Source organism: Bos indicus, chromosome 5 (assembly GCF_029378745.1).
Source record: "Bos indicus isolate NIAB-ARS_2022 breed Sahiwal x Tharparkar chromosome 5, NIAB-ARS_B.indTharparkar_mat_pri_1.0, whole genome shotgun sequence".
NCBI lineage: Eukaryota > Metazoa > Chordata > Mammalia > Artiodactyla > Bovidae > Bos > Bos indicus.
The window spans coordinates 31,598,683-31,670,771 of record NC_091764.1 but is presented as its reverse complement, the minus strand read 5'-3'; the positions used below and the strand labels follow the sequence as shown (position 1 = coordinate 31,670,771).

The window sequence follows — 72,089 nt, the reverse complement described above, 5'->3', positions numbered from 1 at the left end:
TGGGCTCCAGCCCATACAAAACTAGCCTGCTTACCATCCACCTTAACTTCAGAGTGTTGCCCTTCAAGGTCCAACCCACCCCTTGGTGGTCCCTGAATTCCATTTCCCCCACTAACTTTAGGAAACTGTCAAAATAACTTTTTATATTTTCAACCACCTCTTTAAGATGCCCTTACAGGGAAAACACACCCCCAAAATGCAAATCTTGCTTCTCTGGGTTTTCTTCTTCGGGACGATAGCACCATAACTTTTCACTGTCTCCCGAGCTTTCAAATGTCTTCAGAGAAGATCTTAAAATGATGCTGTTCAGATTTGTAAACCTTTTAAAAATGTGTACTGGTCCAAGTTATTTAGTAGTGACCAAAAGTGGAAGTCTCTGATAATTTTAGTCCATTCCTACTCTACTATTACTATTTGCTATTGCTAATTTACATACTTTATTCTTCTGCCTGCCTTTTCCCTTAATCTCATGTTTTTGTCATTTTTCTTTGATGCCTACATTTTTAAAAAGAAATTTCGGTTCTTATTACATACTTCTATCAAAAGAGGCATATGCAAAGAATTTGATTTTTTTTTTTAGTTTATTTTTTCCAAGATTGGTTTCTTCCTCTATCTTTGCATTGCACAGCAGTTAGGATGCACTGGATGAAAATAAGCGAAAACTTAAAAGTTTCTTATCACTCGAGAAGTCTGGGAATGGAGGGGGTAATGAAATTTGGGTTTTATTCAGTATTTCAACAAGTAGTTATTGCTTCAACGTGACTATGATATTTTTCCCTACCCCTCATAGTCTCACTGCAGCTTCTGTAGCTCCTAGCATCACATTTTATACATACTGGTCAAAATAGAGAGGAGGACAAAGAATACTCTGCCAGAGGGTGCCCCTTAGACTCACTGGTTAATACCATATCACAGGAATACCCTTAGCTGTCAGGAAGACTGAGAAGCTGATTATCTAGGAAATGCGAGTGGAATTTCATGAATGGTTTAGATAATAGCAAAGTATCCCCTACTGTTGGGTATCTATTAATAAATAAAATGAGAATTTTATATCTATTAATAAATAAAATGAGAATTTTAAGTGAAAATGCAAAATAATAAAATAGGCAAGCAATGGTCTCCACTCCCATATGGCATGTTTCATTTCTTCTTAATCTTGAATATCTTTACTTTAGTATGCTAGAATTCTCACTAATACACTTACCTTTGTTCATCTTTTCTTTTTGCTATAGATTAAGAACTTGAGTACTTCATTGTATTTTGGGGTACCTAATATATAAGAACATATTCACTTCTTTTCCTACTTGTGACTAGATGCCTCTATATACAACTATTTTCACTCCTTGCTTAAATTTATAGATGCTATGGACTGAATGGTATCTCCACAAAATTCATACATGCAGCCCTAAACCCCAATGTGATGCTATTTGGAGATGTCACCTTTGGGAGATAACTAAGTTTAGGTGAGGCCATGAGGATGGAAACCTCACTCATGGGATTAGGGCCCTTACAAGAAAAGACACAGAAGAGCTTGCTCTCTCTGAATCTCTACCACTCAGACTATGGCATTTTGCTATGAAACTTGAGCTAACAGTTCTTCTCAATCCAAGACAAATCCCTCTACTTATGCTTTAGTTATTATTTCATTTGGTTTCCTCTGGGACTAAGCTCCCTCAAACTTGCTGTTTTTTTCTAGTTGGCATTAAATTCTTCCTCCCCATTTGTCTTTACATTTAACACTCAGCACATTCAAACTATTTCCTTTATTTGCATGTGTGTTTCTATAACATGGGCTTCCCTGGTGGCTCAGATGGTAAAGAATCTGCCTGCAATGTGGAAGACCTGGGTTTGACCCCTGGATTGGGAAGATCCTCTGGAGGAGGACATGGCCACCCACTCCAGCATTCTTGCCTGGAGAATCCCCATGGACAGAGGAGACTGGCAGGCTACAGTCCATGGGGTCACAAACAGTTGGAGATGACTGAGTGACTAAGCACAGCACATACAGTGTCTATATGTTAGATTTCAGATTTCCATAACATACATTATTTTGTAAAACTACTCTCCCTGTTCCATACACCCTACAGCTTCTGACTTAATTCTTGCATTTCTTCATATCCAAGTACACTGATGTAAACTATATTATCTGGCAACCATTTCTACACCAACCATTCTTCTGAAGCTTTTCTGTGTGTGTGTGTGTGTGTGTTTTATAATCTCTGAAGCCATTATGAACTTGTTCTAAAACACCAAGATGCATAAAACACCATTTTCTACATTTTTAAATGTTTTTGTTTTTCATTTATTAAAAATTTTTTTGTTTTTATTATGTACTATTTCAAACATACATAAAGACTTGAAAAATATAAATAATATCCATGATACACCATACATATTTAACAAATCTTAACTTTTACCAGATTTACTTCAGATTATTTTTTTTAAATAGAACATTACAGATTTGAAGTCTTTTTTTAATACCATTTCCCAATGCCTTCCTTCCAATGCATAGATAATCACCATCCTAAAGTCAGAGTGTAGCCTCCTGTGGTAGGAAGAATGGCTCCCAAAGATATTCACTCTCTAACTTCTGGAAACTGTGAATACCTTACATGGCAAAAGGTATGCTTTGTACAGACTTTAAAATAAGGAGTTATCATGGATTATCCAGGTGAGCCCAATCTAATAACATAAGCTTTTAAAAGCAGAAAACTTTCTCCCACTGGCATGAGAATGCTGAGGTAGAAATGGAAATCAAAGAGATTGGAACCATGAAAAGACTCAGTTCATCTTCTCTTGAGGAGGAATATGAAGAAAGGATGAGAAGTAATGTGACCAGCCTCTAGAAGCAGAGCCTAGCCCCAAGCTGAGAGACAGCATAGAAACAGGGGCCTTAGTCCTACAATGTCAAGAAACTGAACTCAGCCATCAGTGTGAGCCTGGATATGGATTCATCCCTGGAACTTCTAGAAAGGAAAGTAGCCCTGCTGACATTGTGATTTCTACCTGCTGAGAATCCATCCAGAGGACCCAGTTGAGAGCGCTGTAAATGAACTTCTGAGCTATAGGACCTTGAGATAATAAACAGGCATTACTTTAAGCTGTGAATGTGTGGTAATTTGTCATAGCAGCAACAGAAAACTAATACAACTTCTTTATGCATGCTTTTCTATTTTTTATTAAATATATGTCTGTGTATTTAAATTCTATATAAATGTCTCCCACTATATGAAACTTCCTGAAATTAGCTTTTATTCTGTAAGTCTGTTGTAGAAATTCATATAGGTTAATATGTAGAAATAATTTATCCATTTAATTGATAGATATTACTCTGTTGTAAAGATGTACCACATTCTAGGTACTTTCCCAAAGATTAGAGCAATGTGATAACTTTGGGTATGTTCTGGTTTATCTGTAGACTCTATAGGATTTTCTATGAAGAAAAGCACATCCTCTTCAAATAACCTTTTTCCTTTCCAATTCTTAAATTTTAATTTCTTTCATTTTCTTATTGTATCAATTGGGAATTTCAATATAGTATTAAATTGCAGAAGTGAAAGTAGCTGTCCTTTTCTCAACTGAACACAAATTTCCAAAATGTATTATTTAAGCAAAAGTTTATTGTACGCTTTGTAATTACTCTATTATATTAAGAAAGATCTCTACGATTCCCAGTTTGCAAAGACCTTTATAATGAATAAGTGCTGAATTTTATCGAATTCCTTTTTGCACTATTGAGAGAACATACAAAGCCAGAATAAGAGAAAAATACTGCCTTTTAATCATTTACATTATTCCTTTTTAACATTAATTCCAAATATCACATTTTTAAAACAGTGTTTGAGTAACCATTGTAAAAGAGATTTACACTTTTTTTTTCTTTGTAACTGAATTATATGAAGCTCAAGGTTATAAACCTGGGGAGGAATAGAGTAAATGGAATTCTCAGGTGGCACAGTGGTGAAGAATCTGCCAGCCAATGCAGGAGATGCAAGAGACATAGGTTTGATTCCTGGCTGGGGAAGGTCCTCTGGAGCAGGAATGGCAACCCACTTCAGTATTCTTGCCTGGAAAATTCCATGGACAGAGGAGCCTAGCAGGCTGCAGTCCATGGGGTCACAAAGAGTGAGCTATGATTGAGCACACAGGCACATAACAGTAAATATGCCAGCTGGTTTGGATCTAATGCCAAGACACCACTTCCTCTTCATGGTAAAATTCCAGAATGGCAAGTTTTGACTGAACTTCCCTGCTGGCTCAGATAGTAAAGAATCAGACTGCAGTGTAGGAGACCTGGGTTCTGATTACTGGGGGTTTAGTTTTCAAACCATGGTTTTGACAACAAATGTAACAGAAGCAATTACTGGGGTAAAGAGAATGCTGTTACAGATCTCAGAGAGACATGAGAAAAATAGAAATTTTGGACAGAGAGTTATCCAGGTTTTTCTTTAAGGAGTTCCAGGTATGGGGACAGAGAAACTGAAGAAGATATTTGAGTTGGCAGAGGATCAAGATGGTGGAGTAGAAGGACTGGGCTCACCTCCTCTCATGAGCAAATCAAAACAACTACATATAGAGCAACTTTAGCTAAAATCAACTTGGGAACTAGCAAAACAGCTCTTCTACAGCCAAGTTGTAAAGAAATGTCCACATGTAGTCTGGCAAGAAGAAAAGAAAGTGACCTGATCAGGACACACAAGTACAATGGGGGACAAAAAGAAGAGAGGGATATCACATGCTAGGGGATCCTCCCTGGGAAACGAGAGGTTCGAGCTTACATATTAGGAACCTCAGCCCTGGTGTCCAACACCAGGAAGACAAGCCCCTTGGCTGGATTGAAAACCAGTGGGGTTTACCAGAAGGGTGTAAAAAACCAAGGCTCTGCTCTTGAAGAATGAATACAAAGATTTGCCTACTTCTGGTCACATCATAAAGGCAACAGACTGAAATCTGCCTGGGATCTAGCCAAGACCATCCCAGCATGCACCCAGCCCACACTGGGATACTGCTTCAGCCACTCTTGCTCGGGCACTGCTCCCCACTAAAGGGGAGCCCTCTACTGTCAACAAGAGTGTGCACACTTGGAGGGAACAGAGCCAGTGCAGACCACGACCCTGCCTCTGACCAAGGCAGAGGCAGCCATCACCAGCTCATGCATCCCTGCACACAATCTGAAGGGAGTAAATCTAGCTTCCCTGTGGAGACCACCATCACTGGAACACATGTCCTTATGTACACCTGGGGGCAGGGCTAGCTTGTAGTGCCCCATCTTCCCCTCCAGCCTCTACCCATCCTCTAACCAAGGTGTGCACACCAGAGTGGGGGAGAAAGTGAAACCAGCAGAGAAATAACTCAGTCCCAAGCCCTCAGGTACTGACTATGTCCCAAACATAAGTGACTGCCATTCCACCCAGGAGAAACCCAGTGACCTCAGGGTGCCTGCTCCAGAACAAATCTAATGAAGCAGATAAATAATTAACCTGGTAAAAGTTCAGAGCAATATAGTAAAAAAGAATTCTAACTGAATTGGCTAAAAGAATAGATGAACACAGTGAGAATTTTAACATAAGAAATGAAAAATATAAAAGGAACCAATGAGAGCTAAAGAATTAAATACTTGAAATTAGAAAAAAAAAAAACTAAAGGGAATTAATATCAGATTAGGTAACATAGAAGAACACATAACAATCTGGAAGACAGAATAACGAAAATCACTGGATCAGAACAGGAAAAAGAAAAACAAACTTTTAAAAAATGAGGACAGTTGAAGGAAACTCTGGGACAACATCAAGTGTACTAACATTCACATTACATGGGTCCCAAAGGAAAAGAGATAAAGAGGTAGAAAATGTATTTGATGAAATTATGACTGAGTATTCACTGAACCTAAAGAAGGAAATAAATATCCAGGTATAGGAATCACAGAGAGTCTGAAATAAGGTAAACCAGAACAGACCCACAACAAGACATATCATAATTAAAATGGTAAAAAGTTAAAAGATGAAGAGAAGATTCTATAGGGAACAAGAGAAAAAGAAAAAGTCACATACCAGGGAATCTCCATAATGTTAAATTTTTCTGCAGAAACTTTGCAGGACAGAAGAGAGTGATGTGATATATTTAAAGTGTTGAAGGAAAAAATCTGCAACCTAGGCTACTCTACCCACAAGGTCAAGATCCAAAATTGAAGGAAGAGCTTTTTAGACAAGAAAAATCTAAGAGTTTGTCAATACTAAATGGACCTTACAAGAAGAGTTAAAGGGAAGGTCTTCTTTAAGTGAAAACCAAAAGGCTACAACAAGAAATAAGAAATTATAGGAAGGGACAAATTTCACAGGTAAAGGCAAATATATACTAAAGGTTATGATCACTTAAATAAGTTGATACAAAGGTTCAAAGATAAAAATTGTAAAATTAACTATATCTACAACATACAACTGAGGGATAGGAAGATGTAAAAAATAACATCAAAAACACAAAATGTGGTAAGAGGAGTAAAAAAAAAAGAGCCATTAGAATGTGTCTGAACTTAAATAACTATCAGTTTAAAACAAGTATATATAGATAGATAAACATATATGAACCCTATGGTAACCACAACTAAAAAACCTGTTAATACAATAGGTACACAAACACTAAATATAGAGGAGGATACGCATTTCATTAAAAAAAATCATCAAATCATAAGGGAAGAAATTAAAAGAAGAAAAAAGGAATAGTTAGGAATTACAAAAACAAGCAGAAAACAAGCAAAATGGCAAGAAGCACATACCAACTAACAATCACTTTAAGTATCAATGAACTAAATACTCCAACTGAAAGACACAGGGTGGCTAACTGGATTTAAGAAAATACCCATCTATGTACTTCTTACAAGAGAGTCACTTTAGAGCTAAAGACACAGATGGAAAGTGAGGGGATGGAAAAAGATACTCCAGGCAAATGGAAACAACAAGAAAATTGGGGTAGCAATACTCATCAGACAAAGTAGACTTTAACACAAAGTCTATAACATGATACAAAGGAAGACATATAATAATAAACAGATGAATACAAAAAGAGGATACATTAACAATATTCATAAACATATATGCACCTATTATTAGAGCACCTAAATACATAAAGTAAGTATTAATAGATATAAAAGGGGAAATTGACAATAATTTACTAATACTGAGAGACTTTAACATCCCACTTACATCAATGGACAGATCATTCAGACAGAAAAGCAATATGGAAACACTGAAATTAAATGATTCATTAGGCCAGGTGCACTTAACAGATATTTATATGACATTATAATCAAAAATAACAAACACACATTCTTTTCAATTACACATTGAATGTTCTCCAGGATAGAGCACATACTAGACCATAAAACAAGTCCCATCAAATTTAAGAGGATATAAAATATATCAAGCATCCTTTCCTATCACAATGTATGCTACTATAAGTCAAATGCATGAAGAATAACGGGAAACAAACACAAACATGTGAAGACCAAACAACATATTAGTAAAAAACTGATTGGTCAATGAATACATCAAAGAAAATATCAGAAAATACTTTAAGGCAAATGAAAATAAAAAGCACAACTTTCCCAAATTTATGGGATGCAGCAAAAGAAGTTCTAAGAGGGAAGTTTATAGTGATACAGGTGTACCTCAAGAAAACAAGAAAAATTTCAAATAAACAACCTACCTGACCATCTAAAGGAAGTAGAAAAAGAATAACAAAGCCCAAAATCATAAGAAGGAAAGATATATTAAAGATCAGAGAGGCAAAAAATAAAATAGAGACCCCAAAATAACAGAAAAGATCAGTGAAACCAAGAGCTGGTTTTTTGAAAAGATAAAATTAGTAAGGCTTTATCTAGGCTCATTAAGAAATAAAGACAGAGGACCAAAATAAACAAAATAAGATATAAAAGAGGAGATATAACAACTGATATCACAGAGATATAATCATAAGAGAATCTATGAACAGCTATATGTCAGCAAGTTGGACAATCTCAAAAAATGGATAAATTACTAGAAACACACAATCTTCCAAGACTGAATCAGGAATAAATAATGTGAACAGAACAATCACTGGTACTGAAATTGAATCATTAATCGAAAAACTTCTGACAAACAAAAAACCAGGACCAGACGCCTTCACAGGAGAACTGTACCTAAATATGAAGAAGTTAATACCTAAAATATGAAGAAGTTAATACCTATTTTTCTCAAACTATTCCAAAAAACTGAAGAGGAGGAACACTTCCAAATTCATTTTATTAGGCCACCATAACACTGATACCAAAAGCACATAAAGACTACATAAAAAGAATACTACAGGCCAATACACCTAATGACTATAGAAGCAACAATCCTCAATAAAATACTACCAAACCCAATTCAACAATATGTAAAAAGGATTATATCATGGTCAAGTGGGTTTCATTCCAAGGATGGAAGGATGAAACACCACATTAACAAAACAAAGATAGAAATCAGATGATCATGTCAATAGATACAAAAAAGGCATTTGACAAAATCCAACACTCATTCATGATAAAAACTCTCAACAAAGAGTATATTGGGAACATATTTCAGCAAAATAAAAACCATTTATGACAAACCCACAACTAACAGACTACTCAATGGTGAAAAACTCAATGGTGAAAGATTTTCCTCTAAAGGAAGGATCAAGGATGCTCACTCTGTTTCTATTTAACATAGTATTAGAAGTTCTAGCTACAGCAACCAGATAAGAAGAAACAAAAGGCATTCATATTTGAAGGGAAGAAGCAAAAGTGTCACAATTTATACCCCAAAATACTATCATATACATATAAAACTCTTAAAGTCTTCTTCACCCCAAAACTATTAGAACTGACAAATGAATTCTGTAAAGTTGCAGGATGTAAGACTAATATACAGAAGCCTGTTACTTTTCTATACAGTAATAATGAACTATCAGAAACAAAAAGAAACAAGAAAACAATCCCATTTACAACTTCATCCCAAAGAATGAAATAGGGAACTTCCTGGTGGTACAGTGGTTAGAATTCACCTGTTAATGCAGGGGACACAGGTTCAGTCCCACACACAAAAGGGCAACCATGGCCATGCACCACAACTACCAAGCCTGCACTCAAGCCTCTGAGCCACACTACTGAGTCTGCATGCCACCACTGCTGAAGACCAGAGGCCCTAGGGCACATCCTCCACGACAAGGGAAGCCACTGAAATGAGAAGCCCATATACTACAGCTAGAGAGTAGCCCCTGCACTCTACAACTAGAGAAAGCCCACCTTCAGCAACAAAGAGTGTTCATTTCCACAAAAAACAAGCACAGCCAATAAATAAATATGTAAAATCTAATTTTTAAAAACAGAATTAAACTTAACCAAGGAATACACTAAATCAAGGAAGGAAAAGACCTATACTCTGAAAGCTAGAAGATACTGATGAAGGAAACTGAACATGATACAAATAAATGGAAGGATACTCCACATTCATGAACTGAAAGAATTAGTGTTGTTCAACTGTCCACAGTACTCAAAGCAATCTGCAGAATTCATGCAAGCCCTATCAAAACACTCATGACAATTTTCACAGAACTAGAACAAATAATCCTGAAATTTGTATGGAATCACAACAGACCTTGATAGCAATTCCTGGAGAAAAATGAACAAAGCTTAAGGTACCAGGTTTCCTGAATACAGACTATATTACAAAGCTATATTAATTAAAAAAACAGTATAGTCTTGGCAAAGAGACATATGGATCAATGGAACAGAATATAGGGCCCAGAAATAAACACATATATGTATGGTCAGTTAATTTACAACAAATGAGGCCAAAATATACAATAGGGAAAAGACAAGCTTCTTCAGTAAGTGGTGTTAGGAAAACTGGACAGCTACATGCAAGAATATGAAATTAGAACATTTTCTCATACCACATAAAAAATAAACACCTATATACCTATGATTGACTCATGTTGATGTATGGCAGTTGTTCAGTCACTCAGTCATGTCCAACTCTTTGAGACCCCATGAACTGCAGCATGCCAGGCTTCCCTGTCCTTCACTATCTCCTGGAGTTTGCTCAAACTCATGTCCTCTGAGTCAATGATGCCATCCAACCATCTCATCCTCTGTCATTCCCTTCTTCTCCAGCCCTCAATCTTTCCCAAATATCAGGGTCTTTTCCAGTGAGTCGGATCTTCACATCAGGTGGCCAAACTATTGGAGCCTTAGCATCAGTCCTTCCAATATGTATTCAGACTTTATTTCCTTTAGGACTCATTGTCCAAGGGACTCTCAAGAGTCTTCTCCAGCACCACAGTTTGAAAGCATCAATTCTTAAGCACTCAGCCTTCTTTATGGTCCAACTCTCACATCCATACATGAAGTAGAAAAACCATAGTTCTGACTATACAGACCTTTCTATAGAACTTCCAAGGTGGCTCAGTAGTAAAGAATCCACCTGCCAATACAGGAGATGCAAAAGACATGAGTTCGATCCCTGGGTTGGGAAGATCTCCTGGAGAAGGAAATGGCAACCCACTCCAATATTCTTTCCTGGAAAATCCCATGAACAGATGAGCCTGGCAGGCTATAGTCCATGGGGTCACAAAGAGTTGGACACGACTGAGTGACTAACACACACATATGGACCTTTATAGGCAAACCAATGTCTCTGCTTTTGAATACACTGCTTGGTTTATCATGGGTTTCCCAGGCAGTGCAAGTAGTAAACAACTTGCCTGACAATGCAGGAGATGAAAGAGACACTGGTTCGATCCCTGGGTCAGGAGGACCCCAGGAGAAGGGCCTTGCAATCCACTCCAGTATTCTTGCCTGGAGAATTCCACAGACAGAGAAGCCCTGGGTGGGCTACAGTCCATAGGGTCTTAAAGAGTTGACTGAAGGGACTTTTTCCAGTGGTCATGTATGGATGTGAGAGCTGGACTGTGAAGAAAGATGAGCGCCAAAGAATTGATGCTTTTGAACAGTGGTATTGGAGAAGACTCTTGAGAGTCCCTTGGACTGCAAGGAGACCCAACCAGTCCATTCTGAAGGAGATCAGCCCTGGGATTTCTTTGGAAGGAATGATGCTAAAGCTGAAATTCCAGTACTTTGGCCACCTCATGCGAAGAGTTGACTCATTGGAAAAGACTCTGATGCTGGGAAGGATTGGGGGCAGGAGGAGAAGGGGACAACAGAGGATGAGATGGCTGGATGGCATCACCGACTCGATGGAAGTGAGTCTAGGTGAACTCCGGGAGTTGGTGATGGACAGGGAGGCCTGGCGTGCTGCGATTCATGGGGTCGCAAAGAGTCGGACACGACTGAGCGACTGAACTGAACTGAACTGAGGGGACTTAACACACACACACGCACACGCATACTAGGTTTGTCATAGTTTTTCTTCCAAGCAGAAAGCATCTTTTAATTTCATGGCTGCAGTCACCATCTACAATGATTTTGGAGCCCAAGAAAATAAAGTCTGTCACTGTTTCCATTTTTGCCCATCTATTTACCATAAAATGATGGGACAAGATACCATGATCTTAATATTTTGAATGTTGAGCTTGAAGCCAGCTTTTTCACTCTCCTCTTTCACTTTCATCAAGAGGCTCTTTAGTTCTTCTTCCCTTTCTGCCATTAGGGTGATGTCATCTGCATATCTGAGGTTATTGATATTTCTCCCAGCAATCTTGATTCCAGCGAGTGCTTCATCCAGCCCAACATTTAGCAAGTTGTACTCTGCATAGAAATTAAATAAGCAGGGTGACAATATACAGCCTTGACGTACTTCTTTACCAATTTGGAACCAGTCCATTGTTCCATGTCCTGTTCTAACTGTTGTTTCTTGACCTGCATATAGGTTTCTCAGGAGGCAGGTAAGGCAGTCTGGTATTCCCATCACTTTAAGAATTTTCCACAGTTTGCTGTGATCCACACAAAGGTTTTAGCACAGTCAGTGAGTCTGACTTTGAAAGTCAGCAGGATTTAACTACAGAATTTCCACAGAACTGGGGAAATAGAGACTCTTGGCAGGCATAAAGAAAACCTTGTGCACATCAGGACCCAGGAGAAATGAGCAACCCCACAAGAGACTGAATCAGACTTGCCTGTGAGTGTTTGAGAGTCTCTAGTGTAGGCATGGGTTAACAGTGGCCTGCTGTGGGGTCAAGGGCACTGACAGCAATCCTGGGAGGTGCAGCATGCTGGCATAAGTTCTTTTGGAGGAGGTCACCATTACTGCCATTACCCCCTATCATTTTGCCTGAGGCCAAAGGGAACACATCCCCACCCATCAACAGAAAACTGGATTAAAGACTGACAGAAAAGTGGATTAAAGATTGACTGACCTTGGTCCTGCCCACCAGAGCAAGACCCAGTTCTCCCCACAGCCAGTCCTTCCCATCAGGAAGCTTGCAAAAACCTCTTATCCTCATCCATCAGAGGGCAGACAGAATGAAAACCACAATCACAGAAAATTAACCAAAATGATTACACGGATCACACCTTTGTGTAACTTAATGAAACCATGAGCCATGCCATGTAGGGCCACCCAAGACATATGGGTCACGGTGGAGAGTTCTGACAAAATGTGGCCCACTGGAGAAGGGAATGGCAAACCACTTCAGCATCCATGCATTGATGTATGGCAGAGGCCAACACAATATTGTGAAGTGATTTTCCTTCAATTAAAAATAAGTAAGTTTGGGAAAAAAAAATAAACTAAAAATGGATTAAAGACCTAAATGTAAGACCAAAGATCATAAAAATTCTAGAAGGAAATACATGCAGTAAGCTCGTTTACATAAAAACTAGCAGCAGATTCTAATAAAGAGTCTGTCTCCTCAGGGAGGCTAAACAAAAGCAAGTACAAACAAATGGAATAAATAGGCCTAATTAAATCAAAAGCTTTTGCACATCAAAGGAAACCATCAACAAAATGAGAAAACAACCTACTGAATGGGAGAAAATATTTGCAAATGATATGTTTGATAAGAGGTTAATATCTGAAATAAAGAGCTCATACAAATCAAAATCAAAAAAGAAAACCCAATTAAAAATAGGCAGAAGATCTGAATAGACATTTTTTCAAAGAAGATATACATGAAACAATGAAACAATGCTCAATGTGCTATCCTTCAGGGAAATGCAAATCAAAACAAAATGAGGTATCACCTCACAACTGTCAGAATGGCTATCATCAAAAAGACAACAAAAAATAAATTCTGGCAAGGATGTGGAGAATAGGGAATCCTCATTTACTGCTGGTGGGGATGGAAATTGATAGAGCTACTATGGAAAAAAAGCATGAAGGTTCCTAATAACATCTAAACTAAACTAAAAACTATCACATGATCCACCAATTCTACTCCTGGGTATACACCCAAAGAAAATGAAAACACTAATTTGAAAAGATACTTACACCCCAATGTTCACAGCAGCATTATTTACAATAGCAAAATACGAAAGCAATCAAAGTGCTCATCAACCAATGAATGGATAAAGAAAATGTGGTAGTGAGATACACACACACACACACACACACTAGAATACTACTCAGTCATAAAAAGGCATGAAATTTGCCATTTGACACATGAATAAACCTGGAGGGTACTAAGCTTAGTGAAGCAAATTAGAGAGACAGACAAACACTGTATGCTTTTACTTATATGTGAAATCTAAAAAAAAAAAAAAAAAGACAGAAACAGACTCATAGATACAAAGAACAGGTTAGTTATCAGTGGGGAGAGGAGTGAGGGGAGGGGCAATATGGAAGGGGATTAAGAAGCACAAACAGTTCAGTTCAGTTGCTCAGTTGTGTCCAACACTTTTCAACCCCATGGAATGCAGCATGCCAGGCTTCCCTGTCCATCACCAACTTCCGGAGCTTGCTCAAACTCATGTCCATCGAGTCGGTGATATCATACAACCATCATATCCTCTGTCGTCCCCTTCTCCTCCTGCCTTCAATCTTTCCCAGCATCAGGGTCTTTTCAAATGAGTCATTTCTTCACATCCAGTAGCCAAAGTATGGGAGCTTCAGCTTCAGCATCAGTTCTTCCAATGAATATTCAGGACTGATTTCCTTTAGGAATAACTGCTTTGATCTCCTTGCAGTCCAAGAGACTCTCAAGAGTCTTCTCCAACACCACAGTTCAAAAGCATCAATTCAGTATCAAAATCATCAAGAAGCACAAACTGCTGCCGTTGCTGCTGCTAAGTCGCTTCAGTCTTGTCCGACTCTGTGCGACCCCATAGATGGCCTCCTACCAGGCTCCTCTGTCCCTGGGACTCTCCAGGCAAGAACACTGGAGTGGGTTTCCATTTCCTTCTCCAATGCATGAAAGTGAAAAGTGAAAGTGAAGTCGCTCAGTCGTGTCCAACTCCTAGCGACCCCCATGGACTGCAGCCTTCCAGGCTCCTCCGTCCATGGGATTTTCCAGGCAAGAGTACTGGAGTGGGGTGCCATTGCCTTCTCTGGAAGCACAAACTACTACCTATTAAATAAATAAGATACAAGGGTGTAATGTACAGCACATGGAATATAGCCAATTTTTTATAGTAACTTTAGATGGCATATAATTTATAAAACTATCAAATTACTACATTGTACACCTGAAACTTCCTTCAGACTTCCCTGGTGGCTCAGATGGTAAAGTGTCTGTCTACAATGTGGGAGACCTGGGTTCAATCCCTGGGTTGGGAAGATCCCCTGGAGAAGGAAATGGCAATCCACTCCAGTACTATTGCCTGTAAAATCCCATGGTCAGAGGAGCCTGGTAGGCTACAGTCCATGGGGTTGCCAAGAGTTGGACACAACTGAGCTACTTCACTTCACACCTGAAACTAACATTGTAAATCAACTATACTTTAGTTAAAAATAAAGAAGAAAATCTGGAGTTGAGCAGCAGCAGAAGCACATGAACATCCAGAGCACAATTATACAGAAAGAAAATGAACAGCCATGAAATTGTGTGTAGATTATAGACAATACTCTTTCATAAAAAGTATGAAAAAATACACACACACACACACACACACACACACATGCATGCATGCACACAAAAGAAGCCTGGTTCTTTTTCTCAGGTTTAAAATATTTTATTTCTGGTCTATTTGAATAAGTTGCTTGCCTTTCTACTACTCAATTTTCCTATATATAGAATACTTAACAATGCTCAAACTACCGCACAACTGCACTCATCTCATACGCTAGTAAAGTAATGCTCAAAATTCTCCAAGCCAGGCTTCAGCAATATGTGAACTGTGAACTTCCAGATGTTCAATCTGGTTTTCTAAAAGGCAGAGGAACCAGAGACCAAATTGCCAACATCTTCTGGATCATCGAAAAAGCAAGAGAGTTCCAGAAAAACATCTATTTCTGCTTTATTGACTATGCCAAAGCCTTTGACTGTGTGGATCACAATCAACTGTGGAAAATTCTGAAAGAGATGGGAATACCAGACCACCTGACCTACCTCTTGAGAAACCTATATGCAGGTCAGGAAGCAACAGTTAGAACTGGACATGGAACAATAGACTGGTTCCAAACAGGAAAAGGAGTACGTCAAGGCTATCTATTGTCACCCTGCTTATTTAACTTATATGCAGAATACATCATGAGAAACGCTGGACTGGAAGAAGCACAAGCTAGAACCAAGATTGCTGGGAGAAATATCAATAGCCTCAGATATGCAGATAACACCATCCTTATGGCAGAAAGTGAAGAGGAACTAAAACTAAAAAGCCTCTTGATGAAGGTGAAAGAGGAGAGTAAAAAAGTTGGCTTAAAACTCAACATTCAGAAAACGAAGATCATGGCATCTGGACCCATCACTTCATGGGAAATAGATGGGGAAATAGTGAAACAGTGTCAGACTTTATTTTCTTGGGCTCCAAAATCACTGCAGATGGTGACTGCAGCCATGAAATTAAAAGACGCTTACTCCTTGGAAGAAAAGTTATGACCAACCTAGATAGCATATTCAAAAGCAGAGACATTACTTTGCCAACAAAGGTCCGTCTAGTCAAGGCTATGGTTTTTCCAGCGGTCATGTATGGATGTGAGAGTTGGACTGTGAAGAAGGCTGAGCGCCGAAGAATTGATGCTTTTGAACTGTGGTGTTGGAGAAGACTCTTGAGAGTCCCTTGGACTGCAAGGAGACCCAACCAGTCCATTCTGAAGGAGATCAGCCCTGGGATTTCTTTGGAAGGAATGATGCTAAAGCTGAAACTCCAGTACTTAGGCCACCTCATGCGAAGAGTTGACTCATTGGAAAAGACTCTGATGCTGGGAGGAATTGGGGGCAGGAGGAGAAGGGGATGACAGAGGATGAGATGGCTGGATGGCATCACTGACTCGATGGACATAAGTCTGAGTGAACTCCGGGAGTTGGTGATGGACAGGGAGGCCTGGCATGCTGGGATTCATGGGGTCACAAAGAGTCAGACACGACTGAGCAACTCAACTGAACTAACAATCATAGTAACTACTTAGTGCATTTTTGCAACTCAGTTTAGTAATTTTTCGCATAATGATAATAACAAAAATAACTAATATTTTTGCATCTTTTGGAGAAGGCAATGGCAACCCACTCCAGTACTCTTGCCTGGAAAATCCCATGATCGGAGAGCCTGGAAGGCTGCAATCCATGGGGTCGCTGAGGGTTGGACACGACTGAGCGACTTCACTTTCACTTTTCACTTTCATGCACTGGAGAAGGAAATGGCAACCGACTCCAGTGTTCTTTCCTGGAGAATCCCAGGGATGGGGGAGCCTAGTGGGCTGCCGTCTACGGGGTCATACAGAGTCAGACATGACTGAAGTGACTTAGCAGCAGCATTGCATCTTTACAATGTGTCACATGCTATTTTAAGTCTGTTTACGTTATCTTACTTCTTCTCAAGACATTTATAAAGCATGTAAAGCTCTGAGTTTGAACTGAGGTGTTGAAGAAGACTCTTGAGAGTCCTTTGGACTGCAAGAAGATCTAACCAGTCAATCCTAAAGGAAATCAGTCCTGAATATTCACTGGAAGAACTGATGCTGAAGCTGAAGCTCCAATACTTTGGCCACCTGATGTGAAGAACTGATTCATTGGAAAAGACCCTGATGGTGGGAAGGGTTGAAGGAAGGAGGAGAAGGGGATGACAGAGGATGAGATGGTTGGATGGCATTAATGACTTGATGTGCATGAGTTTGAGCAAGCTCCAGGAGTTGGTGATTGACAGGGAAGCCTGGTGCACTGCAGTCCATGGAGTCGCAAAGAGTCGACATGACTGAGCAACTGAACTGAACTGAAAGTTCTTAGTTAATACTATGTCAGGAGTTATACTCAATAAGGTCTGGAAAGTTTTCTGCTTATCTCAACCAAGTAGGAGAAATACATTTACCTAAGCAGTTCAGTCAACAAAGACTGTTGTCCAGAAACACTGTAACAAGGTATAAACTTATGTTAGCAGCTATAATAGAATACAATAATTTATATTCTAACAGTGTGGCAAGACTGTGGGAGTTATAAGGAGGGAAAAATATCAGTTCTATCAGAATCACTAAGGAAAGATACTATTTGACTCTGCTTTATCTAAATAAGCAAGTCTTAGGAAAAGTAAAAGAAAAAAATCATCCAGGCAAAAGGTAAACAGAGAGAACATATAATGTTTAGATGAAGACGATGGACTTTGAAGTTAAACACAGTTGAACTCCTCACCTGCCTTGTGACCTTGGGCATGCTGTCTCTTTCTGCTGTTTTCTTGCCTAGAAAATGGATTTGGTGATTACAACCTATCATAGATTGGTTGTGAGGATTAAATGAGTTGTGCATCGAGCACATCGTAGCCCATAGTGTTAACATATATCCCTTTAAATTGCCATTCACTGTAAACAGTAAGGGATTCCCAGGTGGCACTAGTGGCAAAGAACCCGCCTGGCAATACAGGAGACATAAGAGACAGGGGTTCAATCAGTGGGTCAGGAAGAACCCCTGGAAAAGGGCATGGCAACCCACTACAGTATTCTGGCCTGGAGAATCCCATGGACAGAGGAGTCTGGCAGGCTAAAGTCCACAGGGTCGCAAAGAGTCAGACACAACTAAAGCAAATTAAAATGCACGCATGCAAACAGTAAAGTGAAAGTAGTTCAGTCCCATCCGACTCTTTGTGACCCCATGGACTATACAGTCTGCAGGCCAGAATACTGGGGTGGGTAGCCTTTCCCTTCTCCAGGGGATCTTCTCAACCCAGGGATGGAACCGGGGTCCTCCTGCATTGCAGGCAGATTCTTTACCAACTGAGCGATTAATTGCTAGATTAAAAAAATATATATTATCAAGCAGAACTAACCACATTAAACACATATATTAATTATAAGATGTGTCTTAATTTCAGAAATACTAAAATATGAAAAATGTGCATCTCAAAATCAAGGAAAGTATATTATCATCATTATGAGGACCATCATGCAATAAATCTTTAATGTAATTCTGTGTATTTAGATATGATCCTATTGCTAAAATCATTCCATTCTTAGTGGTTTCGGGACATTTTATAGTTCTTAAATCACAAATTATGGTTAATGTTTAGTTTTCTCATTCACGTGGTCTCTCTGTAAATGTTCTCAGCACACAGTGGACACTCCAAAGATCATGGAGTTAGTATCTGACCAACTTGGGGGTGGTTGAGGGTGAGAGGTGCTCATTACAGTCCCATCCTAGAGCTCAAAGGAATAAGCATTTGGCTCAATGCCAAATGAATGCCAAAAAAGTATTTTTGCCTGAACTTTATAGCTGATAGCTCACTTCCTCTGTGTATCTGGCAGTCCTATAGAAGTAACCAGTACAGCAGTGGTTACTAAACTTTTGTGAGCATCTGAGTCACATGTTAAAACCAATTGCTGAATCCCACCCCCAGAGTTTCTAATTCAGTAGGTCCAGGGGCAGAGCCCAAGAACTTGACTTTCTAACAACTTCCTCGGCAGTACCAACGCATCTGGTCTGAAGACTACTCTTTGAAAACTACTGATGTGGAGAAAGTTGAGCCTCCAGAGCCTCAGCCAGGGGCAATCTTTCTTTTGGGGGCCCTTGGCTCACTCTAGTGGGATGGATAAGTCGGCCTCAAGGCCCAGAAGACTTGTGAGTCTCTCCAGCCCACTGCTTGCTCTGATTTTACCTCCGTTTTGTTTGGCATTCTCTGCATCCAAAATGACACTGATATATTGTCCTGGGAAGAAGTGACTGTGATCCCACTGAGCATTATTAACCAGGGAAGAGATGGCTGGGGAGGGAGACTGCCACGTGTCCCAGCTGTTGTCACTACAAACTGCCCTTATTGTCCCTGCAGGCTCCGGCAGCTTCTGCTGAGGAAAGCTGTTGAGCGAAGTCTGTGGAAACAGCTTATATCCCACATATGACAGGAAGCTGCTGAGGGAAGTCTATGGAAACAGCTCCCCAGCATCTGAACCCAGGAATTACAGCTTGAGGGTGAGAATGTAGTCTCCCTCATTGAGAGACTTCTGAAGAATTTGGCCAGATGCCCACTTTGTCTTCAGCTTCCTCTCAGCAAAAGTACCAAAATCAAAAAAAAAAAAAAAAAAGAGGGAATGCTCCTGAGGCTTTCCTAAGGAGCTTCAGCCTGACCTGCCATAGCCAATTACATGCACAAATTGCCTTCAGCCACACTCGCTGCAATTGTTCAGAAGCTAGCTGGGAGAATATTCTGGATTTAGAAAATATCTGTTGACTGATACACAGAGGAATTAGAACTGTCAAGACCCTGAACCAAAACATGTAAAACATATAACTTAAATAATTAAACGTATATGGCATTTTATTGGGGGGTGTTTGGTCAGAATAGACTTCTCTTTCTCATAATTGTTCACATACACCTTCTCCTGCTTTGCTGTTGTAACAGTCACTGCTTTGATGACCTTCATCCCTGATTAACTTTGTCATTTACTGCATGGTTCATCCAAGCATTACTGCTTCACTGCAGAACAGCAAGGGGCTTCCCAGGGGGCTCAGTGGTGAAAAATCTGCCTGCCAAAGCAGGAGATGCAGGTTCAATCCCTGGGACAGGAAGATCCCCTAGAGACAGAAATGGCAACCCACTCCAGTATTCTTGCCTGGGAAATCCCATGGACAGAGGAGTCTGGTTCATGAGGTTGAAAAGAGTCAGACACAACTTAGTGACTAATAACAACAGAACAGCTACTCAAGGACTGGGACCATTCTCATCCAGTTATTCACTCCCAGTTTCCAACCTAGTGCTCAAAACACATGAGGTACTTAATGAACATTTAAAAAATAATGAACTAATAATGTTAACATCAACTTCCTGATCTCTAGTCATTATCGTTTTATCCCTGATACCCTTTCCACAAGTTTACCTCAGTTGCTTTCTAAATTTTATGCCACATGTAAAATAGATAGCCAAAGGGAATTTGCTGTATGACTCAGGGACTCAAACCGGGACTCTGTAACAACCTAGATGGGTGGGATGGGGAGCGAGGTTCAAGAGGGAGGGGATATATGTAAACCTATGGTTGATTCATGTGAGCGTTGGCAGAAACCAACACAAATTCTGTAAAGCATTTATCCTTCAATTAAAAAATACATACTTTAGAAAGCTTAAAAAAGGTCTCTATCCTGGTGATAACTGCTCTTTGTATTTCAGAAAGCAGACTGAGATGGCTCAGCATGGACGAACATACTCATACTTCTAGTGTTCACCAAAACATGTAAATCTCTAATTAGGTTTAATTAGGTTTTTAAACAGATTCTAAGCACTTATTAGAGTCTTTCATATCTTTTGTCTTATTTCTACTGCTGTGCTTTTCAAAGCATGTCCAAGTATACTGACATTTCCTACCCAGCAATTCTTTTCTTAAACCCTAATTCCTCTGTAAGCTGGCTTTCATCTACCCTTTTCTTCAAGAACTGCATACTGTTCATTCACCAAAATCTTATTCTTAGCAAATTTTAACTACCTCTTTGTTAAAAGAGGGGTTGAATGGTGCCCGCCCCCCACCAAGAGATAAGTCCACTCAAAACGTGTAAATGTGAAAAAGGCTCTTTGCAAACATGATTATGTTAAGTATCTCAAAATTAGCTCACACTAGATTAGGGTGGGTTTTAAATGCAATGACAATTGTCCTTAGGAAAGAAGGGGAGAGCCAGACATATCAGAGGAGAGAGTCATGTGAAGATGAAGGCAGAGATTGGAGTGATGCATCTACAAGCCAAGGAACTCCAGTGGTTGCTGGCAGCTGCTAAAAACTAAGAGAAAAGCATGGAACTGATTCTCCCATTGAGCCTCCGGAAGGAAGGAACTTTGCCAACACCTTGACTTCAGACTTCTGGGCTCCAGAACTTTGAGAAAATATCTGTTGTTTTATGCCATCAAGTTTGTGACAATTTATTACAGTAGCCCTAAGAAACTAATACATCATACAATGGAATACTAATTAGCAATTAAAATAAATGAAATATTTTTCCAGCTCGAAATAAAATTCACATATAACACTGTGTACATATAACACTGTGTAAGGTGTATAAAATGAGGATTATATATATATATATATATATATATATATACACACACATGCACATTTTTATATATACACATACATACACACATATAAAATGAAGGGCTTGCCAAAATAAACCTAGGTAACATGTCTTTCACCTTACATAGTCACCTTTTTTGTGTGTCTGGTGACAACATGCAAGATTCTTTTAGCAATTTTTAAGTATACAATACAGTACTATTGACTATAGCCATCATGCTATACATTAGATCTCCAGAATTTATTCATCTTGTAACTAGAAGTTTGTATCTTTTGACCAGTATGACTGCAGCCCCTCACCCCCAGCCCCTGACAACCACCATTCTACTCTGTAACTTTGATTTTAGAATTTTAGATTCCACATATAAGTGAAACCATACAGTGTCTTTCTCTGTTTGACTTAATTTCCTTTAGCATAATGCTCTTAAGGGTTATCCATGTGACCACAAAAGGTAAGATTCCTTTCTTTTTTATGGCTGAATAAGAAAGAATGAACTACTGAAATAATAATATTGAATGAAGTTCAAAATAAAATACTGAATAAGAGTTCATGCAAAAAAAGTGTATGTTGTATAATTTTATTTACATAAAATTCTAGAAAATCCATACTATAATGAGAGAAAGCATATCAATGGTTGCTTGAGGATGGAAAAGGTGAAGATGACAGACAGGAGCATGAATAAGCATTACAAAGGGGCATAAGGAAACTTTTTGAGTCATGGACATGTTCACTACCTGGATTTTTTTTAAATTTATTTTTAATTGGAGGATAATTGCTTTACAGTGTTGCACTGGTTTCTGGAGTACAACAATGTGAATCAGTCATAAGTGTACATATATCCCCTCCCTCTGAAGCCTCCCTCCCACCTTCCCACAATCCATCCCTATCCAACCCCTCTAGGTCATCACAGGTGGCTTTTAATAATGATTTCATGGGTGTACAAATACGCCCAAATTTTCCAAATATGTGCTTTTATTGTGTGTCAATTATAATTCAATAAATTTATTTGAGAACTAAACTTTTTAATTTAATCTGAATTTAATCTTTGTGTGTGTGTATGGGAAAGATCACATGTATTAAGTACTGCCAACTTACTTTTCTCCTTCTCACTCTTGGTGATCTCAGTTTGTAGGAGAAGGCAATATCATGGCAGAAGAAGGGTTCCTCTCCTCTGTGGGGTACCCCTTGTATCCTTACCAATGGTTTCTATCCATTTCTTTGGGAGAAGTCTCTGTATTGTTGATTGGCTAATCATTCAACACACATTTGAGTTGTTTCTATATTCCAGACATGGTTCTTGGCATGGTAGATATAATCAATATTGAATAAGACAAAAGCTTTCGTGGCACTTATGTTCTATGAGATGAAACATGCAGACAAACAAAACTAATAAGAATTTATATTAATATGGCAAGTGATGATTAAAATAAATGTAAATCAAAATAAAGGGCTAGTCAGTGGCAGCAACTGCTGCCTTAGACAGGAGACACAGAAAGACCTCTCTGAGAAAACATCATTTGCACATAGACCCGAAGTAACCAAGGTCACCGAACCCACGTTTAGGAGAAGAATGTTCCGGGAAGAAGGGACAGCAAGAATGGAAACCATTAGCCAGATGCTCATGTGTGCTGGGCACACTTGAGGAAAAGCAAGGAAGCCAATGTGACTGGAGCAGAATGAGCAAGATGGCAGCGTGCAGGAAATGATGTCTAAGGGGTAGGCCTGACTTGGAAGCTCTGTGTACTTTGTTCAAAGCGTGATGCAAAGGGAATACGGGGTTTTGAGAAGAAAGTTATGTGATTTGTATGCCTTTAAAGATGATCATTTTGGCTGCTGCAGGAAAATAATGGACAGATTAAAAGGTTTCAGCAATAGTCTGAAAGAGAAATGATATGGCTTGACCTGGATGAGAAGTGACCAGATTCAAGATACAGCCAATGAGATTTTCTGAACTGAGACAGAAAAAGAGGCAACTTGATGATTCCAGGGTTTTTTAATTAAGCAACTGGATGAATGGTGGCACCATATAATGTGGCGGAGAGGAACAAGTTTTCAAGGTGGGAAGAATCAAGAATTCAGTTTTAAATGGTAAAAGATTTGGAGTGGTTAGAGAGAACTAGGAACTTGAGCTAGGCTATGGCATGTATCTGGCCATAAAAGACTAAAAGTTCCTGTATGTGGAGTCATGGAGGGAGGAGCTTAGACTTTTTGTGAAAACTGACGCAAACAAGGAGTCAGGTCATGATGGGAATGGCCCCAGTGGCCTCTGAGAGGGAGGGAGAGAGTAATCTCTAATCAGAGCTTCTTCTGGTGACCAATCTTTTAAGTAGTTCATAATAGTAAGAAGGTGATATTCAGGGAGAGCCTATGGTGGTCTTGGTGTGTCTCATTAGTAGCACTTAAAGCTCTAAAATCTCTCTTCAAAGCTAGGGGTGGGCAGTATAATAGATCTTCCCTAAATACTGCTGAAGACAAGTAGGGGCAAGCAATGTCCATGCTTTTATCCATGAACCTACAATGGTCTTTTGCTACAGGGCTCACACACTGTGAGTCCTCGTCATATGTCAGACCTCTCCTCCTTCACTCTGTAATTTCTGCCTGAGGGATAGTCTGGATCTTTTCTGCCTGATGGATAGCCTGGGCAGGCTGTGGGGAACTGGAAGGTACCATGTTAGTCCCTGTCTGCCTAAGTACACACCACACCACAAGTCCCATTTTATCACAATCTCCTCCTGTTGGTGCAGCACACTCTCTGAGTCTGTTCTTCCAGGGTTCCAGTTGCAGGGAAGACGTAGGTCCTTGGTCCCTTCTCTTCTAAGATTTCTATACATATTGGGAGATTTCACATGTGTCTGTATGTATGCTCAGTTGTATCTGCCTCTTTGTGACCCCATGGACTGTAACCCACCAGGTTCCTCTGTCCATGGAATTTTCCAGGCAAAAATACTAGAGTGGATTGCCATTTCCTATTTCAGGGGATCTTCCCAACCCACAGATCGAACCCATGTCTCTTGCATCTCCTGCACTGACAGGCAGATTCTCTACCACTGTGCCACCTGGGAAGCCCCAATTTACATACACGATCACCAAATAGTAACAGGTTCCTCTCAGAGCTGCACATCTACATCTAACTTTTCTCTGATACTCATTTCCTGCCTTCTTTTTAGCACTATTACACCTATTTTTAATATCTATAGATAAAAACTATCTTTTTTTCTGCAGAGAACTGTTTTCATCCCTTCTAAAACTTTACAGCCACAACAATTCACCAATCTTTGCTGCTCTTTCAAATCAAAGACTTTTGGAATTCAAAACAAAACCATTTTTCTCAAGGTGCTGTGCTATGCTCAGTTGTATCCAACTCTTTGTGACCCTATGGACTGAAGCCCACCAGGTTTCTCTGTCCATGGGATTCTCCAGGGAAGAATACTGGAATAGATTGCCTTGTCCTACTTCACAGGATCTCTTTGACCCAGGGATCAAAGCCAGGTCTCCTGCATTGCAGGCGTGTGAGTCACCAGGACCTAACTTCTGAAATCAAAAGACCTAACTCTTTAAACCCTATTTTGAAATTCAAAATAAAACACGGATTCTTCTGGGCTCATTCCTATCATCTCTCAGAAGTACAGAATGTCTAAGGCAATGGGTGGAGGTCAATGATGTAACAAAAATTCCCAGAAATTAAAATTTCACAGTATTATCTCACTATTGTATCATTTGTATGAAATGAAGCCTGGGTTGAGGGTGGCAGGGGACAGTCAGTTGTCTCAGATCTATGAGGTCACAGCTGAGGTCACAGAAGAGTTGAATAGGGCTAGGTTGATAGGTGAGATGATAGGAAGCTGTTGTGAGATGCGGCTCAAGGAGGAGAAATTCTAGGAGGTTAGGGGTAGGGAGAAGAGCTATTTGGGGTGCCCAGTTGGGTAAGTTTCTGGACATAATTTTCTTATTAGTTTCTGACTCAGGTTTGGAGATGGGAAGGATGGGAGGAGGGGTTCTGGGAAGCAACTTCTCAAAGGAGGATTTAACTCTGAGTCACCGATTTGACCTGTCAGCCCCACATGTTTTTGACAGTATCAGCTTTGGGGTTTCCCTCATGCCTCCAAGACACTTGAAGGCTGGAGCTCACAGACCTACAGCCTGTGGTGCTACCCTTAGGTGCCTGACTAGGATGGAGGATGGGATGGGAAATTGTCCATTCTTGAATTTATTATATTACTACTTCCTAACCTTGTCTTAGAGCCACCGTTACCTCAAGCAGCCACTGGCCCACTCCCTACCCCAATCCCAGCCAGCTATTATTTTTTCACTGAGTTTCTCTTTTCTCTATCTACCTTCTCACTGGAATTTCTTTATCTGGTGCAAACACTTCTTCCCTCACACCCTTATCTTTACACATATGTGTACACGCACATACACACACATTCACACAAACACACTGACCCATTCAAAATACAAGTGCTTCCTGAACTACTGAGACATCTGTTCTGGTAGTTCTCCAACAGGGAAGTCTCTCATCATTTACCTGCCTTCTTCCCCTATTCATTTACTCCTCTCCAGGACGTGGAGCTATCTCCATCTTCAGCTCCAGAGCATCTAGTTTCCGTTCAGACTAATGGCACAGCATGCCTTCCAAGATCAAGAACAAGAGGAAGGAAGGAACTCCAGGCAGCAGAAAAGGTAAATGGGGTTCATGATGACCTTCAAATGTCCTTAGATTGGATATTTTCTGTGGGAGAAGAATCAAGGTCCCCTGTCTCCCATACCTGCCACAGCTGCGCCTATTTCCTAGTTGGGGAAAGTTGGGACTTTCACGTATCTTTTCTCCTCTCCTTAATGGAAGAAACGAAAGCAAGTCATTCTCATTCTACTTAGAAGTTGGGCATCAATCTGAAATTCCTGTAGGAGGAGTTAGTTGAGAATACCACCAAGGGGCATTTATTTATCCCAAGACCAACTTTCTCTAAGAAGTTCTTATGTCCTCTACAATGTAAATCAAGGCCAGATGCCCGAAACTTTGCTTTCCTTGTCCTAGGGTACAGAGAATGGCCAGAATCTGCTGCTTTAGGCTGAATATGAGACCCAGGCAATATTATCCATAAAATCTGAAAAAAAAAAAAAAACAAAAAAAAAAAACTAGGTTTTCTGTGCACTTATAGGTCAAGAAAGATTCAGAAAGGAACTGGAGCCTTGGTTTGAGCTTTTAAAGTATGCAGGAGATGTTATAAGAATTTATAGGAAGCAAAAACTGACAATATTGTAAAGAAGTTATACTCCAATTTTTAAAAAGCTACCTAATGTATGATTATATTTATAGGACATTCTGAAAATGGTACAACTACACTGAGAAGAAATAGATCAGTGCTTAGTTAACAAAGTCTGGGAGTAATGGAAAGAGACTGATTCCAAAGAGATAAGAGAGAATTTTGGAGAGTGAAGGGGGTGTTCTATACCTTTACTGTGATGGTGATTACATGATGTTTGCATATGTCAATGAGCAAAATTGTACATGATAAAGAATAATATTTACTGTATATAAACTCTTCCTCATAAACCCGGCTTTATAAATTGTGATTCTAATTACTCAATGTCTTCAGCACCATTTTAGCCAACTTCCATGAAATGCACAGTACCACTATTTCCAAATGTATTGAGATGTCTCTCATCATCAAAACTAAGAATGCAGGAATAAAAAAAAACACAGGATTTTGTGTAGTAAAGACTTTCAAGACCAAAAAAGAAAAAGAAATGAGTTTAAAGAAATTCAGGAAGAAAAAGAGTTAAAAGTGTCTTCTAAGGTTTCTAGGTGGCATATCTGATTAAGGTGCTCATAATGATTAACTGAGCCTCAAGTCTGAGAGCCATTGAGAAATTGCAAAGCCTGACACTTGGAGGAAGATAGAAGCAAGTTCTAAGAATATGAGGAATAGTTATGTAGTTCCACTACAGAACTATGAGAAGAAAATAGTCGGTAGGTATGGAGTCAGAGAGTTCTGTTTGGGAAAGTGCATTCTTGTTCCTGTTCAGTTGCTAAGTCGTATCCACTCTTCGCCACCCCACAAACTGCAGCACGCCAGGCTTCTCTGTCCATCACTATCTCCGTGAGTTTCCTCAAACTCATGGATGCCTTTTAATCCTTATTGTTGCCTAATTGCTCTGGTTAGGATTCCCAATATCCTGTTGAATAGGAAGGTGAGAGTGAGGTTCCCTGTCTTTCCCTAACCTTGTAGGAAAAGCATTTAGCTTTTTACCATTAAGTATGACATTGGTTATGGGTTTGTCATATACAGCCTTTATTATAGTGAGGTGAATTTCTTCTATAACTAGTTGTTGAGAGTTTTACCTTGAATGGATATTGAATTTTATCAAATTATTTTTATGCATCTATTTAGAACATTATATGATTTTTATCCTTCATTCTGTTGATTTTGGGCTTCCCTGGTGGCTCAGCTGGTAAAGAATCTGCCTGCAATGTGGGAGACCTGGGTTAGATCCCTGGGTTGGGAAGATCCCCTGGAGAAGGGAATGGCTACCCACTCCAGTATTCTGGTCTGGAGAATTTTGTGGACTGTATACTCCATGGGGTTGCAAAGAGTTAGACATGACAGTGACTTTCACATTCTGTTGATGTGGTGGTGTATCACAATTGATATCCATTTGTAGAATCATTCTTATAGCCCAGGGTACATCTCATCTGATCATAGTGTATGAGCCTTTTAATGCATTGCTGAATTCAGTTTGTTAGTATGAAGTTGAGGATTTTTGCATCTACATTCATCAGGAATATTGGTGTGTAGTTTCCTTCTTGTTGTATCCTTATCTGGATTTTGTATGAGAGAAATGTGGGCCTCATAGAGTGAGTCTGAGCATGTGCCTTCCTCTTCAATTTTTTGGAAGAGTTTGAGGAGGACTAGTGTCAATTCTTTGGTAGAAATCACCTGCAAAGCCATCTGGTTCTCAGCTTTTCTTCATAGGGAGGAGTTCGATTGCTAACTTAATCTTCTTACTCATTATTGGTTTGTTCAGATTTTTGTATTTCATCATGATTTGGTCTTAGTAGGTTGTATGTGTGCGTGCTAAGATGCTTCAGTTGTGTCTGACTCTTTGCGACCCAATGGACAGTAGCCTGACAGGCTCCTCTGCCTATGGGATTCTCCAGATAAGAATACTGGAGTGGTGCCGGGAGCCGGCATATTGCATATTGAGTGCATATTGCATATTGCATATTGAGTGCAGCACTTTCCACAGCATCATCTTTCAGGATCTGGAATAGCTCAACTGGAATTCTACCACTGCCAGGAGCCAGTGTGAGGAACTCTGCCCGTGGCAAAGGTCATGAGGAAGGAGGCTCGGCATACGCAAAGGCGGGATCGAGCCTCAGGAGTCCCCCTGGAAATTCTCGAGCATCTACCCCCCAAACCAGAGTCTGCCTACTTTCTGCTTTGTGCTTTCACCTACACCTCTGACTTTAAGGAGGGGCTGTCCCCCACTACCTCTCTCTGAAAAAAGAGTTAGCTTACAGCTCCAGTTAAATAATTCCTAGGTGTGACAGTGTTTCAACCTACAAACTCCTTTGGAAATCCTCTAGCCTGCCTGAATAGGTTTTTCGGGCCACATGTGATTGTTCAGAGCCTCCCACCTGTGAGAGGCAGGAGATGTTCTAAACTGTCTAAACACAGATTCCTTTGAGTAGTTAAAAGATTGATTAGAAATTGTATTGGTGAAGGGTTTTTCACTTATTGGGCCAATGTTTGCTGCTAAGTCTCCATATCCCTTACCTACTGTGTCCTTGGCAGTGTATTGATTAATATAATTGATGTTAGTAGTAGCTTTAATGTTTGTAACCTTGGACCCTTGAGTTAATTCTTTTTCTTGTTGTAGCCCACCACACCTTTGCCCTATAGGAATGCAACTTTAATGCTTTTGGAGGGTGGCGCCTGACTAATCACCTTTAGAGAACAGTAAGTTTTCTGAAGAAAGGGTCTTAAAATGTTAACAGGCCTCCGGGCCAGAAGATGATGCAAATCACCTAAATTTTTGCATATGATAAGTTTGCAGGAAGAAAGCCTGGCTTACTGCATGGCTCTACCCCTTCCCCTATTATCCTCTATGCATAACTTAAGGTATAAAAACTACTTTGGAAAATAAAGTGCGGGCCTTGTTCACCGAAACTTGGTCTCCCCACGTCGTTCTTTCTCTCACCTTCTGGCTGAATTATTCAGCCTCTTTTCTCCACTGAATTTCCTCACTGAGCTATCCTCATTCTATTACTCTTTATATCTTTGATGAATATTTAACTAAATAGGTCGCTGATGCCATCTCTCCTTCGAATACCCTGGATCAGCCGGGGCTGGACCCCGGCAGAGTGGGTTGCCATGCCCTTCTCCAGGGGAACTTCCTGATCCAGGAATCGAACCTGTGTCTCCTGCAACTCCTGCACTGCAAACAGATTCTTTTACTGCTGAGCCACCAGAGAAGCCTGAGTAGGTTGTATATTTCTAGGAATTTATCCATTTCTTCTAAGATATCTACTTTTTTTTGGTATATAGTTTTTCATAATAGTCTCTTTGGTATTAGCTGTGATATCTTTTTATATTTTTATTTAAGTCTTTCTTTTTCTTCAACATATTTGTTGTTTGAGTGCTCTTTAATTTCCACATGTTGTTAAATTTTAAGAATGTCCTCTTGTTATTGATTTCCAGTTTAATATCATTGTGGTAGGAAAAAATACATGAGATGTTATCAATATTAAGTTTGTTAAGCTTGCTTTGTGGCCCAGCATATGACCTTGCCTGGAGAATGTTCTGTGTGTGCTTGAGAAGAATGTGTATTTTGTTGTTATTGGATGCAGTGTTTTGTATAGATCCATTTTGTCTATAATGCCATATGTTTGTTATTTCCTTCATAACTCTGCCTGTATGATCTATTCACTATTGAAAATGGGGTATTGAGTTCTGCTCTTATTATTTTTGTCAGTTTTTCCCTTTGGTTCTGCTTATATTTGCTATATATATATTTAGGTGCTTCAAAATTGGGTATATATATATTTACAACTGTCATATCATCTTGATGAGCTAACTCTTTATTATATAATGACCTTCTTTGTCTCATATGACAAAGTGTACAGTTTTTGACTAAAAATCTGTTTTGTCTGATCTAAATATAGCCAGTCCTGCTCTCATTTGTGTACCATTTGCCTGAAATATCTTTTCTCATTCCTTTACTTTCAGCCTATGTGTGTGTGTGATAGCATATAGCTGGATAGTTTTAATCCATTTAACTCATCTGTTTGGAGAATTTAATCCATTTATGTTTAAATAATTATTAATATGTAACTATCAGTAATTACCATTATTACCATGTTGTTGTATTCTATTCTGTAGTTCCTTTGTTTCTTCCTTCCCTTCTTGCTATCTTGTTTTGTGATTTATTGAAATTCTGGAACAGTTTGCTCTGATTCCTTTTTTTAAATATAAATTAATTTATTTTAATTGGAGGCTAATTACTTTACAATGTTGTATTGGTTTTGCCATACATCAACATGAATCCACCACGGGTGTACATGTGTTCCCCATCTTTCGTGTATCTTCTAGAGGTTTACATTACCTTGAGACATATCCTACAGTATGTCTTTTTAAGCTGGTAACAGCAACTGAATACAAAAACTCTACATTTTTTCATTTCCCTTCACATTTTATGTCATTGATATCACTATTTAGACCTGTTTATAATATGTATCCATTAAAAAATTATTGTATTGATAGCTATAGCTACTTTTAATACTTTTAACTTTCACATTAGCATTACAAGTGATTTAATAAGCACCACCCTTACAGTATTTAAGTCTTCAAATTTGACTATATATATCCCATTTCCAGTGAGATTCATACTTATGTTTTCCTCCTGCTGTTTAATATCCTTTCAACTTGAAGAACTCCCTTTAGCGTTTGCTGTATGCCAAGTCTGGTCATGATCAAGCTTTTGTTTGTCTGGGAAAGTCTTTATCTCCACTTTATTTCTGAAGAGTAGCTTTGCCAGGTAAAGTATTCTTGGTTAGCAAGTTTGTTTGTTTGTTTTTGACACTTAGATTGTATCATCTTACTCCCTCGTGGCATACAAGGCATCTGCCGAAAAGTACTCTTTTGGGACTTCCCTTGTATGTGGTAATTCACTTTTCCTTTCTGCTTTCCAAATTCTATTTGTCTTTGACCTTAGACAATTTGATTATAATGTCTCAATGAAGATTTCCTAATGTTCAGCCTCCTTGGAATTTTTAAGCATTGTGGATCTAGATGTTAACTTCCCTACCAGATTTGGGAATTTTTTCTGTCATTATTTCATTAAATAAGCTTTCTACAATTTTCACTTTCCCTGTTCCTTCTGTGGCTTTCAAAGAGCCCATATTATATCATTTGATGGTGTCCCATAGTCATATAGGCATTCTTTACTCTTCTCAGTTCTTTTCTTTTTATTCTTCTGAATTTCAAATTATTTGTCTTCAAGTTCAATCATTCTCTTTTCTTCTTGATCAAGTCTGCTGTTGAAGACCTCTATTGAATTTTTCATCACAGCCATTGTATTCTTCAGTCCCAAGAGTTTGTCTGGTTCTTTTTTATAGTTTTCATTTCCTTGTTGAACTTCTCATTTTGCTGTTTTCTTGATTTCCATTCACTGGTCATCTTCTCTTCTGGCTTAAAGATTCTTTAATATAACTGTTTAGAATTGCAATTGATCTCCATTCCTTTGAGATCCATCACTGGATCTTTTTGTCCTTTTGGTGGTGTTATGTTTCCTTGATTCTTCATGTTCCTTGAATTCTTGCATTTGTCTCTTTATTTGAAGAAGCAGTCCTCTTCCAGTCTTTACTGACTGGCTTCAAAAGTGAAAGATCTTCACCAGTCAGCCCAGCCAAAGATTTTGGGAGTCTTTCAGGTCTTTCCTATGGGTGCACTCTTCTCTGTTTTCTTGTTACCTATTTAGGAGAGGCCTTCTCTTAATCCCCAAAAGTCAGTCTGGGTACTGAGAGCCTCCTGTTTATTTTCCCCAGAGTATTCAAGATTCTTTCAAATGTTCCTTCTCTCATTCTCACATAGTTTTGCCAGCTGCTGATATCTTCATACCATCTGAAGAGGCTTTTACTTGCCATCTGCAGAGGCTAACATGTTACCATCTCAAGGTTATGTGAAATACTAGGAGCATTTGTGGAGAAGGCAATGGCAACCCACTCCAGTACTCTTGCCTGGAAAATCCCATGGATGGAGGAACCTGGTAGGCTGCAGTCCATGGGGTTGCTAAGAGTCGGACACGACTGAGCGACTTCACTTTCACTTTTCACTTTCATGCATTGGAGGAGGAAATGGCAACCCACTCCAGTGTTCTTGCCTGGAGAATCCCAGGGACAGCGGGGCCTGGTGGGCTGCTGTCTATGGGGTCACACAGAGTTGGACACGACTGACGCAACTTAGCAGCAGGAGCATTTGTCAGTCAGTTGAGGGATGTTACTGACAGGTGAGAAGTCAAAAGGTGTTCTGGATAACCCTCTTGGTGGAGTTCACCTAGATCTAATAGGTGATCTGCAGCTGGTTCTGGAGATCCATGTAGTGAATGCCATGAGTGCCCGCCCCTTTCTTCTGTTCCCAACTCCCCCAATACTATTCAGCTGTGCCAATCACCTTAGCCATCTGGGTGGGATGAGACAGAAGTAGGCCTTCTAGTCAATGTCTTATAAGCCTGGGAAATCAGAGAGCTAATTCCACTCTCACTTCCCTCATAGGAGAAATCACAGGTTGAGAGGGTCCCTACTGGCACTAAGCTATACTGCCTTTGGGGAGGAGTGTCTTGGGTGAGGAGGGGGAGTGAAACTGTCTTTCTTATCCTCTTCAATGCATCTATTCATGGATTTCTTTTGCTTAAATGAGGTTTTGGAAGCTCTCCCCTGGACTCCTGATTTCCCAAAAGGTATTTCCATCCATGGATGGTTGTCAAAATTAATGTTTATCCTGAAGATATGAGGGCTGTAACCTCCTATTCTGACACTGTTTTTATGTCACCTATCTAGTGACTCATCAGATTTTTATCACCCTTTCTTTCCAGAAAATCCTTTGAAGACACAATGAAACCAAAGGTGGGTAAGACTTCCAAATATACTAGTTCCTTTGGGTTTCCCTGGTAGCTCAGACAGTAAAGTGTCTGACTGCAATGAGGGAGACCTGGGTTTGATCCCCAGGTCAGGAAGATTCCCTGGAGAAGGAAATGGGAACCCACTCCAGTACTCTTGCCTGGAAAATTCCATGGATGGAGGAGCCTGGTAGGCTACAGTCCATGTGATTGCAGAGAGTCAGATATGACTAAGCAGCTTCACTGGTTGGGAGTCAAGGTTCCTGGGGAAAGCAGAGGTGAACAGGATGTGTCCAGGAGGCAGGAAAACTGTCTAACAAGAACCATATCTTGGAAGACTTGGGCACTATAGCTCAGAATGCTCTTGATCAAGTGGTGGGTCATTGTGCACCAAGACTAAGTAACATCTTCAATGCCACAACTACACTCAGTTCAGTTCAGTTCATTCGCTCAGTCATGTCCGACTCTTTGCGACCCCATGAATTGCAGCATGCCAGGCCTCCCTGTCTACCACCAACTCCTGGAGTTCACTCAAACCCACGTCCATCGAGTCAGTGATGCCATCCAGCCATCACATCCTCTGTCGTCCCCTTTTCCTCCTGCCCACAATCCTTCCCAGCATCGGAGTCTTTTCCAATGAGTCAATTCTTCACATGAGGTGGCCAAAGTACTAGAGTTTCAGCTTTAGCATCATTCCTTCCAAAGAACACCCAGGGCTGATCTCCTTTAGAATGGACTCCTTTAGAATGGAGAGTCCAAGGGACTCTCAAGAGTCTTCTCCAATACCACAACTACACTAGATGACTTCAAAAGCAGGCAGGCTATATATATGGGTATTAATAAGGTGAGTCATCATAGGAGTCTGCTTATATCTGTTACCGACTAGTTATATTAAGAGATGACAAGGCATATGGGCTGAAAAATGACTCAGTAGGGCTGAAGAAGACTTAGGGCTGCCTGACAAATGGCATGCCTTTGAGTGTCCATCTCAACTCCAAAAAATGTGTCATATTCTATCTGTTTCATGATGTGTCAGTTCAGATTCTGGGAGAGTTAAGGTAATGTTCCCAATATGTGTATCTTATTTCAACAGGCAGTAGAATTAACGATCACTGAAACCCTGTGGGATCAGGTGAGTACAGAGGGGTCCTCTTTGACAGCATGGTGAGAGATGAGAGAAGGGAGAGAAGCTTAAAAAAGGAGCACATTTCCTTCTCCATTAGTAATTTACTGATTGATGGTAAGGAATTCCCATGCTCCCTCCCATCTTGTTCTACTACTCATCTAGTCCCAAATCCTCAGACACTCCTTGTGTCTGTGCATCTCAGTGACCATTCTCAACATCCACTCTCTGTTAGATAAGCCCTTTCAAGTATATTTTCTCTACCAGCATTGTATAAGCACTGTAAAATTAATTTAAATCTTATCCACTAGCAAGTACCTTAGGGCAAGTACTGAAAAACCCATATATTTTAACTCTCATATGAGAGGAAGACAATTTACCATTTTGATACAAAAATTAAAGATCCTAACTCCATTTCTTATTAGAAAGAAATATTTTACCTCCAGAGCCACTCAGATATGACAAATTGTCTGCCAATAGCCCTTGATTCCTATGTCATAAAAAATAAAGATTTGGCCCTTCCAGAATAAGGTACCTTCAAAATTAACCTCTCAAAAATAAATACGTCAACCTAAAGAGTAGACACGTTTAATTGCATTCATTTGAATGAAAAGTTAACCATAAAATGACTAATTTCTGCATAATAACTAGTGAGCTGTTGTTTCTGAGGGAAACATGCCAATTGTTTCTGCAGTTCCTGTTTGTAACATGATTATGATCGTGTCATTAGCACAGAAGAGGATTCTTTTGTTCCATCGACTATGGCAAAAAAGGTCTATATAAAGGCATTAAAAGACATAGAATTTGCTTAAGTCACTCATATATAATTTAAACATAATTTCAATAGGTGGGACATCATTCCGTTTTGATTATTTACAGTGATAAACTGCTTTGTAACTGAATTTCTTTAGAGTATTTTAATAAGGATTCTGAAGAAGAATAAATGCCAGATTCACTCTGCAGCATCAGAGATTACCAACATGATTTTTTTAATGCTTCAAAATGTTCTACAGACCACCAAATTTATTGACAATAATTTAAATCAGAATAATGGCCAGCAGCAGAAACATTCATGGAGCTTTCCTGTCCTTTAACTTAATATATTTGAGAGATTCATACCTGTTATTGGAGAGGTCTGAGGTGTTGAAAAGAAAAGAATATGAGTTTATACTTGGATGTGAAGAACTGCCCTTTGTGTGGTTAGGAAAAACATAGTGTTTTAACATCATTTCAAGGAAATTAGATCAAATCATTAGAATTGTTTTAAAGAGAACAAGTCGAAAAAAAAATCTTCTTTTATAGAAGACAGATTAATCATATGTTTGGTAATGAATGAAACTGTTGAATCTATCAAGAGAGTGTTTTGGGTTCTGAAAACTTTTTGAGTTGAAAGAGAAATACGGGTTCATTAGGTCACCAATGGGAATTTGTTGCTTTCAGTCTTCTAACTGAGGCAATTTCATGAGCAGTTACTCTCAGAATCCACATGATTAAGCCCTGCATTTTGAAAATGCTTTAAAATAGACTTGTATTTAGAGAATGGGAGAGAAAATTATTTTAATTCTATAAAAAGGGATGTCTTTTTCACTTTGATGAAATTTCCTTGTTTTCCCAGAAATAGAAAAATGACAACCAAGGTGGCAATTCTCAAATATAAAAACACAAGATTTCACTTTATATTTAAATGATCTATTAGTGCAGAAGCTAACTATACTCATTAGTAGCCAAAGAAAACTGCTATAAACTTTCACAGAACACAGATATTCAGTCGGAGTTTCTGAGACCTTTCCAAAATTATCAGCTATTTCAGCTTCCCAATCTTGACATTCTAGTTGCATACACATTTAAACTGTGATATAGAGATGAGAATTAGAGGAAAAGTAATCACTTCTGAACCTATAATAGGGATTATCCACATGAAGCAAAGCAGAAAAAGACTTTAAATCAAAGACTATTAATTCTTTAAATTAAAAGAAAAAAGTAAGTGAAAGTCTCCATAGCCTCTCTCCTGCAAGGCCCCACTGAACAACACTATGTAATGTAATCAAATTATGTTGTACAAAAATAACTAATGTTCTTATAATTACTGTATTACTAAAGAGTTGATTATATAACAGTCAGAAAACCATCCTGTGGGGAACCAGTACATAATTGGATACTTACCACTTAATAAAAGATGAATATAAAACAAATATAAATATATGAGATTTATATAAATATATAAGAGATGAATATAAAACTGCAGATGGTGAATGCAGCCATGAAATTAAAAGATGCTTGCTCCTTGGAAGAAAACTTATGACCAACCTAGACAGCATATTAAAAAGCAGAGACATTATTTTGCCAACAAAGGTCTGTCTAGTCAAAGCCATGGTTTTTCCAGTAGTCATGTATGGATGTGAAAGTTGGACTATAAAGAAAGCTGAGTGCCAAAGAAGAGATGCGTTTGAACTGTGGTGTTGGAGAAGACTCTTGAGAGTCCCTTGGACTGCAAGGAGATCCAACCAGTCCATCCTAAAAGAAATCAGTCCTGAATATTCATTGAAAGGACTGATGCTAAAGCTGAAACTCCAATACTTTGGCCACCTGATGTGAAGAACTGACTCTTTTGAAAAGACCCTGATGCTGGGAAAGACTGAAGGCAGGAGGAAAAGGGGATGACAGAAGATGATATGGTTGGATGGCATCATCAACTCAATGGACATGAGTTTGAGTAAACTCTGGGAGTTGGTGATAGACAGGGAAGCCTGGCGTGCTGCAGTCCATGGGGTCGCAAAGAGTCGGACACAACTGAGCGACTGAACTGATAAAGAATGAACACAGGGTTGATGAGAAGCAATAAGCTGATAATTGGCACAGCCCATCCCACTGACTATTCAGATTCTATATGCTCCCTTATAAGCATGTGAAAGTAGGAAAGTCCACTAGACCATTCGGGTATGACCTATATCAAATTCCTTATGACTACACAGTGGAGATTACAAATAGATTCAAGGGATTAGATCTGGTAGACGGAGTGCCAGAAGAACTATGGACAGAGGTTTGTAACATTGTACAGGACACAGTGACCAAAACCATTTCAAAGAAAAAGAAATGCAAGAAGGCAAAGTGGTTGTTTATGGAGGCTTTACTAATATCTGAGGAAAGAAAAGAAGCAAAAAGCAGGGGAGAAAGGGAAAGATATACACAACTGAATGCACAGTTCCAGAGAAAAGCAAGGAGAGATAAGAAAGCCTTCTTAAACTAACAATGCAAAGAAATAGAGGAAAACAAAAGATTGGAAATGACTAGAGGTCTCTTTAGGAAAACTGGAGATATCGAGGGAATACTTCAAGCAAGGATGGCATGATAAAGGACCTAACAGAGGTATAGATTAAGAAGAGGTAGCAAGAATACACAGAAGAATTGCACAAAAAAGGTCTTTATGACCCAGATAACCATAATGGTGTGGTCACTCACCTAGAGCCAGACATCCTGGCATGTGAAGTCAAGTGGGCCTTAGGAAGTATTACTACCAACAAGGCTAGTGGAGGTGATTGAATACCACCTGAGCTATTTAAAATACTAAAAGATGATGCTGTTAAAGTGCTGCACTCAAAATGTCAGCAAATTTGGAAAACTCAGCAGTGGCCACAAGACCGGAAAAGATCAGTTTTTATTCCAATCCCAAAGAAGGGCAATGCCAAAGAATGTTCAAGCTACCATACAATTGCGCTCATTTCACAAGTTAGCAAAGTAATGCTCAACATCCTTCAAGCTAGGTTTAGCAGTACATGAACTGATAACTTCCAGACGTACAAGCTGGATTTCGAAGAGGCAGAGGAACCAAAGGTCAAATTGCCAACATTTGCTGGATCATAGAAAAAGCAAGCGAGTTACAGAAAAACATCTACATTTGCTTTATTGACTATGTTAAAGCCTTTGATGTATGGATCACAACAAACTATGCAGATAAAGAGACGGGAGTGCCAGACCACCTCACCTGTCTCCTAAAAAACCTGTATGCAGGTCAAGAAGCAATGGTTAGAACCGGACATGGAACAACAACTGGTTCAAAACTGGGAAAGGCTCTATATTGTCACTCTGCTTATTTAATTTTCTATGCAGAGTGTATCATGCAAATGTCAGGCTGGTTGAATCACAACTTGGAATCAAGATTGCCAGGAGAAATATCAATAACCTCAGATATGCAGATGATATCACTTTAACACCAGAAAGTGAAGAGCCTCTTTATGAGAGGGTAAAAGAGGAGAGTGAAAAAGCTGACTCAAAACTCAACATTCAAAAAACTAGTAAGATCATGGCACCCGGTCCCATCACTTCATGGCAAATAGATGATGATAAAGTGGAAATAGTGACAGATTATATTTTCCCGGGCTCCAAAATCACTGTGGACAGTGACTGAAGCCATGAAACTAAAAGACACTTGCTCTTTGGAAGGAAAACTATGACAAACCTAGACAGCATATTAAAAACCAAGGACATCACTTTGCCAACAAAGGTCCATATAGTCAAAACTATGGTTTTTTCAGTAGTCATATACAGATGTGAGAGTTGGACCATAAAGAAAACTTGAATGCCAAAGAATTGATGCTTTCAAATTGTGGTGCTGGAGAAGACTCCTGAGAGTCCCCTGGACTGCAAGATCAAACTAGTCAATCCTAAAGAAAATCAACCCTGAATATTCACTGGAAGGACTGACGCTGAAGCTTTAATACTTTGGCAACCTAATACGAAGAGCTGACTCACCTGAAAGCCTGTGATGCTGGGAAAGATTGACGACAAAAGGATATGGGGATGTTAGAGGATGAGATGGTTAGATAGCATCACTGACTTAAAGCACATGAATCCGAGCAAACTCCAGAGGACAGAGGAGCCTGGGGTGCTGCAGTCCAAGGAATTGCAAAGAGTCGGACACAATTTAGTGAATGAACAACAAAGCATGTTAAAATTCCTGAATATCAACAAAAACAATTCTATATTTCAACTGAATAAGATATACCTATCTGTCTTAAAGTCCTCATCCTTTACCCACAAAGAAGAAACTCAGACTACCAATAGTCACTGTATCCATCTATGTCTGGATGAAGAATATAGGTACATGTTTAGTTTTAGAAGAATCTGCCAGAGCTTTTCCCACAGTAATCATACACTTCTGTTCTTCTTCCAACAATATATGAGAGTTTGAGCTTCTCTATGTTCTCATCAACACATGGTCTTGGTCTACTGGTGTGTTATAATCTAAATGCAAATGTGTTGATTTCCACAGCTATGTTTAGCTTCACAACAAACACCAATGAAATGAAGTACAATAGTGGGTTTCATTGACATTCCTTTCACAACTTGGCCTTCTTTAAATAACTTCCTGTATTTCACCCACCTACCATAAATGGTGGCCCAGAAATATGTATGAGAGTGGAATTCAATGGGATTTATTTCTTTGAGCTAGGAAGCCATAGTCTGTTGGCATTCATACCCTACAGCCTAATAATGACTGAGAGATTATATATATAAAATCCCTTTGTAATAAAGTCTGTAACATTAATTTTTCCATACTTTTTTTCCTCTGTCAGGTGCTAATGGCCTTTAAGGATATACAAAATGAGGTGAGATTAAATTTCCATTCTCCAAATTCCCTGGCCATATCACTTCTCTTGCTTCTGATTTTCCTAAAGCCTTCTGTGCTGTTGACTTTGATCAAGCTTTTAATTTCATTTCTTTATCTAGGGATTTCTCCATTAAAAGACTAGCACTCATTTGTCAGTCTAGTAAGTAAAACCAGAAGATGCCTAACAATTCCCTTATGAAAATATGATACTACAGAGAGAAAATCATATCTATCAGAACTACTCTCAGCAAGAATACTATGCAGTTATGTGAAACAGATAGGTGACTGAGTTGGGAGGATCCAAATGACATGGTAAATTATTAGGATCGTATGTTTATTAATTATAGGGTAGTACAAATTAGAGTCCAGAGCGAAACTTCGCTCTACAACAATCCTCCTCTTCTGCTCTTTCATGCAGGTTCTAGTATTTTTTATATACAAACACTAATTAAATATCTAAAAATATAGTAAAAAATGGAGTATATTATTGGCCTACCCCAGACATTGAGTTACTACATTTGCTTGCTCAAGGTGTTGATATGTCTCAGTCCTATCAAGGTTGGACCAAAAGGACCTGAAAGAAATTTCCTCTACTTCACTAACTGGATAACTCTTAGCCTTTGAACTAAGCCTTTTTCTATAGTCCAAGAAGCCATGCCATTGTATTCTGCTGCTGTGTCTGGGACTTGCCCTAGGAAAAAACTACAGCAGCCTCTGCCTCTGGCTGGAGGTAAAAAGGAGAAGAGATCAAAAGCTTGGTATTTTCATAAAGTATTCCTCGGCCTCAGGGCACCTCATATTACCCAGAATTTTAGTCCCCTGAGTCCTTCCTAAGTGTCCTCCAAGCAGGACTTGAGCTAGTGAGAGAAGGAGGTTTGTCCATAAGTGGGACTCACATGTGTTGATTTCATCCTCACAAGGCCCATAAGCAAAGTTAAATGTCCCACCTGACATCTTCTGTGCTGAAGCTCTATTCTAGGTCTAGTGGTTCTTCTGGAGTTCATCAGACACAGTCCCTGCCCTCATGGAACACCTGGGCTGGAGCAGACTGTTATGTCAGTCTGACAAACACTTTCAAACATATAGACACACTGAGAGAAGAAAATCAAGCAAAAGATATCTGGGAGAGACTGAACTAGAAAGCACTTCCTTGCCCCAGAGCACTGTTACGTAGAAACACCATCTAGCCAGCTCCTAGGAGCTCAGGGGCCCCAAACTACATAGCATCAGCAGCTATTTACTCTGGGGTGAGTAAGAGGGAATTTTTTAAAAAACAGATACTTAAAGGCTCATCTCAGAGAACCAATGCATAGAGGGTCTTTTCAAATGAGTCAGTTCTTCACATCATGTGGCCAAAGTATTGGAGTTTCAGCTTTAGCATCGGTCCTTCCAATGAATATTCAGGACTGACTTCCTTTAGGATGGACTGGTTGAATCTTCTTGCTGTCCAAGGGACTTGCAAGAGTCTTCTCCAAACCACAGTTCAAAAGCATCAATTCTTCGGTGCTCAGCTTTCTTCAGAGTACAACTCTCACATCCATACATGACTAATAGAAAAACCATAGCTTTGACTAGATGGACCTTTGTTGGCAAAGTAATGCCTCTGCTTTTTAATATGCTGTCTAGGTTGATCATAGCTTTTCTTCCAAGGAGCAAGGGTCTCTTAATTTCATGGCTGCAGTCACCATCTGCAGTAATTTTGGAGCCCCCCAAAATAAAGTTTCCCACTATTTCCATTGTTTCCCCATCTATTTGCTATGAAGTGATGAGACTGAATGCCATGATCTCTGTTTTCTGAACGTTGACTTTTAAGACAACTTTTTCACTCTCCTCTTTCACTTTCATCAAGAGGCTCTTGTTCTTCACTTTCTGCCATGAGGGTGGTGCCATCTGCATATCTGAGGTTACTGATATTTCTCCTGGTAATCTTGATTCCAGCTTGTGCTTCATCCAGCCCATCATTTCTCATGATATACTCTGCATATAAGTTAAATAAGTAGGGTGACAATACACAGCCTTGATGTAATCCTTTACCAATTTGGAACAAGTCTGTTGTTCCATGTCCAGTTCTAACTGTTGCTTCCTGACCTGCATAAAGATTTCTCAGGAGTCAGGTCAGGTAGTCTGGTATTCCCATCTCTTGAAGAATTTCCACAGTTTGTTGTGATCCACACAGTCAAAGGCTTTGGTGTAGTCAATAAAGCAGAAATAGATGTTTTTTTGCAACTATCTTGGTTTTTTGATGATGCAACGGATGTTGGCAATTTGACCTCTGGTTCCTCTACCTTTTCTAAATCCAACTTGAACATCTGGAAGTTCATGGTTCACGTACTGTTGAAGCCTGGCTTGGAAAATTTTGAGCATTACTTTGCTAGTGTGTGAGATGAGTGCAATTGTGCTGTAGTTTGAACATTCTTTGGCATTGCCTTTCTTTGGGATTGGAATGAAAACTGACCTTTTCCAGTCCTGTGGCCACTGCTGAGTTTTCCAAATTTGCTGGCATATTGAGTGCAGCACTTTCACAGTATCATCTTTCAGGATTTGGAATAGCTCAACTGCAATTCCATCACCTCCACTAGCTTTGTTCGTAGTGATGCTTCCTAAATCCCACTTGACTTCACATTCCAGGATGTCTGGCTCTAGGTCAGTGATCACACCATCGTGGTTATCTGTGCCACGAAGATCGTTTTTGTATAGTTCTTCTGTGTATTCTTGCCACCTCTTTGTAATATCTTCTGCTTCCCTTAGGTCCATACCATTTCTGTCCCTTATTGTGCCCATCTTTGCATGAAATATTCCTTTGGTATCTCTAATTTTCTTGAAGAAATCTACAGTCTTTCTCGCTCTATTGTTTTCCTCTATTTCTTTGCGTTGATCATTAAGGAAGGCTTTCTTTCTCTCTCTTCTTGCTATTCTTTGGAACTCTGCAATCAAATGGTTATATCTTTCCTTTTCTCCTTTGCCTTTAGCTTCTCTTCTTTTCTCAGCTATTTGTAAGGCCTCCTCAGACAACCATTTTGCCTTTTTGTATTTCTTTTTCTTGGGGGTGGTCTTGATCATTGCCTCCTGTACAATGCCATGAACCTCTATCCATAGTTCTTCAGGGACTCTATCAGATCTAATCCCTTGAACCTATTTGTCACTTCCACTGTATAATCGTAAGGGATTTGATTCAGGTCATACCTGAATGATCTAGTGGTTTTTCCTACTTTCTTCAATTTAAGCCTGAATTTGGCAATAAGGAGTTCATGATCTGAGCCACAGTCAGCTCCTGTTCTTGTGTTTGCTGATTGTATAGAGCTTTCCCATCTTCAGCTGCAAAGAATATAATCAATCTGACTTTGTTATTGACCATCTGGTGATGTCCAGGTGTAGAGTCTTTTCTTGAATGAGGAGAGTGAAAGTGAAAAGAAAAGTGAATGTCACTCAGTCGTGCCCTGCTCTTTGTGATCCCATGGACTGTAGCCTGCCAGGCTCCTCTGTCCATGGGATTCTCCAGGCAAGAACACTGAAGTGGGTTGCCATTCTATTCCCTGGGGGATCATCCCAACCCAGGGATCAAACCTAGGTCTCCTGCCCGAAGAGAATGAAAGAGGCCAGAAAACAGCACAGAAAGGCCAGAAAAAATAAAAGAGGACAGGTCATTGCATGAATCATTATGACTGTAGGTAATGAACTGTGTATCTCCTACCCCTAATAAGGCCAGAGTTTGTCCTATTTATTATTCAGCAAACATTTATTGAATATGCTATATGCAGTGCATTGTGTTTGATGTGAGGCATAAAAAAACCACACACGCTCTTTCAGGAAACTTGGAATTTCATTACATTCCCAAGAAGCCCACATGTCTCACACAGACACCCCTATAATTTTACCAAGTCTAGCTGGTACACTGAAGAGGAGAGTGGCCCCTGACTCTCTGACTTTCTCTCATTTTTTTCAGCTGCAAGAAGATGCTCGGACTCGAGGTAAAAAGCAATATTTCAAGGTTTGGGTAAACCAAGGGTGAGGGGAGGGAATAAGAACGAGTTTATATCAAAGTCTCAACGTGGGAGCTTCATTTGGCTGAAAGCTGGAGTCTGGGTCCCGCTAGTCTCTCCTCTTTCTGGTCCAGTTATCTGGACAGAGACAGCAGGGTCCCTTTCTCCCTTGGAATGGCTGTTGAGGGCCAGAGGACACTCTCAGCCCTGTCAGACATGGCACTTGTCAGGAGAGGAGAGACAACAATCGGAGGGAAGCTTCCCAGCTCTGTGTTTAGGGTTTAGGAGGCACAGAAGAGTGGGGAAGCCAAAATGGAATGATTATTTAGGGTAGTCAAATTATAGTACTCAAATGATCATATGCAGATTTTAAGTTTCAAATTAAAACATGTAGGTGCTGTGCTTAGTTGGCTCAGTCATGTCCAACACTTTGCAACCCCATGGACTGTAGCATACCAGGCTCCTCTATCCATGGGGATTTTCCAGGCAAGAATGCTGGAGTGGATTGCCATGCCCTCCTCCAGGAGCCTAGAATTATAGCATAAATTTAGCCATAGTTGGAGTTCCTTCTTTTCAAAAAGAAACTTATAAATAAGGGCTTTTCAAACATTTGAATGTATACAAATTACCTTGGTACTTAATTCAATAGGCCTGAGACTCATGTGATGCTGGAACCTGTGGTTCATGAATCAGACTTTGAATACTAAGGATATAAATGAATTCACTGAAATATCCTCTAATGTCACAAACACACACTACTATATATAAAACAGATAACCAACAAGGACTTACTGTATAGCACAGGGAACTCCACTCAACATTCTGTAACAACCCATATGGGGAAAGAATCTGAAAAAGAATGAATATACGTATACATATAATTGAATCACTTTGCTGTACACCTGAAACTGACATAACATTGGAAATCAACTACTTTTTTATTTTTAATTCAATGTATATTATTTTAATATTTGTCCATAAGAACATTTATAACTGATCATCTAATTTGGGTTAAATGTGTCGCTGTGCTTAGTTGTTCAGTTGTGTCTGACTCTTTGTGATCCCATGGACTATAGCCCGCCAGGATTCTCCAGGCAGGAATACTTGAGTTGGGTGCCATTGCCTACTCCAAGAAATCTTCCTGGTCCAGGGATCAGACCCATGTCTCTTCTGTCTCCTGCACTGGCTGGTGGATTATTTACCACTAGTGACTCCTGGGAAGCCCAGAAGTATCACTACTCAGTTTTGTCTTTTGAAGTGTTCTCCAAACAGGACTTGCTCAGTGATGTAAGCTATTTTGTTTTCATTCTGTAGCATATGCTATCTCTGTACGGTTGGAGGTGGTCTTAGCTTTGGAGGTGCACATAAGATTAATAGCATTCAGTGAGTGGTGTACTGAAAGTATCCGTAAGTTACCACCCAGGTATACACGTGTTCCCCTTGTTGATGTATGGCAAAACCAATACGATATTGTAAAGTCATTAACCTCCAATTAAAATAAATAAATTTATATTAAAAAAAAAAAGTTACCACCCAGGAATCTCTGCTGAATTCTGAATATCAGTTTCCATTCCTTGGGCCCATGCAGGGCAGCAGACAGGACCAAAAATATGGAAATATGGCCAAGCAGAATCCATCTTGAGGTACAGGGAAAACTTCTCTTGGCGGCCAAGGCCTAAGGGTCTTCAGGTCAAAAGGGTTAAGTTTATCTAAGCTTGAAAGATGTTCTCGTTTATTCAAGGAAGGTTGTTTTCCAAATAGGTCACTACAGGCCCTGGAATACCTGCTTGATGACCCAATGTCAAAAACATGGATTTAGGATCTTGATTGTTGTTGTTTTCTGCTTCCTAAAAGGTGGGTGGGTGGGGGAATTCAGAATAAGACAAGAAGAATTCTTCTCATTGTATTTTCCATACTAGAAAAGGAGACAAGGTGGATTAGAAGACAGAGCTAGCAAGGAGACAGAGATAGCATATGCTGCAGAATGAAAACAAAATAGCTTACATCACTGAGCAAGTCCTGTTTGGAGAACACTTCAAAAGACAAAACTGAGTAGTGATACTTCTGGGCTTCCCAGGTGTCACTAGTGGTAAAGAATCCACTAATGACACTAATCTAGTGTCAGTGCCCTGGGACTGAGGAATTGGACTAACTCCAAATGCCCAGAGCTGGTTAAATCTGGTGGCCATGATTCGATATATACTTTGTAAGTGACCAGATGTCCAGTGTCACGTTCTGCAACTGCCTCTCTGACAGGCCTATAGTTCTTTAGCTTCTCCGCAAGTTCTGGTCTCTCCCACTTTGACTGGCCATACTCCAAACTAAGGATGTGAGCAGGGCTCAAGGCTTCTAAGGAGATACTTTCAGACCCCTGCAATGGAATGACTCCTTCCTGTGTCCCATTCAGGGATGAGCTCCGTGACACCCACATCATCTGCATCCAAGATTGGGTAAGTGACCCTCTTTTGAGAGTCCCTAAGGGAGATAGCATCCACCTGGATATGGTGTAGTGACTAGGAATACTGCAGTCTCTGAGCCTTGAGTCTTCAGAACACTGTACTTCCAACGTATCTCTCTGGAGATGGTCCCCTACCACTCTCAATTAATGGTGAACAACAGAGCCAGGGCTTCTTCCTTCATCCTCAGCCCCACCAGAAATCTCTGGAATTTCAGGATCAGTCTGCACCTCACCATACAGATTTGGGGAAATTCTATTCACTCAATTTCGGAGAAGGCAATGGCACCCCACTCCAGTACTCTTGCCTGGAAAATCCCATGGACAGAGGAGCCTGGTAGGCTACAGTCCATGGGGTCGCTAAGAGTCGGACACGACTGAGCGACTTCCCTTTAACTTTTCACTTTCATGCATTGGAGAAGGAAATGGCAACCCACTCCAGTGTTCTTGCTTGGAGAATCCCAGGGACGGGGAGCCTGATGGGCTGCTGTCTATGGGGTCGCACAGAGTCGGACACAACTGAAGCAACTTAGCAGCAGCAGCAGCATTCACTCAATTTAAGGGAAAAAAGGAGATGCAGAAAGAATGACAAATAAGAAAGGAAAGCCACACAAAGGAAAAAAAAAAAAGTAAAATGAGGAACTTAGAAAGAGGACTTAGAAAAAGAAAATTTTAAAAACTTGAAAGTCCAATGCCTCAACATTGGGAGATGTCCATTTATTTTCCATCCAAAAGAAAGACTAGGAGGAAAAAAATCAGGCTATACCACCAGAGATTTAATTTAGATACTAGGAAAAACTTAGTGAAAATGGAAAAACCGTGTACTGGGTAGTAAGAGAGCAGCAGCATATTCAGCAGAGGACTTCGGAAATACTTTTAAAAATCACTTTGACCTGTTTCAGATACGGTTCCACCTGAACCAGGAAATGGATAAGGTGAACTTCCTAGATCCCTGTTTCAACCCAATCCTATTCTAGAGAGTTGACCCTAGTGAAGTAAAAAAGCATTCCTCTTAAAAAAATATATCCCTATAGTTTAAATTGATCATTGCTGAAACCATGAAAGGAATAATGGACTGGAGATCTCATATTTACATAAATCTTAAATGTAATTATTATAAACCTTTACATATGAAGAGCACTTTTGATTGGTCAAAACCATATTGGATCAATGATTTTACTTTATTTCAGTATCCCTCTCTGAGGCAAACATGAGGAATTTACCTGAATTTCCTGATGAAAACATGGGCTCTGATAAGACACATCTCCTAATCCCATTAAGGGCACTCTCTTATAGGTCACAAGATCATCAGGGAATTGCAATTCCCAGAGCTAGTGATGCCTGTTACTGGTGAAGTCTGACAACAAAATAAATCCTTAAGGACAGTGGAGGCCAGGGAGGGGGCCCCAGGGATGGGATCTCTCTCCCTCATACATTCACAGCCTCTCTTATTTGGTACAAAGCACCAAGACTTCAGATGCTGCCACGACCCCAAAGTTGGGAAGACTGCTGTCAGGCACTGGAGAGCAGCCATCAGGGATCCAGGCCCAAAACCTAAGAGGACAGTCCTCTGATCAATCAGCTTGCTACCCTCAACCCTAATCCAACAATCAATGAAGAAGACCACCTTCAGGTATTTCACCGAGGTCTTTCCCCTGAACTCCACCCTTCATATCCTCAGGAACCCAGGCCTCATCAAGTCCTCACTCTACTATGGCAGAGTAGCAAACTCCATTCCCTCTCCAAAGCTGGGGTTACCTGAGGAACAATCAGTTGAGAAGGTAGAAGCCTGAGGGCAGGGCCAAGCTGAGATCTTTCAGTTTCTTGATTGAGGAAGAGCCAGACAGAGTGAGTCAGGTACAGATCTGTATAGGGAGGAGTGTTCAGAAATTGAGAGAGATAATTATGGGATAGAGAAATGGAAAGATAGAAAGTTTAAAAACACAGTAAGAAACATGAGGTCCATTATCCCCTTCGGGAAAGTACTCTGGAAACCTATGTTATTTTGAGGACTTAATTCAGAAACAAGAGTCAAATACTGTAGGTCCACAATAGACTTCATTGTCAAGATTTTCATTAATAAAGCAGTTAAATAAACTGCCCTCAAAGGAGCTGCTTAAGTGATAGCCCATTTCCTCAACCTTTCAAACTCCCTGACCCTAGTTTCATCTGACACCTAATCTCATTTGGAGAAAAAGACCATTCTCAGATATTTATTTGTGTCACAGGCTAAGCTAGTGATACCCTCTCTATGGCCCTATATAAAACTTACTGGGAACTGCTGAAAACAGAATCTGAGTGATGAATGGTAGAGAAAATCAGGTTCATCTGCATGTGTCTAAGTACAATGACTCTGTGTATTTTCCTGAATAGTCCCATTTCAAATATTTTATCTCATCTCCCCCATATAGCATCAAAATACAAAATGTCCCAATATTTTGGCAACAAGATCACACCTTTCTGAAAGAATATATACACCCACAAAACCTCTGTCATCATTTCAAACTCACTTGTGACTCAGAAATTAAGGCAGAAAATGTCCTTTCTCCTCAGTACAGCATAGGCAGCAAGTGTAGGACAGCAAAGCGTGGGCACTTACAGAGAAAGACAATGGTGTACAACCAGTGGGTCTCCTCCCTCAGTGTGTGTTTGATATCCTGGGAAACAGTCATGAGGGCAGAAGTATCATCTGTAGGACTGATTTTAATTTCGGTGCCATCTTCCTGGTAAACTAAATTTCTTTTATTCTCATCCATATGACTATGAAATCTAGGGCACAGCTTTGGTTGCCTGAAAAACAAAGTTATTGGGAAGGCATCACCACTGATCTGGAAGAGGGAGTGATACTCATGGGCAGAGATGCCAAGGTCTATGTCTACAACCGGGAACCTGGAAATCAAGTGAGACCTACATACATCACAACTGCCAAGCAAAGAAACCAGCAAACAACTGATAAAAATAAATGTGGTGTAAAAGACGTCTATCCGATTGGCTCTTAGTGGGTAGTGGAATGTAGTGCTTGAATGTCCAAGTATGGTCTTGCATTTGGTTCAGAGAACAGCATAGGTTAGAAGAAGATCTGGATTAGAAAGTCACAAACCCATTTTAATTTTACCCAACTTATGGATTCATAGGTCTCAGTTTCCTCCCCTATAAATAAGGAAACATAACTAGAAAATGCTGGAGGCTCCTTTCATTTCTAATATCTTGTGATCTGACGAGCCTCACAGTCTATGACTCCAACATGGCTATATCCCCCAAAACTACAGAAAAAGCCAACTAGTCCAAAAATACTTCCTGCAAGAAAAAAACTACTTAGGATATTTATCAAAGATGTTGCAAACACATATAAAGCATATATCATGACATAAAAGGTGGAGTTTTTAATCATTACTTGTTCTTTTCCCAATAAAATTTAGACAAAAAGAAAATAACATATTAAAAATGATACAACATAGAATTTAAAACCAGTGGTGAGAATTTGTCACAATACCAGTAAAATAATAAATAAAAATCCATTCTAACAATAAAATAAGTTTTAAAAAGTATCACCTCATTAGATACTGACTTGGCATTTGTTGAGAGACAAATCTTGAGTTTTTAAATTGAGACTACAAAAGTAATGGAATTTTTTTCACATGATAGAGAGACCCCATAATTTCAGGGTTGTACTGAAAACAGAAACAACACAAGAATCCCTTATATTTTCATGCCAATTCAGAAGTATTTAAAACGCTTTCAGTGCTTTTCCCAGTTCCCAGAGCAGATAAATATAAATCCCTGTAAGACATTTTATAGAAGTTGACAGACAGTAAAATTCATCAAGAAAAATAGGCAAAAAAAAAACTTTTAAGGACTATTGATGAAGTTACCTTCAAAATTTTACTTCTAAAAGTCAAGAGAATGAGAAGACAAGTCACATATTGGCAGAAAATATTTGCAAAAGACACATCAGATAAGCAAAAATACACCAAAAAATGTTTAAAACTCAACAATAAGAAAATGAACAACTAAGTTTAAAAATTGAGAACAGACTGCTCACTAAAGAAGATATACAAAGAGTTCAGTCGCTCAGTCGTGTCCGACTCTTTGCGACCCCATGAATTGCAGCACGCCAGGCCTCCCAGTCCATCACCAACTCCCAGAGTTCACACAGACTCACGTCCATCGAGTCAGTGATGCCATCCAGCCATCTCATCCTCTGTCGTCCCCTTCTCCTCCTGCCTCCAATCCCTCCCAGCATCAGAGTCTTTTCCAATGAGTCAACTCTTTGCATGAGGTGGCCAAAGTACTGGAGTTTCAGCTTAAGCATCATTCCTTCCAAAGAAATCCCAGGGCTGATCTCCTTCAGAATGGCCTGGTTGGATCTCCTTGTAGTCCAAGAGACTCTCAAGAATCTTCTCCAACACCACAGTTCAAAAGCATCACTTCTTTGGTGCTCAGCTTTCTTCACAGTCCAACTCTCACATCCATACATGACTACTGGAAAAACCATAGCCTTAACTAGATGGACCTTGTTGGCAAAGTAATGTCTCTGCTTTTGAATATGCTATCTAGGTTGGTCATAACTTTCTTTCCAAGGAGTAAGTGTCTTTTCATTTCATGGGTTAATATTCCGGAAAGCATGAAAGAAAATAAGTGCAAACGTGCTCTATAATCAAAATGTACCTCAAAGGGAAAGAAAAGAAGAGGGAGAGGGTGGGATGATTTGGGAGAATTGCGTTGAAACATGTATAATATCATATAAGAAACGAATCGCCAGTCCAGGTTCGATACAGGATACAGGATGCTTGGGGCTGGTGCACTGGGATGACCCAGAGGGATGATACGGGGAGGAAGGTGGGAGGGGGGTTAAGGATGGGGAACATGTGTATACCCGTGGTGGATTCATGTTGATGTATGGCAAAACCAACACAATATTGTAATTAGCCTCCAATTAAAATAAATACATTTAAATTAAAAAAAAAAAGTTACTCTAAAAACAAAAAACAAAAAACATAGCTCATAAAGCCCTGGAGAGGCGAGGCGAGAGAAGGCCCCGTGCGCTGGATGCCTGGTTCCACACCACTGTTTACCGTGTGGTTTGGCACCAACAGGTGGATTCGGCTCCTGCAGATCAGGTGGCTGGTGGCAAGAAGGGAGAGGACTGTGAAGAAGGTTCGAGCTTAGAAGGCAGCCTGCCCCAGGGCCAACGCAAGCACACCTCTCCTCGTGGCCCCTCCGCAGCACTCACAGGTGCTTTGGCCCTTGGCCTCAGTCTAACTACACAGGCCGGCTCCACCCACCTGGCAGCACCATGGTAATCGTGATGAAGCTTAAAGCTGGTTTCTTCAAGCTGGCTCCTTCGGCCATGGTGCTAGCATAATGGAGGACAAGCTGATGGAAGTCGTCGAGACCTGAGAGAGTAAGGAGCAGAAGCAGTGTGTGGCATCCTGAGAATCATCAAACCCCACAACCAAGTACTCAGTCCATCCCCATCCTGCGCCAGTACGGCTCCTGGGAGGTCAGTGAGGGCTACTGGGTCCAGCAGAGCTTAGCATTGCACACCCTGCAAAGTAAGTATTGGTTAGTGAGAAGATGTGAGTGCAGATAAAGTAAAAGCTTTGGTTTGCCTGCTGACGTATAAATGTGCTATGTTGATGTGCCATTTGGCAGTGCTAAAGCTGATGTTAAGATCAATCCCAGGAACCAGACTGATAATTAAGTGGAAAAGATCACAAGGAAGTTCACCATGGAGCTGGAAAAACAGAGCTTTATTGATCCCGGCATTGATGTGCCTTCCCCAGTCAGGGCCACAGGTGAGTGAGAAAATGTCCTGGATTGCTGATACCTGTGACAGCACCGTTGGGCACTGAGATATTAATGCACATCCCTGCTATTACTGGTAAATCCATCAGTCAGAGTGGCATCCACAGAGGTATCTCTGCCACTGGTAATGGTGTTTGCCATGGGATTGAAAATTTCCTCAGTGAAGTTTCTTACACAAGCATTTTACGAATACACCGGGATTTGGAGATAAAACATTTCTTTCCAGAGATTTGGTAATGTGGGCCTATACTGTATGGCATATTTACATCATATTGGTGCTAAATGTGTTGATGGTGGTGAAGTTGATGGTAGCACATGAAATTCAGATGGCACTGACCCAAAGGAACTAGAAGACTACAAATTGCAACATGAATCAATTCTGGACTTCCCCAAGGCAAAACCCTTGGAAGGAAGCATCTTGGAAGCAGACTGTGACATACCAGTCCCTGCAGCCAATGAGAAGCAGTTGACCAAATCCAGTGCATTGAAAGCAAGATCATTGCTGAAGCTGCCAGTGGGTCAACAACTCCAGAACCTTAGTTTTTTCTGGGGAAGAACAGTATGGTTATTTCTGATCTCTACATGAATGCTAAGGGCTTCCCTGGTAACTCAGACAGTAAAGAATCGGCCCACAATGCGGGAGACCAGGGTTTGATCCCTGGGTCGGGAAGATCCCCTGGAGAAGGGAATGGCAACCCACTCCAGTATTCTTGCCTGGAGAATCCCATGGACAGAGGAGCCTGGCAGGCTACAGTTCATGGGGTCTCAAGAGTTGGACACAACTGAGTGACTAACACACATATACACACTTGAATGCTAAGGGAGTGGCTGAGGAATATAATCATGTCAGCTGTGGCCATTTGACCTTCAAATATGACAGATTCTAACCATCACTTGCTCATGTTTTTTCAAGAGAATTTAGAAAGAAAATTTGGAGGGTGTGGTGGAAATATTCCCATTGTACCCACAGCAGATTCTAAAACAGAGTACCAGGTACATCCAAGAAAGATATTGTGTAATTTGGTTTAGCTTACACTATGGAATTTTCTGCCAGGCAAATCATGCCCACAGCCACAAAGTATAACCTAGGATTGGCTGCCTATGTCAGTGCCACTGAGAAAGTCTTTGGGGTATACAATGAAGCTGGTTAACTTCTTCACTACCCTATTTATCTATAACTTCTGCTAAACTATCATAAGTTCTATAACCACAGATATCTTTTTCTGTTACAGACATTATTCTCAACAAGTCAACCCAAATCAGCCCTTTAAGAAAGAAATTAAGGTTTAGAATATCATAGACAGGTTGAAGAGTGTGAAAGTATTACAGAAATTAACTGTGCCAGAGGGCTGTTTGGAATATCATACCTTTAAATAAAAAGACTCTTTTCATCTAGTCATGCTCCCTTGCTCCATAGCTTGTTCTCAATATGTTAGTTACCTGTTGTTTGACCTCAGTAATCAGTTGCTTGCAATATTTTGCTCTTGCCAACTCTGAGATGGGACGGTAACTTCGCATTTAAGAAGTGAGTGTGTAGCATTTTCGGAAAGTGGTATGGTCCTTAAGTGAGTTTTATTACTTCACATCAGCAAAATAACTCAATTTCACAGGTTGCAAGCAAAAATAACAGTTGTTTCTCTTTATGAAATCCATTATTTTAGAATGAAGTAAGGACACGATGCTGTAATAAAATTGCCTTTAATCACTTAAGCCTATACTGGAAGCAATGAATGCTTATAAACATGAGTTTAGAAAGCTAGCATTTTTATGATATCAGCGGTATCATTTGTAGCTCATCAGTTCTGTATTGTTATCCTGCAAACATAAAAAGCTAGATGGATAATTGCTACAGTTTTGAATATAACAACTATCCATCTATAGAGGATAGATGGTGGAAGCTGTTTTTGTTATGGCTCTTTGAATTTGCTAAATGCAAATATGACATGCAGTCCAAAAAATGCAGTAATCTCCTTATCATGTTAATTAGTTTTTCATTTCTCTAATTATCTATTGAATTCAAGTAGAGTAACCCAGAAAAATACTACTTAGTCTCCTTGTCTGGAGTCTGCCTGGCAGCTCTAAGCACTGCCGATGTCCCCAGCCCTGCCTGATTTTGTATCCCTTTTCTTTTAGAGGCCGCACATATACACACAAGCTTAATTAACACAGTGGAGCTTAAAACATTGAGTTGAGTGTTTTGTTTGGCATTTTTTAGTTAAGGCCTTTTGAACAGCAGAATATCAGTGAAACACTAGACATTATTTATGTAATGAGTGAGTCATTTTTTTAAAAACAGACATTCTCTTTCAGAAATTTCTAATTACTGTGTAATTTTATGACTTAACCTGGTAATAAAATTTACTGTTTAAAATTTACCTTTCAAAACAAAACAAAACAAAAAAATGAAAGGGAAATATTTTCAGACAAGAAATAGCTGAAGACATTTGGCACCAGTATACTTTCCCAACAGAAATAACTGAAAATATTTTTTATACAGAAGGAATAAGTTCCTAAATGGAAACATTTTGAAATAGAGGAATGAATTTAGAGCAGCTGAAAGTTTGAACATGTAGGTAAATTTAAATGGCTATTGATCTCATAATAATAATAATGTCTTGAGGAACATTATACACACATGTACATATGCATACATACATACACACATAATCAAAATACATGATAATAACTTTACAAAAGGCTGGAGAGGGGCAAAAGTTTAAAACTATGCTGAGATCTTTATATTGTCCCAAAAATACTATAAAGTACTCATTTACGGGATGCATATGCCAAAATGGGACTTCCTAGGTGGCTCAGTAGTAAAGAATATGCCTGCCAAGCAGGAGACACAGGTTTTATCCTTGGGTCAGAAATATCCCCTGGAGAAGGAAATGGAAACCCACTCCAATATTCTTGCCTGGGAAATCCCTTGGACAGAGGAGCCTGGTGGGCTACAGTCCACGGGGTCACAAAGGCTCGGACATGATTTAGTGAAACAACATCAACATGTGCTAATATCCAGGGTAACAACTAAAACAGGGGTAAAATTTTGTCTCTTAACAGAAAGAAAAGGTTTTTTCTTTTTAAAGATTTTTTTTTTTTTTAAAGTTGATCCAAAAGAAAGTAATAGAGAAAAAGGATATCAAACAGGTATGACAGTAGTAAGATGGGAAGTTAAATCCAACACATCACTAAGTATATTAAGTGTGATGGACTAAATACTGACTAAAAGAGATTATCAACCAAATTCTGCTTTATCTTAAATATCAGACACAGAAAGTTTGACAACAAAAGCACAAAAAAATTCTACATCTTCTAAATAAAAAAAAAAGCTTGTAAGGCAATAATAGGGGCTACCCCTGTGGTTCAGCTGGTAAAGAACGTACCTGCCAATGCAGAAGACGCAAGAGATACAGGTTCATCCTCTAGGTCAGGAAGATTCCTTGGAGAAAGGAATGGCAACCCACTTCAGTATTCTTGCCTGGAAAATTCCACAAACAAAGGAGTCCTTGGGGTTGAAGAGTCAGACATGATTGAGCACACACACACCACCACCACCAAGGCAGCAATGAGAACTTGGTCAAAGGCTCTCCTTTGTCTTTTTCCAGGGAGAGATGCTAGAGTTGGAGAGGTAAATCTAAGATTGTTGAAGTGGGATGGCACTTACAGTCAATTCTAGTTTGTACACATGAGGCAATATCAATAATCAATAATCCAGAGGTGCTTTTGGAAAATAAGCAGTCTAATTCAAAAGAATGGCTGTTGTTCAGTCGGTAAGTCATGTCCAACTCTTTGCAACCCCATAAACCGCAGCATGTCAGGCTTCCCTGTCCCTCACTATTTCCCCAAGTTTGCTCAAACTCATGTCCATTGAGTTGGTGATACCACCCAACCATTTCATCTCCTGTCGCCCCCTTCTCCTCCTGCCCTCAATCTTTTCCAAAATCAGGGTCTCTTCCAAAGAGTCACCTCTTTACATCAGGTGGCCAAAGTATTGGATCTTCAGTTTCAGCATCAGTCTTTCCAATGAATATTTTGTGTTGATATCCTTTAGAATTGGCTGGTTTGATCTCCTTGCTGTCCAAGGGACTCTCAAGGGTCTTCTTCAGCACCGCAGTTCGAAATCATCAATTCTTTGGTGCTCGGCCTTCTTTATGGTCCAAAAAAATAGAGATAGTAGCATTTGAGAAGCAATATTCTCTTTAGCTCAAACACACAGGTATAGTCCTGGGCCTGGGATCACTGGAGCTGCTAAAAATAAAATTAAATGTTTTTTAAAGCCCAGTGTCCAGAAATCTCTTTTAAAAGGCTCCACATTTACCATTCCTCATTTTCAGGTCAGACACATAATGACTGAATTGAGTTAGGAAGCCTTTTATGATTCTATCATGTCTTTAATTAAAATGTCTGAATTTCATATTCTAATTGTTCAATTAAGTCACTGCTTTATGGATTTTTAAAGGTCCTTAAAATACCTGTTTCCAGGATCTTGATAGTATTTCAGCTGCTGTTTCAGTTAAAGAGTAAGCAAAGTACCAAGGAGAAATAAGTATCTATTTTTACAGAAATCTTTTTTGAATCTTCCATAAACATTGGGAGTGGCCCTATGTCAACCACCTTTTAGCATTATATCACTCTTTGTTCTTGGGAGATTCTCTCCTAGGCCAATTTTGAATAGTTTTTCTCCTGTTAACATCCAGGATATTGCATTAGTAACTTCCACAGCAGAGACTTTGGTGAGTGACAGGAGACTATGTTTTTGTAACAGGCATTGTTGCATGGCTTGGACACTTCCATTCCTATTTATAGCATGTATCCAACTGGCTGCCTTCAGAAAGTAGACCAATGCATCACCTTGGTATGCCAGTTCTCTGAGTCAGTAATTGGGTTATTTTGCTGAGTATCTATGTGATCTACTCTAATTTTCTTTCTAAAATTCCATAGGTCTTCCACAACTGTTCTTTACACACATTCTTTAATTGTTCATCCATCAAACATTTACTAGCTAGACCATTGGGCCACTGGCTATGGCCTAAGTCTGTGATAACCTGACTTTTTATGTACCATTTTACCAATTAGGACTTTGTTCTAGAGCAAAATTATTTTTGTACTGCTAGGGAACTGCTTTCAGTTCAGTACATTGTGCAGAATACTTTTGCCTTTTCAACAAGGGATTTACTGTCCACTGGGCACATCGCTGGAGAAGGAAATGGCAACCCACTCTAGTATTCTTGCCTGGAAAATCCCATGGACAGAGGAGCCTGGCAGGCTACAGTCCTTGGGGTTGCAAGGAGTCAGACAAAATAGCCACTGAGTAGGCATGCATGGCCACATAGCAGCAGGCTTCTACAAGAAATGTCATTTTTCAATACAGGAGCTCCCACTGGTGGAGCAAGAGACCATTACACTTCAATGAGAAGGGGTCATAAAAGTCAGAGCATTTAGATCCTACCAACAGAGAGGCTACCTACTCATGAATATGAAACCATGTACAAGCACTGTGTCCTTGTCTTTTGAAGTAAAATGCTGATTCAAGAATTAATGATTGGGAAATGTGAAGATACAGAAACAAAGAATAGTTGTTGGACTAGGGAACTGATAACAATTTAGACTATAATTCTGCCACATAATTAGTATTACCATACACCCAGTTCCCTGGAAGATAGAAAGGCCTGACACACATTCCTAAGTTGTTTTACAGAAAGCAGACTCCCCTCCAGACGAAAACTGCTGACCACAAGAACATACACCCTCGATTGGTTGAAACCAGAAGGCTGATGATGCTTGAAACTTCACCTTGATGCCAACCAATCCCAGAACTGACCACGAGCTGATCACGCTTTGCTCCCTGGACATTATAAAACTATTCACTACCTCCTCCAGGGTGGGTCAGATGGTCTTCAGGGAATTAGCCCACTGCAGCCCTTTTCCCGGGCAAAGCAATAAAAGCTACTCTTTTCTACTTCACCCAGAACTCTGTCTCCATTTCTATTTGCCACCGGTGAACAGAGGCTGAGTTTCAGCAACAAATAAGGTACACTCACTCTATCTCAGCATATTCCTAAGTATAGCATTTACATTTTTTCAAGGAATTTTGTTGTACAGTGCTCTCCTTATATGAATGTCTTCCTTAAATAACTCATATCTTGGTAACTGGTTGTCCTTCAGCCAAATGGGTTGTTTCCACCAGAGCTTAAAAGCATGCTAGGAGCTGTGTGTGAAGTGGGTTGTACTTAGTCACAGCATAATTTTCTAATTCAAAACACCACTAACTGCCGTTGGGTGGCAGAATCAGACTTTTGCTAATAACTTCAGTCTACCTGAATGTTAATAGTAGACATGTATAAAATCATTGGTCCATTAGTATTATATAGTAACAGAGGTGCAGCTTGTATTATTACCCTTTGAATATCCTCAAAGATACCCTTTGTTCCAGTTTATTCATATATAGTCTTTTTCTCTAGTTAACTCTATGAGAGATGACAGGATACACAAATGTGGTATGTGTCCACTAGAACCTATAGCTCCACAAGACCTTGTCCCTGTTCTTGTTACTAGGACCCACTACAGATAGTAATTCATTCCTTACTATTTATGAAATGTAACTAGAGGCCTCAACTTAGGATATCCCCAAATATTTGATTTGTTTCAGCCCTAAATCAGTCATCCTTGGCTATTCTTTCACATGGTAATTTCCAAATTCTCTTGGCTTCCTTTCCCAAAGAGGAAATTTTATTAGCAATAATATTGATAATAATATTATTATTATATTGATAATAATATTGAGAATATTATCAATGTCATGAATCAACTTACTTTTGGAAGTGGTCATATCTAAATCTCATCAGGTTTTGACAGTGAGTACGATGCATAATTCAGGTACCCTTATAGAAGGGCAGTGATTGAATAATGGAGTCCATCTTGCAGGAAGAGGAACTGTATCTGACCTGCTTTCCAGAATGAGGTATAAAAAAACCAAGTCACTTTAAGCAAAGCATTGACCTTTAAACTGCTGAACTATCCCCATATCTGGCATAGCCAAGGTTGTGGATAGAAGCACTTAAAAATTCAAGTCAATAGTCAGCTGTCCAATGTTTTCCATAAGCCATATATGAATATTACAGGTAGACTTAGAGGAGACTTGCACTCCTATTCCAACGCTTCTTAATAAGGGCTGAGGTTCACTGTTCTCTTGTACTCTGGTACTGACTAATAATTACTATAAAACAGGGTGCGGGCAGTGCTAATGGATCCCACTTAACTTAATTGGAACCAAGCAAAGGGTGAACTTTCCCAACTTTGGCTACAAGCTGATAAAAGCAAGGCCCTCTACTCAAGTACCTCCTCTCTTCAACACATTTGGCCCAATGTGATGTCACCTCGAGATGTACATCTCTCACTTCTCATTTCCTGTCTACACTTTTACTCGACCTTGGTACCTTCTGCCACAAAATCAGCATAACACCTCAAGGTTTATTTTGGGTTCCTGATCATTGCTTTCTGATTTCCCTGCAAAATACAACAGACATCATGTAGCAGAATTCCTAGAGGAGTTAGTATGTTTTCAGTGTTAAAAAGCATAGAGGTTATCATAATACTAATTTGGGGATGATCATGGACAAATTTAAGAGATGAGATCAAAAAGATTAGAAATGATGTTTTTCATGCCTATACACAGAATTGCCAGAGCCAAGTATCTTCAACAGCTGTATGGTTTTCAATTAAATATTTTTTTTTTTGCTTAATAAGCTGAGACATTTGGAGAATTGATGTCCTTTTTCACACTGTAGCAGCTAATGGTGCAATGTGCTGTGTTCAGTCACATGTGTCTGACTCTGAAACCCCATGGACTGCAGCCTGCCAGGCTCCTCTGTCCATGGGATTTTCCAGGCAAGAATACTGGGTGGAATAGGTTGCCATTTCCTTCTCAAGGGGATCTTCCTGACCCACAGATAGAACCTGCATCTCCTGCATTGCAGGCAGATTCTTTACAACTGAGTCACCTGGGAAGCCGTCTATTTCTTAAGCTTATATACAAAACTGACAGAGGGAGAGTGAAAATCACTAGGAAACACTGCAGTCTGAATGATAACATTACAACACATCATAGTCTATTATGACTCAATGCATGATCCATTCAACAAGTAAATACTTCTTTAAATAAAATCTTAATCACTAAGCCTTGAAATTGTCCTACAGCTATTGCAAGGCCTGAGGATATATAGATTCATCATACTACAAAAAGTTTACTGGGTAGTTTAAGCAAATGACTGGTTACTGAGTTTTTCTCCTTTAAGTTTGTCATAATTTTCTACTCATTTTATCTTCAACTCACATGTACTTTGGAGTAGGAAATGGCAACCTACTCCAGTATTCTTTCTTTTTTTTTAACCATTTATCATTTATTTATTATTATTATTTTACTTTACAATATTGTATTGGTTTTGCCATACATCAACATGAATCTGCCACAGGAGTACACGTGTTCCCCATCTTGAACCCCGCTCCCACCTCCCTCCCCGTACCATCCCTTTGGGTCATCCCAGTGCACCAGCCCCAAGCATCCTGTATCCAGTATTCTTGTCTGAAAAATCCCATGAACAGATGAGCCTGGTGGGCTACGGTGCATGGGGTTGCAAAGAGTTAGATATGACTGAGCATGTGCGCGCGCGCGCACATACACACACACACACACACACACACACACACACACACACATGCACCTGTGCTAAGTCACTTCAGCCGTGTCTGACTCTTTGCAACCTTATGGGCCATAGCCCACCAGGCTCCTCTGTCCTTGGGCTTCTCCAGGCAAGAATACTGGAGTGAGTTGCCAAGCCCTCCTTTAGGGGATCTCCCTGACCCAGGAATTGAACCATGTCTGTTCCATCGCCTTCATTGGCAGTCTGGTTCTTTACCACTAGTGCCTCTTGGGAGGCCCACATACATGTATACATAGTGTCAACTGAAAAATATTTTTATAAGGAAAATAGTTAAATACCCTCTGCCTCCTCTTTTCCTATGAAATTCCTTAGCAAGAGTTCACATTTTATAGTTCTGGTCATTGCTTCAACTTAGAAATTCCAAATGCCACATTTAAGGGAGTCCCATTGGCACTACTGACTACAAAGTCTTACCTCAAGTTCTCACCACAGGGAATAACTGGCTCTGCTTCAGCCATCCTCTGGGCAACTGATGCCTGGGAGTCAAACTCCGACTACCTAAGCACAGCTGAGGATCAATTAGACCGTGTATTCTATAAATGGTTGAGACTAACCATTTAGAAAAACAGGTACAAATGAAGAGGTGGCAGGATGATGGTGTCTTGGACAATCTGAGAGAATTGCCCTATATTATTTCACTTTAATGATGAAGAATACAAGAAAACATTATCAGTAGAATTTTATACCGTCAGTCATAAAGCCAGATGTAAAGCAAATATTTTCTCCAGATTATTTTCATTCTTAGCAGGTGAATCAAACATAAGCCCTGCAGCCACACTGGGGAACAGACTGTCTTCTGAAGCAGATGTACAGGTAACATACATTTGGGTACTGGGAAAGGACTTGGGATGTGTTCATGACTGAACAGCTGAAAAGTAAGGACTCAAAGTCCCCCTTAGATGGGTTATGAGTTTATTGGGCAGAGGGCAGTAAAGGAATGGCCAGGGACAGAAAAATAGACTTAGCCACTATGACAAGTCCTACAAGTGACCCAAAGATCCAATTCTAGCACATCAGACCAAAGCTGGAACTCACGGGTAACATCCAGTGTTCAGAGTATTTCTGTATATCAGACCTGAGTGAGTAAAAACCAGGTCAAGGGACACAGAAAGGTCTTGGTACTGGAATATTGAGAAAAGTGTATTAGGATGAAAGTCAAAGGATAAATCCAAATATCTGCACAATTGAGATATATAGGACTGAATGCTTGCTCTATTTCCCTCCTTAGGAAGCCTTCTTAGGGGAATTAACATATACACACTATCATATATAAAATAAGCAACAAGACCTACAGTATAATACTCCAGTACATGCATGCTCAATCATGTCCGACCCTTTGCGACCCTACAGACTGACATCCGCCAGGGTCCTCTGCCATGGAATTTTCCAGACAAGAATACTGGAGTGGGTTGCCATTTCCTCTTCCAGGGGATCTTTCCAACCCAGGAATTGAACCCAAGTCTCCTGCACTGCAGATGAATTCTTTACTGGATGTATTGTATAGTACAGGGAACCATATTCAATTTCTTATAATAACCTATAATAGAAAAGAATCTGAATATATATATATATATATATCACTGAATATCATTGAATCACTATATACCCAAAACCAACACACTAAATTAACTGTACTTCAATAAAAAAAAATGGTAAAAAAATAAATAAAATTTTTAAAAAGAAGCCTTAGAATGAGCACAGAAATATTATTTAGTAAGGATTTCTTCTTGTGGCACAGGAAACAGCCACAGTTGGTAATTCCAAAAGAATTTAGGTGTCCTGGCAAGCTCTCAAAGTTCTAGGAACATGGGACCCTGCCCTGGGTGCCTGCTCAGTCATGTCCAACTCTTTGTGATCCCATGGACTGTAGCCTGCCAGGCTCCTTTGTCCATGGGATTTCCCAGGCAAGAATACTAGAAAGCATAGCCATTTCCTTCTCTAGGGGATCTTCCCGACCCAGGGCTCAAACCAACATTTCCTACTTTTCAGGCAAATGCTTTACCACTGAACCACCAGGGAAGCCCACTTGGGTCCCTACTTTACTACTGTGCCCAAGTGAGTTGTCTACGCCATGGACCCTGGCACAGTACTCCTTTAAATCACCTCTTCCTCATTCAAATGGAGGCCTGATGCTTCATGGAAAACACATCCACTCCACAAAGTAATTTTAGGACAGGAGCCAAGGGTCCATGTTCTCTTTTCCCTGTCATTTCTTGAGTCTGGCTGCCCTTTCCTCCTGAACAATGCTGTCCTCAGTAACTTCAAGTTATCTGATACTTGGACACATCAGTGTGATTCCAAATGCCAGACTGTCTTCCAGCTGGGAGATGGGAAAAGGAGAACAGCTACATTTAATGATTTTAAAATGGCTTTATTACACCCCCTTCGATAAGGAAGAGGATCAAAAGTGGAAAGAACAGCTTTAACTCTGATAAGGGGATCATCCTACCTGAGGATATTATTTTTGTTGGCTAAATTATAATTACAAATAATAATGATGATTATTACATTGAGTAATACTATATAGAGTTTTTAACGCACTTCATGTGTTATCACATTTAACTCTCATAACAACTCTAACAGAGTAATCTATTGTTACCCCAATTTTCAGCAAGGAAACAGAAGTCTAGGAAAATTATATGACATGCACAGGGCGAAGCTGGGATTTGATCCTAGTCTAATGCAAGAGCCTATATCTTTAGTCATTGTACTAGGTTTTTTTACCCATATTCTGAGCTCTAGCTATTAAGAAATGTCCATGTTTTACCAAACATATCTTGCTGCTTCTCAATGCTAAACCTCCTGGTACACAGCTTTATTGTTGCTGTTCAGTTGGTCAGTGGTGTCTGACTCTTTGCAACCCCATGGACTGCAGCATGTCAGGCTTCCCTGTCATTTACCATCTCCCAGAGCTTGCTCAAACTCATGTCCATTGAATCAGTGAGGCCATCCAACCATCTCATCCTTGTCATCCCCTTCTCCTCCTGCCTTCAATCTTTCCCAGCATCAGGGTCTTTCCTAATTAGTCTGCTTTTCACGTCAGGTAGTTAAAGTATTGAAACTTCAGCTTCAGCATCAGTCCTTCCAATGACTATTCAGTACTTATTTCTTTTAGGATTGACTGACTAGATCTCTCTGCAGTCAAAGGGACTCTCAAGAATCTTCTCCAACACCACACTTCAAAAGCATCAATTCTTCAGCACTCAGCCTTCTTTATGGTCCATCATCCATACATGACTATTGGAAAAACCATAGCTTTGACTAGACAGACTTTTGTTGGCAAAGTAATGTCTCTGCTTTTTAATATGCTAAGTTTCTCATAGCTTTTCTTCCAAGGAGCAAGCATCTTTAATTTCATGGCTGCCATCACCATCTGCAGTGATTTTGGAGCCCAAGAAAATAAAGTCTCTCACTATTTCCATTGTTTCCCCATCTATTTGTCATGAAGTGATGGGACCAGATGCCACATTCTTAGTGGTTTTTTTTTTTAATTTAAATTTATTTATTTTAATTAGAGGCTATTTATTTTACAATATTGTATTGGTTTTCCCATACATCAACATGAATCCACCATGGGTGTACATGTGTTCCCAATCCTGAACCCCCTCCCTAGTTTTTTGAATGTTGAGTTACTGCAAGCATCTAGAATGCAGTCGTTTTAAGCCAGGTTTTTCACTCTCCTCTTTCACCTTCATCAAGAGGCTCTTTAGGTCCTCTTCACTTTCTGCCTTAAGAGTGGTGTCATCTGCATACCTGAGGTTGCTGATATTTCTCCTGGAAATCTTGATTCCAGTATCTGCTTCATCCAGCCCAGTCTTTTGCATGATGTACTCTGCATTTAAGTTAAATAAGCAGGTGACAATATATATCCTTGATGTACTCCTTTCCCAATTTGGAACCAGTCCATTTTTCCATATGTGGTTCTAACTTGCTTCTTGACCTGCATATAGGTTTCTCAGGAGGCATGTCAGGTGGTCTGGTATTCCCATCTCTTTAAAAATTTTCCAGTTTGTTGTGACCCACAGAGTCAAAGGCTTTAGCCAAGTCAATGAAGCAGAAGTAGATATTTTTCTGGAATTCCCTTGCTTTTTCTATGATCCAACAGATGTTGGCAAATTTATCTCTGGTTCCTCTGCCTTTTCTAAATCCAGCTTGAACATCTGAGAGTTCTTGGTTCACATACTGTTGAAGCCTAACTTGGAGAATTTTGAGCATTATTTTGCTAGCTTGTAAAATGAGTGCAATTGTGCAATAGTTTGAACATTCTTTGGCATTGCCCTTCTTTAGGATTGGAATGAAAACTGACCTTTTCCAGTCCTGTGGCCACTGCTGAGTTTTCCAAATTTGCTGGCATATTGAGTGCAGCACTTTCACAGCATCATTGTTTAGGATTTGAAATAGCTCAGTTGGAATTCCATCACCTCCACTAGCTTTGTTCATAATGATGCTTCCTAAGACCTACTTGACTTCACATTCCAGGATGTCTGGCTCTAAGTGGGTAATCACATCATCATGTTATCTGAGTCATTAAGATCTTTTTTGGGTAGTTCTTCAATGTATTCTTGCCACCTCTTAATATCTCCTGCCTCTGTTAGGTTCATACCATTTCTGTCCTTCATTGTGCCCATCTTTGCATGAAATGTTCCCTTGGTATCTCTAATTTTCTTGAAGAGATCTCTAGTCTTTCCCATTCTATTGTTTTCCTCTATTTCTTTGCATTGTTCACATAGGAAGGTTTTCTAATCTCTCCCTGCTATTTTTTGAACTCTGCGTTCAGATGGTTATATCTTTCCTTTTCTCCTTTGCCTTTCACTTCTCGTCTTTCTCAGCTATTTGTAAGACCTCAGACAACCACTTTGCCTTTTTGCATTTCTTTTTCTTGGGAATGGTTTTGATCACTACCTCCTGTACAATGTTATGAACCTCCATTCACAGTTCTTCAGACACTATCAGATCTAATCCCTTGAATGTTTGTCACATACACTGTATAATCATTAGGGATTTGATTAAGGTCATACCTGAATGATTGAGTGGTTTTGCCTACTTTCTTCAATATAAGTCTGAATTTTACAATAAGGATTTTGTGATCTGAACCATAGTCAGCTTCCAGTGTTATTTCTGCTGATTATATAGAGCTTCTCCAACTTCAGCTGCAAAGAATATAATCAATCTGATTTTGGTATTGACCATCCAGTTATTTTCATGTGTAGAGTCATCTCTTGTATTGTTAGAAGAGGATGTTTGCTCTGACCAGTGTTTCTCTCGGCAAAACTCTGTTAGCGTATGCCCTGCTCCATTTTGTACTCCAAGGCCAAACTTGCCTGTTACTCCAGGTATCTCTTGACTTCCTACTTTTGCATTCCAGTCTCCTATCATGAAAAGAACATCTTTTTTGGGTGTCAATTCTAGGTCTTGTAGGCCTTGAAGGTCTACACAGCTACCTCAGTGTAAATGTGCTTCCATTCCATGCGTCCATAGAGAAATGATACTTATCCTTAACAATTGTGTTCCATTACCTTAAATTAGATGATATCACCAACTTTTCTCTAAATCACAGAGTTCCCATTGCAGTTAATCACACTGTGTTTCAATTATTTACCTTTATTTTTATATTCTTTTTTGAACTACTGCCTTTTAAAAAATTAGCAATGAATCTTATTCTCTATGTTCCATGAGACTGACACAAAACTTGACCCAAGTTGAAGTCATATTTCCTGAATGCTTGTGATATTAAAAGACAATCAGTGCAGTATGAAAATTGCTTGGAGGAGGATAGTAGAAAGTTCACTATCATGCTTTTCTTTATCACATTTAGGGACAAGTCTCTGTAAATGGCCTTGGGAAACCACAGCACCATGATGGCATTTATCCTCCTTGGGCTGTCTAGTGATCCCCATATCCAGGCTCTGCTCTTTGTGCTGTTCCTGCTGGTTTACCTCCTGACCTCGACAGGAAACATGACAATGATGCTGGTAATCAGGGCTGATTCTCACCTTCACACCCCCATGTACTACTTCCTGAGTCACCTCTCCTTAGACCTCTGTTTTTCTTCTGTTACTGTGCCAAAGATGTTGGAAAACCTCCTTTCTAAAAAGAAAACCATCTCAGTAGAGAGCTATCTGGCTCGGGTTTTCTTGTGTTTATCACTGCAGGGACTGAAGCCTATCTACTCTCAGTCATGGCCTATGACCGCTATGTTGCCATCTGCCAACCACTACTCTGTGGCCAGGTGGTGAGTAAACAGCGGTATGTACTGCTTGTGTGGGGTTCATGGAGCCTGGGCATTCTGAACACACTCATCAATGTCCCTCTGGCAGCGAAAATGGGCTTCTGTGATACCCATATCATTCCACACTATAGTTGTGAACTGCCCTCGCTCTTCCTTCTCTCTTGCTCAGATGTTTCCACCAACCTCATTGTAATGTTCTGGTCCCTCATCCCACATGGCCTTGTAACGTCCCTCTCAATCTTCTTCTCTTACGCCTGCATAGTCTCCAGCATCTTGAGCATCACCTCTACCTCTGGCAGAAGCAAAGCTTTTTCTACGTGCTCCTCCCACCTCACCACAGTAATCTTGTTCTATGCTTCAGGTTTTCTCCGTTATTTCACGCCAACCTCAGGATCCTCTCTGGAGCTGGTCTTCTCCGTGCTGTACAGTGTAGTCATTCCCAGGCAGAATCCCATCTACAGCTGGAGGAACAAGGAAGTTAAAACAGCTCTGCAAAGAACATCGGGCAAGTATTTACAATGTTTTTGAAGGCAGAATAAAGAGATAATGACAAGTAATTGTAAGAGAAATACATAAAGCAAGATATCGCATCACTGACATTGGGAATTTTCTGGCTGCTCATAATGTCAAATTTGGAAAAATTAATCAGAAAGGACTAAAGAAAAAATAACGTAGATCTATTATATAGTGGATCATTCAGTTCAATCTTCTCAGAGGCAAAACATTGATTAAATATTCATGTGATACTGTGAAAATTTGCTTAGAACATATTCATCAATATTTCCTACTTGTTCTCATATATGCGTATTAAGGTGAGTTTGGTGTAAATTAGATATCAGAATTTATAGCTGAGTTTGCAAAAGGCACTGAAAGCTATAGTTTTCCTAAGCAAAAAATTTCCTGAATCTTTGAAGGACAAAGGTCATAAGTTCATAGGGCCATTGGATAATGAGTTCAGGTTAAAGTTACAGGGAAATAAATGAGTGAGTCATCATAATGGGGCTAAAGCTATCCCAGATATTTTCTCTTACAGGGAGTTTAAGTTAGGAACTAGGCCTGTGGAGAATTCCACTCCGGGGTGTGTGTGTGTGTGTGTGTGTGTGTGTGTATGTGTGCGCACGCTCAGTTGCTTCTGTCAAGTCTGACTCTTTGTAACCCCATGGACTGTAGCCCGCCAGGCTCCTCTGTCCTAGGGTGGCATAACAAACCTACCCATCATTTCCTGGATTTCAGTAGAGCCCACAGCTACAGATAGAGGCATACTGCCTGAAAAACACAAGGAAAAAACACAAGTACCGGGGCGAAGCACTCCTGTTTCCAAAATGAGCATACAGAAGGTATGCTCTGGACAGAGCAGAAGGTAGGTTCTGGACAGAACTGCAAAGATGACATGGTCAGTGGCTTCTTCCTTTCCTTTGTGGATCCTTTCCAGTCCTTGATACCTCTTCTGATCTAAGTGCTCAGGGCAACATTTTTATTCCCTGAAAGAATCTTGCATTTCCTTAGGTTAGCAGTTGAAAAATAACTCACTGAAACTGAATATTTCTAAATGTCCTTAATGGTACATTTCTATAGTAATGCACTCATTTAAATTCTATCATCAAAATATTTTAAAATTTCTTATAGGAGAAAAACATTTGAGCACCTATAGTATTTTGAGATGTTTTTCACTTGGTTTTTGGAGAATGTGAAGGATTACTAGCCAACTGAGAAAAACCATTTTATGTTTAAATCATTTTAAATGCATATCAATAGGCCATCCTTGACATACAATTCATCAAGTATGCATTTTTGAATTATTTATCTGTTTTTTCTATTCATTCATATTTGCATACATATTATATCACAAGAAATTATAGATCAATTTAACTGCTGCTCAATATTCATTTCTGAATAATGAGGTATTGCTCTGTGGACAGCAAATGTGGCAGATGGTAATAGCTACAATAAAGCACTTGCTGTTAAGGTTCCATTAACTTTTCACTACATTCAAAATAAAATGTTTTGTTACTATATCAAGTAATACACATGACCATGAACCAATTTGAAAGAAATAGAATTTATCAAAAGTTTCCAAACAGAGAGATGACAGATCAGTCTCCCCTCCTTTCATGAATCCCTATGTTTTTAAGTAAATTTCTTGGTGCTTCCTTTACTTGATATCCAGGAAGGGAGTCATTCATGTCTCACCTACAAGAAGGGGAGGAAATGTTTGTCCATCAAACACACTTTGGAATTCTGCACAAGGACAAAAGCATGAAGGCTCACTCTCCTGCCTTGAAGACCTCATAATTTCTTTTATGTATTGTTCAGTGTGTGTTAGAATAATAGTATCAGATCCTTTTTATCACCTGTTAGAAAGCTGAGGCGGAAAGGATCTAATCACAGCTGCTGACAGTTTTATTTAAAATGAGGAATTCAGCATCTCCTCCACTGTGAGCACAATAAATACATTTAATCTGGTCTGGCATAACTGATTCCAACTTGTGTATTTTCTTAGAATGTCTTTTAATACCATGGGCTTCTTCTTTTTGATAGAATGTTAAGTTTTATGCATTCAAATCTGCTTAACTTCTTTTACAAAGATTCTTTTTTCCCTAAGCTTATAAAATTATTTCATTAATATTTGGTAAACAATAATATCAAACATGTTTTGAACATTTAATTTGTCTTAGAACTCAAATACTTTACATTCACCCTCCCATTAATTATCGACATTATACCTTATTATGTATAAGGTAGAGTTTGATCAGCCATGTTATATGGACAAGGAAACTGAGAATCAAAGAGGTTAATAAAAATAACTCAGTCATCCATATTAAATGGTGTAACTCTGAATCAAACTAGGCAGTTCAGAATCTAGAGGCCATGTTCTTAACTAATGCAAAACAGACAAACTGAAACAAATGTGACTTGATTATTGATGTAAATAATGACTTGCTCTAGCTTTCTATATGCACACATGCAGACACACACATACACTTACAGAGAACTATTTGTTGTCCACTTGTACAAGCATGCAAATTTCAAGTCTGAAATGCTACAAAGAAGCTTTGCAATATAGAAATTTCTATTCTTCGTATAATCTTCATTGTCTGATGAGGAAAACTTTTTTCCAATTCCTTTTTATTTTCACATCCATTCTTCTTACGGTATAAGGGTGCATGCATTTGCAGAACACAGGCTACACATAGTAGCCCAGACTAGTCGTCGGGTTTTGTTATCTTTAGTGGGTCCTGAGACCGTCTTTGTGGTTCTCTGTCAAATAGGTAACTAGTGAATGTTTAGTGCATGCTGTGTTAGATGATTCTAATGCCAGTGCTTAAGTCTGATACAAGAAGTCATGTCTTTCTAAAAATTACAAATACATTTTAACATGGCTTTGCATATTTCATTTATATTTAAAATTATCTGATTTACTGTTTTCATAAGCTCCCTTGGACTGCAAGGAGATCCAACCAGTCCATCCTAAAGGAGATCAGTCCTGGGTATTCATTGGAAGGACTGATGTTGAAGCTGAAACTCCAGTACTCTGGCCACCTGATGCGAAGAGCTGCCTCATTTGAAAAGACCATGATGCTGGGAAACATTGGAGGCGGGAGAAGAAGAGGACGACAGAGGATGAGATGGTTGGATGGCATCACCGACTCAACGGACATGAGTTTGAGTAAACTCCAGGAGTTGGTGATGGACAGGGAGGCCATGCTGCAGTCCACGGGGTCACAAAGAGTCGGACACAACTGAGGCACGACTGAGGGACTGAACTGACTGACTGTTATTACGTGAAAATGAAAGTGAAGTCTTTCAGTCGTGTCCGACTCTTTGCGACCCCATGGACTGCAGCCTACCAGGTTGCTCTGTCCATGGGATTCTCCAGGCAAGAATACTGGAGTGGGTTGCCATTTCCTTCTCCAGGGGATCTTTCCGACCAGGGATTGAACCCAGGTCTCCCACATTGCAGGCAGACGCTTTAACCTCTGAGCCACCAGGGAAGCCCTATATTATTTGAAAAGTGATGCTAAAGGAATCAGAATTTCCAGAATTATTTAATGTCAATTTATACCTTTCTCAAGCCCCATTTACAAATTCATATTTAATGATTTGACTCAAATAATGGCCTTTCTTACTCTTTTGGTATCTGACGTCCTTCAAGTGGAATTTTTTCACAATCACTACTTTTAAAAAATAAACAAGTAAACAAACAATTCTGAAAGCTTTATAACCTTCCATAGAATGTTCCCGGTGTCCACCTAGTATGGGGCAGTTTAGGGTTGCCAGATAAAACTGAACTTTAAGGCCAGTCAAAAGGGAATTATTATTTATTCTCTTGATGTTTATTTTGGTAAGCAGTTTTTAATTGCTATGGGCCTTTTGAGGTGGCTTAGTGGTAAAGAATCCACCTGCCAATGCAGGAGACATAGAAGGAAGAGTTGGATCTCTGGGACGGAAAGATCCCCTGGAGTAGGA

General features: G+C 39.7%; 1 protein-coding gene and 2 pseudogenes across 1 annotated transcript; all 3 read left to right on the top strand.

Annotated features, from left to right (window-relative positions):
* The first annotated feature begins 25,395 nt into the window (after positions 1 to 25,395).
* On the top strand, positions 25,396 to 49,840 carry C5H12orf54 (chromosome 5 C12orf54 homolog). Its single transcript, XM_019960041.2, has 9 exons — positions 25,396 to 25,505; positions 26,143 to 26,262; positions 33,676 to 33,706; positions 34,793 to 34,831; positions 40,396 to 40,428; positions 44,374 to 44,398; positions 46,818 to 46,860; positions 48,329 to 48,498; positions 49,639 to 49,840. Exons 2-8 carry the CDS (start codon positions 26,198 to 26,200, stop codon positions 48,465 to 48,467), a joined length of 375 nt encoding a protein of 124 aa, XP_019815600.1. The 5' UTR covers positions 25,396 to 25,505; positions 26,143 to 26,197; the 3' UTR covers positions 48,468 to 48,498; positions 49,639 to 49,840.
* Positions 49,715 to 53,824, top strand: LOC109558373 (glutamate dehydrogenase 1, mitochondrial-like; annotated as a pseudogene).
* Positions 53,825 to 67,224: 13,400 nt separating this feature from the next.
* On the top strand, positions 67,225 to 68,150 carry LOC109558371 (olfactory receptor 8S1-like; annotated as a pseudogene).
* Positions 68,151 to 72,089: the final 3,939 nt, after the last annotated feature.

Bases quoted from the DNA above. Each gene is read 5' to 3' on its own strand.
- C5H12orf54 (XM_019960041.2), top strand. From the start codon at position 26,198: ATGGCACAGCATGCCTTCCAAGATCAAGAACAAGAGGAAGGAAGGAAC. The intron at 26,263-33,675 runs GTAAATGGGGTT...CTTTCTTTCCAG, and splicing joins AACTCCAGGCAGCAGAAAAG to AAAATCCTTTGAAGACACAA. The intron at 46,861-48,328 runs GTAAGTGACCCT...TTTGGTACAAAG, and splicing joins TCATCTGCATCCAAGATTGG to CACCAAGACTTCAGATGCTG.